Raw genomic sequence first — 71,685 nt, forward strand, 5'->3', positions numbered from 1 at the left:
TAACGCTTTTTTCAAGTGCTTCGCTGAAAAAAATTGTGGTTGTCTCGGTTATAAGTATTTTTTTAGACTAACCCCACTTGACTCATAGAGTCAAGTGGAATGAATCTCACTTCTCTTTTATAGTTTTTGACATTTTCAGGTTTACATCTCATTTGGGCTAAAGGAAAGAGGTCCAATAAGCCCAACCACGTTTAGAGCTCCAGGAGTGGCCCAGAGTTGCAACTTGCATGACTTTAATGAGCCCTTAATGAGCCTTTAATCTTATTAAGGTCAAATCTTCAAGTTCTTAACTCAGCTTTTGGGGTATATTAGTGATAAAATAATCACTAATTATAGTCGCTTAGGTAATCTAAATTAAAACAGCAATATTTATAAACCTTCCTAGCTTGGGGAGAGTAAGGGTCGATCCTTAGAGTGCAAAGTAATAAAGTAGATTTTTATAAGTTTGTGTTATACTTATAATGTATTACCTATAAAGCAAAGTAACTAGATTTACTAAAATTATAATTAAGAAATTTTATCTATATGAAATATAATCCTAAAAGGAAATATTAGATAAAATATGATTTTTGGGAAATTTTTGGATTTTATTGAAATTATCTTAAATATAAAATAAAATAAATTACCTCAGCCAGGCCATAGGCAGTTGCCGAGGTGACGTGGCATGGCTGAGTGGTGGACATGTGTTGACGCTTGCAGGCAGCACACAGGAATGGTGGGCGGCATGCGCTCCAGACTTGGTCAAAATTGGCCAAGTGTGGAGGTTATATAAGACAAGTGGATTGACGGAGGAGCGAGAAAATGGGCCTCCCGGATGCTGAAACTATGTGGATGTTGGACCCGTATGGATGTTGACTTTCCACTACAAGACTAACCTGCATACAAAGATAAACAAATAGGGATGAGGGAAGAAATAGTGATCAAACCTCTTTATCACACCAGCCACGGCCCAAGGCGATCAAAACTCTTCCACTTCTATGGCAGTTCTTGTTCTGGAATGCCCCTGCTCTACCCAACTCTCACTAAAGGTCAGAGGACTCAAGAAAAATTACACACGTGCCACTAAATCTTGGATTTAGATTAAAACAAGAGTGAGTATTACATTGGATTGTGCGGGGTATATATAGGGACGAGAGGGAAATGATGACCCTTGGATCTCCCAATGTCTTGAATGGTCCAGATCTCTTCTACAACCTCAATCCTAGTGAAGATGTTTCCTCCAATCATGTTTGATTCCTCTTATTGCTCCTCATTATGGTGGCTCACTTGGCCTGCTTCTTTTGAAGATTTAGCCTTGATGAGATTAAAGGCTCATTAAGGGCTCATTAAAGTCATGCAAGTTGTTACTCTGGGTCACTCTTGGAGCTCTGAACGTGGTTGGGCTTCTTGGACCTCTTTCCCTTAGCCCAATAACCCTCAAATGAGACTTAAACCTGAAAATGTCTAAGACTCTAAAAAGAAAAGTGAGATTCATTCCACATAACTCTATGAGTCAAGTGGTGTTAGTCTAAAAAAATACTTTTACATACTCAATTACTACTTTAGGCCAATTTCATGAATTATGTGATAAATGATGTTTGAATGATAAATTTAAATATTAATGGTCATTAAACAGTTAATTCAAATATCTCATTTAACACCTACTATTTGATTCATCACTAGGTGGGCCGAAAAGATCCAATAGAAATAGAATCAATCATGTTTTGATCATTGCTTACCCCAGGAATAGTTAATAAATTCCGCATATAACTGATGACTTCTTCCCCATGTTCACGGTTAATTAAATGTAAGTTCATGGATGGATCAATGAGTGCAGCAATGATGAGGGCCTGATTGTGAGTGAGGGTGGTTTCGTTATCTTGGTCTTCAGTGCTAGACATACATTGTAGATGAAAGTTTGTTGATGTGATGATATGATACTATTTACTTGAAACACGGTTGCCTATTTAATTATGCATTTGAAATTGTCAAGATGCCTTGTTATCGTTTTGAGGATAACAATCACTTCATATATTGTAAGTGACATTGATTGGCAAGCGAGGGCGGTAGGCATCACAAGGGGTTATAGTATCCTTGCAAAATCCTTGATCATCTGCCATTCTTCATCAACCAGCACAGGTTTCTTCAACACATTCATTGTCATAACATCAAGAATGTCCCTCTTCTCAATGCTCGCGACAAGCATCTCATACATTGAATTCCACATTGTAGTGCAGTCTAAGGGGATCTTTTTCTTATTTGGTAGGCCAAAATGCTTGCACAATGATAGATAGCACTCGTCACATTGTGTCGACCCACATATTGGTGTGACAATGTCCCTCAGCTAGGTCACTACATTGCCCAACGTAGATGGAATCGAAGTCGACATGTGTGTTGAATTATTCAGTGTCATTGGCCCCAATACTAATATCATCCAAAATGATCTGCTTCGATGGTGACTCTGTAACCTGTAGTAAGCTAAACCCGGCCTAGACTATAAGGCATAACTACATCAATTCATGTTTGAGAGTAAGAATCATTTTCCTATTATTTGATGCATTCTCGGTGGCCACTATGCACACCTGTGTAAAATTACATCATAAAGGTTAAAATGACAGAGTGCAAAATATTATTGATGAAAATATTATGCATACCTTTGATTTCAATACAAACTCTACCTTAATTTAGAGGACATTCCCGCTCATGTTTTCCCCAGTGTGGGATCCTTTCAATTGGTGTATCCCAAACATAAACTCAAACAGTTTACACTCTGTGTCCACCCAATGTACAATCACCCCTACGAATGCAATGTTGTTCTCAAAAGTCTGAGCTTCGAGTGTTAGTGATACACGTGAAATGTCGGCCAATTTTTATCATATTTTTTTCCTTATCCTTGTAAAGAGCATGTGCTTTTGCTTTGATAGCCAATATTGATGGGATATATATCTCTTCTTGTGAAATATAATAGAAAATTCTTATGAAGTACTTCCTAAAATTGTCCACGGTGAATCAAAAAGACATATGAAACACACTAGTTCTTCCTTCGTATTCTCTAGCATATGAGAAATATAATACTACTTCTTACTACTTGTTACATCAAAATATTCAGCTAATGACCTCTCCCTTGGAACTCCTTTCCCCTTTCCCTTTAAGGATGTGAACTCTTTCTGATAAAACCTTTCCATATGTCTAAAGGGGATTACTGCTTGGATATTTGTTGCAGTCTACAATTACACTGCATAAGTTGCATCTGATTTTCTCTCATTCTAGATATATGAAGTACCTTAACCCAGACATCTATTAAGGTGGGGCTTTTTTGTTTCTTGTTTAATCACTATCATTTGACTAATCCTCCACAGACATTACTGTAAACTCCAGGCCATGGGAGGATTCACTATCTTCCATCCTAAAAGTTATAATAAAAGTGAGGTGGGTAGAGCATCTGGGAAGCAGTCATTATAGGTACTCTTTTCCCAGGGTTTCATTATCCTCAGAGGAGGGGGTGACTCCTTTCTCCATGATGCTTATTTCAGGAGGGGTAACTCTTTCACATTAGTCATTCAAGTGAGAGAAGAGCAGAGAGTGAAGAAGAAAAGAGAAGAGAAGAGAGTGAGAGAAGTGAAGAGAATGAGAGAAGAGAAGATAAGAGAAAGAGGGAGTAGAAGAGAGTGAGACAAGTGAAGAGAGTAAGAGAAGAGAAGAAAAGGAAAAGAGAGAAGATAAGAGAAGAGGGTGAGAGAAGTGAAGAGAGTGAGAGAAGAGAAGATAAGAGAAAAGTGAAGAGAGTGAGAGAAGAGAAGAGAATATAAGAGAGTAAGAGAGGATAAGAGAAGAGAATGAGAGAGGAGAAGAGAGTGAGAGAAGAGAAGATAAGAAAAGAGAAGTGAAGTGAGAGAACAGACAAGACTAGACGAGAACAGGATGAGATAAGATAAGAGAAGAGACTAAAAGAGGAGAGAGTAAAAGGAGTGAGAGAAGAGAAGAGAGTATAAGAGAGTGAGAGAGGATAGGAGAAGAGACTAGAGGAGAAGAGAAGAAAATATAAGAAAAGGGAAGAGAAGAGAAGAGAGTGACAGAATAGAAGAGGGAGAGAAGAGAATTAAGTGAGAGAAGAGAAGAAACTGAGAGAAGATCGTGAGAGAAAAGAAGAGAAGAGAGAGAGAAGTCAAGAGAGTGAGAGAAGAGAAAAGAAGAGACTAGAAGAGAAGAGAGTGAGAGAAGAGAATATAAGTGAATGAGAGAGGAGAGGAGAAGAGAAGAGAAGGAGACAAGAGAAGAGAGTGAGAGAAGAGAATGAGAGAAGTGAAGAGAGTGAGAGAAGAGAAGAGAATAAATTAGCCATCTTGCTGTAGTGGACAAATCTGATTTGAATCAGATCTCTTGACTGTAATAGCATTAACGTTGTTTCAGTCCAGATATCTGATTAAAATCAGATCTCTGGACTGCATAAATGAAGCATCAGTTATAAGACAAACACATCAAATGAATTGAACAATCATTTAGAAAAACCAATTTTAAAATGAAAGAATTGCTGGAGGGTGAAAGCTATTACTTTAAGCAGAAATGATCCATGAAAACTGCAAGTAAAATGCGTATTAAGTGCACTTTATTATACCAAGAGAGCTTAGAAATCTTCAGAAATCCACTGACCACTGGTCACCAAAAAAGCTCAGAAATCTTCAACTGAACTACAGAAAAAAAATCATATCCATTCAGTTTGACAAGAACGAAAAAATATCTGCAGCTGAACAGTTTAGAACTATCAGGATATCTACTGCTGAAAAAGATCTCACCTGGTTCAAGACTTCAAGTTGCCGATTGAACTCGAAAACAGAGTTTTCCTAGCTTTAGTTTCAGTGTTCAAAGCTTTGGTCAAGGGAAGCAAAGCTTCAGACCTTCCAAGGGAACCAAAGCTCTAGACATCATCACTCAGTCAATGGAAGAGGGAAGCGAGACTCTTGCGGTCACGTATGAAAAATTCTCACAGATTAGCACATTCGCACTGCACACGCCCATGGTCAATGTGCGATGCGAAGTACTATAGAAGTGTCCGATGTGCGGTCAGGAAAATAAAACCAGACCACACATCAGACTCTTTCCGCACCGGTCTCACAAAAGGACCAACCCGGGTTAGGGCTTATCCCCTAGACAACCTTAAGGACTATACTAATCTTTATAAATACTTAACTAAGTTTGCTTGATGCTCTAATTCAAAAAATAATTATCAACCAGAATTCAAAAGTAACAAGTATCCCAAAGGTAATCCACTACCATAATTACCTTGATTACACAATTTGTAGAGAAAGGAATGCTGACCACCTAGTGTTAGTATGCTTCTCTGAACTATATCATCCATGCTGGTGCAAAGTCTAGTCTTCTAAGAGCTCCTCTAGTGCCATATTAAGCTTGCCTAGCCACCACGCCGATATCACATATGTACAATACTTATACCAACCTCTAAAGGGGTCTTTCACATTCTTTTGTTTTGTGAAACAAAAGGTACTGAAAAATCATATTTTTTCAAAATTTTTATGAAGAACCTTTGAGTGATATTGATGGTCTGATCCTTCTCTAGATGCTCTTTTGAGATTATTGTGTTTTACCACTAGAATCAACACGTTGTAGATGCAAACATGTTTTACCACTAGGGGTGGAGATTTAATTCTCTACCCTTAGCTGTCTGATATTCTTAATGGTCAAATGACCATGATTAACTCCTGGCAGTGGACCCTTCTTATTATTCTACCCATCAGTGGACTGTCTAATCTTCATATGTTAGGGTCAAATGGCTGCAATCAAGTCACGATGATGGGCTTCTATTTTATTTTACTGGCTAGTGGACTGCCGTCCAAGCCAATAGATGCCACCCAATCAACTTCTTCAAATGTGTGGACCCTTTATCCATGTCAACCACCCCACCCAATCACAACCTTCATAAAGAAGAAGACCAATGATAGGTTAGGATTTAAATCTGGCCATTCACTTTTATTTCAAATAATTACACAGTTAAATAAATTTAGCTTAAAGTAGGCCCATTATAATGGGGGCATCAGGCTGGGTTGGCTCAAAGCATAAACACTCTTAATGACTATGATTTTTAGATCTCATATATTTTGAGTATTTGGAATAATTAAACGCAAGGACTTTAAAAGGATCCTACTGGATTTTCTGGGTCAAATAGGTGAAAGGCTCTAGGGGCATAAGAAAGAAGATTTTGTGGGTTGAGTCAAAGGAGGCCAACCATCATCACTCCATGGAAGATTTTGGAGGTCGAGAAAGACAGAGCTTCACCATCATTTTAGTTTATTGGTATCCTTTCTACCCTACTACCAAGTGTTATTCTTGGGGTCATTCACGCAAACTTGGTTAGAGCTTTTCATCGTCTCAAGCTGGATACCCCCATATAGCATTAAGGACTGGCCTAAGCATTATAAAAAAATTAATGGAGTATTTCCTATCCTTCGACATTTCCTAGGTAGGTAAAATATATTTGACTTAGTTATCCATATCAAGATAAAGAAAATTCAAGGGCCAAACTCACCCCCCTCTTAACTCATACCTTAGCCCTAACTAGAAGTCGCTTTTAGAGCATGCTAAAGGTTTTCCTTTACAAATTTAGCTCTAATCCTGGGCTGCCTCCTCTAGTGGGCATGGTTGTTGGGCCGGTAGGATATGATTTAATCATTGAAAGCACAATTCATGTGTTTCATTATTCATAAATATAATGTATTGACTAGACTTTTGGAACTTCAATTGGATGCTGAATCTTTCAAAAAAACCAAAATCAAAATTCAGATATAAATGACCCTGATTAAAAAAAAATTGTATTCCATAGAGATTCTATGAAGAAAGAGCACAATTCAATTTGTAAATGAATATCACTCAATTTTTTAATGAAATTTTAGGGACAGATAATAAAGATATTGAATTAAAGTGTAGAGAAATAAAATTAAAAATCTAGAGATAGAATTTGAGATTTATCTAGAGAGAGAAAATAAAGAGAAAGTGGAGACAAAATGGAGAAAATGAAGTTTTCAATGCAATTGGAATTATATGAATGAATCAAATATAGCAGGTTAGATCAGAAATATGACACAATCATATTTTTATATTTTTACCTTTACTTGAAGGAGAATCATGCTCTTCACCATTGAAAAACCTCCAAGGGCATGTATTATTTTCCCTTGTCTTGGTGTTTTAGATATTTTCAAGTAAGAGTTCAAAGATGAAAAAGAAAGTTACAAGATCCATCTAGGATTCTAGGGAATTTTTTACTCCAGAAACAGTTGTCCTTCCATGACAAAAAGGGCTGGGCCAAGCATCCGTCATGTTTTTATCTGTCGTCTCATAATCAATTTTATAATCCAAATATATGGATTAATAGAGGGTCAAAAGAATAAATTTACCTTAAAATTTTAGCTTAATCAGATGGTTGGATCTCAACATATCGCCATTTGAATTTGCTTGATCTCCATCGTTGGATCTTCGTTCTCTCTCATCCACGTGAGTGCCAGCTGGATCAGGATCTGAGATTTGATTGGTAATGAAGATTTCCTTTTTTCTCCACTATGAGATGACTGGTCACCACATATCATAAACACCAATGGAAAGGTCAGAGAGAGAAAGAGAGAATAATAAAAAAATAAAAATAAAATTTACTTTAACGCCCTTGTGGTGCTGATGTCACCACTCCAAGGTCATAGCCTGACCCACAAAAAGATACCACATGGCAGGTAGACATTAAACATGAAAAAAAAGAATAATTAAATGCTTCTAATGAATTTAAAATGCAATTTTGGCTACTAAAATTTATTTCTCAATGACTTAGGCATCCAAAAATTTAGAACAAATGCAGACCAAAAAAAGTAATTTCTTTATTCAAAAACTTTTTTCTAGACCAAAAACAAGGAAAAATCATAAAATCACACAAAAGGCTTTACTAATCAGTTTAATCCATGATGGCATGAAAATATGGACATTTTAATGTAATTTTTCATGCAACATTTGTGATATTTAATTGGTAAATTGTATGTAATCAGGCCCTTTGCTCTCTCATTTCTCTTCTTTCCTTGGTCACTCATTTGATTGGGTTCTCTTTGGGATATTAATATAAAAATATATTATACATTCATGCAATGGTTGGATGATAAAATGTATGAAATTATAAAATAGGATATATGTATCTAGGATGTTGTTAATGTTTTTAAATGTTTATTAATGCGCTGTTGCAAATGAGTGCCAATCTTAGTCACATAGAAAATGAAGGAATTCACGTTGTTCATTGATAACATATAATTTATTGTCTTACTTTCATACATAATGCATTTTTATTTGCACTAAAATGATTATAGTTGCAAGTTATCATAGTACAAATGAAACAAATTTGACTTTATTATTTTCTCTTGAACTTTCCTGATTTTTATTGAAATTATGAAGTGGCTAAAATTAAGAAAATGGCTCTAAAACTTTTCTCAGTAGTTTTTGCAGGCGTAAATCTCTAATTTTATTGAAGATTTTGGTATTTTAACTTGTTTTGGGAAAATAAAGGGCTTTTTTGCAATTTTTCAAGTGTAATAAGGCATATACTAAAGGTGATAGAGAAGAAAAGTGGCATATATCCAAATATTTATTAGACCAGCCTTTAAAAGTAGTGGGGTTTTTTGCAAATTTTGTGGAGAGAGAGAATGCCAAAAGGATCAAATTCTTCATATTGCTCCATATTCAATTGTCAATATCTAAAGATCCGACGTTGGATTGAACTCAAATTTTGAGGGCTAGTTCTTCATTGTATCCTCTTTCCATACTTATTATGGATTGATGAGAAGAGCCCAAAAACTAAAGAAAATTAAGAAAAAATTAGGTGCAAAATTGGGATTATCTCACCCCACTACCCTACGTATAAATTCCTAATTTTCTCTCTGTTTTTCATTCTTGGATGCTCTATCACAGTAAGTACTCAGAGGGGTGCTCTCCGTGGATCAAATTTTGTCCTGGTATTTTATTTGATTTTTGTTTTACATCTTCATTAATCTTGATTTGAGTTCTACTAAAACACCCTGGCTAGGGCAAACTGTACTAGCCCTTGTCTTAATTTAAGAAGGAAGTTATCTAATGATCAAATTCTATTATCAGATAGAATACTCTAAAAATTAGATGGATTATCAATTCCTTAATTTCTTCTAAATCCCCACATTCTTCACCAACCATTTTTGTTTAAAAACCCTAATTAAGTACTTTCCTCATCTCATTAAACTTCTGATTCTAGATCTTCTTTTGAGGATCAAGTTGGGTGAAGTGAGGACGTAATTCTATTCATATTCTCTCATCTCTCATAATTCATTCTTATCAATTATTTTCCCTTATGATCTCTAAGGATCTACATTTTATTTAGAAACGAAATCCATAGAGATCATCCCTATTTTATCCTGGATACCTGATCTTCTTTGAAGATCATATCTAATAAAGATTAAATCTATTAAAACTCTATTCTAATTAGCTTGAATTAAATCCTTGAACTCTGCTTCCCTATGGACACCCCCTCTACTCCTCATTTTACATCTTAATATAGAGGGTTCCTTGTACTATTGTGTACGTTGATTACAAATAATTGTAGTAATTAACCTAGTTAATTACATTAAAATTCATCTTATCATTCATCAATGTTGGGCTTTGCTTCCTTCATGTTTCCTTCACCTTGCCTTGTCATATCATGTAATTTTATTTATGGTGTGGTATACATACATTTCTTCATTTATAGGTAAGGAATTCCTGATATATCCATTATATATTGACCTCGTGAAAGTTTTGGTAGATCCTCGACACTGCAAAATTGATGCTTCCCCTCTCGCCCAATAATGTAATAAGCTATTGAGTATGCTTACATGTTCAACTAAGACCATTAGGCATAATACTTCAGAATCTGGTTCTACCCATTTTAAGGCATATTGTTCACAGAACTCTCAACAAACTAAAAGTGCCCAACATTTGGCTTCCATGTTTTTACCTATATGATCGTTGTGGGAGAAAGCAAAGACCATTTTTTCCCTATCTCTTACTATACCACCGCATCTTGTTTTTCCTATGTTACAATTGGATGCTCAATCTACATTCACCTTGTACGTTAGTATATATCTAAGTGGTATCTGTTGCACCAGTTTGATGACGTGAGTGTAAACAAGATATGTAAGTAGTATGTTCCAAGTTCATTAATGCTTGGATTTTGGGTTTAAAAGTTAGTCTCATCGACCTAATGATAATTTCCACATTCTTGATCCAAAACTGGAGACATTGTATTATGTTCCAATATCCTCTCTTCCCATCCACCCATATTACAGTATTTCTTTTCTTCCAAATTTCCCACAATAGAAAAGACAAATGGTTTTATAGGTTAGAACTGATCCCAGAACCTTCCTTGTCGATATGAGACCACTACCTGCTGCTTTTCGACGGTGATTGGGCAGAGATTTTCTTTCTCATCATCGGAATTCGGTCACTTGCAATGGAGATGACAGCGAGGGATAGAAGAGGATAATATTGCATCTCGACCATTCAATTTGAGTCTTGGAGGGTTCACCGGCTATGATTAAATCATAGTCGTGGACCCTCACAAGTTACGGTGATCCTCACACATTCAGTAGCGTCCATGTCATATCTGATCTCTAGTTGGTCATGAATCATTAGTCCGCGTCTATGCCTGCAGCTGATTTGTCACATGTAAGAGAGAGAGAGAAATTAAAGTACGTAAATTGAATCTGACTATTTTATCTTCTAAGAGAAGATGAACGGTCAAGATTAAAATGTTGGCTTTAAGAAAAGCCAATTCTCTGTGCTGATGTTGTTTGGGTTAGTGTGAAGCCCAAAATTGGCCTCCTCTATGACTTATTCTCACAACAGCCGATGGCCTGGTGAACACCTTTTGTATCTGCATGTGCACATGGGTCCTGATACTTATACCTTTCATGCTCTCATGCCCTGTTGTGTGTTCCCTTTGCTTGTGGTTGCAGATGCCGCCCTCAGTCCATACCTTGGCACCTGCAGTTGCGGTTGTGCCTTTGGCGCTGATGCTGCCTGGCCGCTCCTTGGCACAACCTTTTGATTACATTCATTATCATAATTTTACTAAATTCATAAAAATGGGGAAAGTTTATATAGTATGTGAACTGATATATGGGATGGAATTATTCATCACATATTAATAAATATGTATACTAATTCCATCTAGTAAACAACATATACCATTCAAAATGATAAAATGCATGCATGAATTTGAATTTGTCACTCGTTATCTTGAACATGTGGTTTTAGTATGTAGCACATGAATGTTGATGCAACATGAATTTCAATTGTTTGGATATTTAAGTCCATAGGAAAGTGTTTCATATAAAATTTCACATAAAATTTCACATAAAATTTTTTATTTCATTGGTATAAGAATTTTCCCTTATTGCTTTTCACATCTCACTGTTTAGTTTTTGTTCTGGTTGAATTGCCATGCAGACTTGGTAGTAAATTCTCCATAATTGGCAATACTCCATATGGATGTATCTTTGACATCTGATAGAACTATTATTATTTTAACCAATGTACTTTTACTATCCATGTGACTACGTTGTAGTTAGTATACTTTCTACTTTATTTCAAAATATTTTTAATAGTTAGGTTTGGATCAGGGCAATCGATATTTGGAATATTTTTCAAACATCCTAATCATCTCCAATGTCACCACTTCATGCCATGCATTAATGTGCCCTTATTCCACCTGTCATTCTAAAATGTTACCACTTCATGCCATATTCTCTGTACTTAAGAATTCTTTGGGGTAGTTTTCTGTTTGTGGAATTCATGTCCTAGCTCCCAAATTTTTCTCGAATTCATTTTGTATAAAGGGTGTCCTTTATATGAAATTGTCATGATCTTTTCATGTGGAGTATTTGTTGGGTCCCAGAGGCCTTGATTTAGATGAACAACTCAAAAAAATGTGCAATGTAAGACTTTAACAAATTGTACCGACATCAATTAAATAATGAAACAAATCACGTGTGCACAGATCACATCCATCATTTCTTGGATCCTTGAAGGAGTCACATGGAGATGCCCATGTGTGCAGCCTTTATAAGTATCCACATGGTCCTTGGCACATTGAATCTCCTCCTTCACACTGATGAGCTCCCTTCAACCTGCGTCATCGTCATTACGCCGTCCCGATCGCATGAGGAATGGAGAGGAGACACAAGGAGAAGGGAGAAGAAGGGGAAGGCCTATGAACAGTTCTAGCATGGGTTAATTTCTTTTAAAGCCTTCCTTTGAATATACTAAGTGGGTATTTTTTCATAAAACTCTTAAAACTTAAGTATATCTTACAACGTCAAATGAACACTTGTGTGTGACCCTCTAGGCCAATGTATTAGTCTAGTTAACAACTCCAGCAGCCCAATAACCTTTATTGGCCTTCAAAATCAATTAACTCTATCATCAAATAGATTAATTAATGTCGGATCAATTTAACCCAATCGATAGGTTGAGCCTCCAATACAGGGGTGCCAAGCTACATCTTGTGCTCTAGAAGATACAAAGTAGTGTGCATTGACCATGAGTTGTCACCTCTTATAATGAGGGTGGATGATCCCCTCTTGACCTCTCAATTGTCTTCCTAAACTTCTTGATGTACATTAACTAAGACTAATTAGAATCCTATGATTAGAGACTAGTAGGTCATATTCAAAGTACAACTGTCCACCCACAAGTCGTCTTTGGTGTTGATGAATCAAATAGTAGGTACCAAATGACATATATGAGTGAACTTTTTAATGATTATTAATATTTAAATATATCATTTTAAACATCATTTAGCACTTAGTTCATGAAAGTGGCCAAAATTAATAATTGAGTATTTATAAGTATTTTTTTAGACTAACCCCACTTGACTTTGTGAGTCAAGTGGAATGTATCTCACTTCTCTTTTAGAGTTTTTGACATTTTCAGGTTTAGGTCTCGTTTAAGGATTATTTGGCTAAGGGAAAGAGATTCAAGAAGGCCCAACTAGGTTCAGAGCTTCAAGAGTGGCCCAGAGTTGCAGTTTGCATGACTTTAATGAGCCTTTAATCTCATTAAGGCAAAATCTTCAAAAGCAAGCCAAGTGAGTGACCATAATGACGAGCAATCAAAGGACTCAAAACTGATTAGAGGAAACCTCTTCACGAGGATTGAGACTATAGAAAAGATCTACACCATTCAAGACCTTGGGAGATACAAGGGTCATCATTACCCTCTCTTCCCTATATAAATCCCTCACAATCCAATGTAATACTCACTCTTGTTTCAATCCAAATCCAAGATTTAGTGGCATGAATGCAATTATTCTTGAGTCATCTTACCTTTAGTAAGAGTCGGGTAGAGTAGGGGCATTCCAGAGCAAGAGCTGTTGGAGAAGTGAAAGAGTCTTGGTCACCTTAGGCCTTGGCAAGTGTGACAAAGAGGTATGATCCCTCATCCCTTGGCAAGTGTTTACCTTTGTCTTTTAGTTAATCTTGGAGCAGCTAGTCAACATCTAAACGATTCCAACGCCTCGAACATTTAGAACATTAAATTATTTTATTTTATCTTATTTTTATTTATTTTATATTGTATTATTTTTATTTATTTTATGTTATTGTATTTTATCTTATTTTATCTTATTTTATTTTATCTTACTTTTATTTAGTTTATTTTTTTATTTTTATTTTATTTATTTTTACGTAATTTTTATTTTATTTTATTTTATTTTATTTTATTTTAAATTTAAAATAATTCTATAAAAATCATAAAATATTCTTGAAAATCATATTTTATTTAATATTTTCTTTTATGATTAATTTTAATATAGATGAATTTTATTAATTATAATTTTAGCAATAAATTATAAGAATAAAACAAACTTATACAAATCTACCAAAAAATATTTTAAACTGAAATTTCACTAACTATTAATTTGCTCTCTAAGGATCGACTCTTACTCTCACTAGGCTAGTAAGGTTTATACTTATTTTAATTCAAATTACCTAAACGACTATAATTATTGATCACTTTATCACTAATACACCCCAAAATCTGAGTTATCAGGTGTCTCGTGTATAAGGACCACTTACACAATCGTTACATGAATCAACCTGATTGACAGTCGAGTGCATCACAAAGTTCACAAAGATGATTGAGTGGTCAAGATGGGATCGTCCACCCTCGGTATAAGAGGTGATATCCCAAGGAAGATGATGCAATGAAGTCTTTGGCCAATGCATTGAAATATCGAGAGAAGAGTTCTCCGATAATTTACAAACGCGTCAATAGTAACTCGGATGGCCGATTAGGGTTTGACAATTGACCATACCCTAAGTCATCCAAGGAGCGTCAAGTGGATGAGAGACTATACATACACGTTAACCAGTGGCAACAGATTCCATGAGTGAGTCGATACACACTCATGTGTATCTTTTAGAGCATGAGGTGTAGCTTAGCACCCCACAGGTTGGAGAAAACCTATCGCTTAGGTTAAATCAATTCGATGTTAATTAAGCTATGTGTTGATATAGTTAATTAATTTGGAAGGCCAATAAAGGTTATTGGGACACTAGAGTTGTTAACTAGACTGATACATGGGCCTAGAGGGTCACAATCAAATGCTCTTTTGGACATCAAAATATATACTTGAGTTTTGTGGGTTTTTCTGAAAAATACCCACTTAGTATAAATAGAGGAAGGCCTTGAATGAAATTCACCCAGGCCAGAATTATTTAGAGGTCTTCCCCTTCTTCTCCCCTCTCCCCATGACTTCTCTTCACTCCCAATGCGATCAGGACGACGTGACGACAACAATGGAGGTTGAACGGACTTGTCAACAAGGAGGAGATCTGACATGCCGAGGATGTGTGGACACGTCTAGAGGCTGCACACTTGAGCAGATTGACTCGTCTCGCTCTGTGATCAAAGAAATGACAGATGCAATCCATACACATGCTCTTCGTTTAATGATTTTATCGATGTCGTTCGATTCTGTTACGTGTCTTTCGCTACGTAGAACCCTCGTCGTCATCCAGATCTAGGCTACTAGAACCCAACAATTCACCAACCCAAAGGGATACAAATTTTTATATGCATTATAATGAAAAATGTATATCAGTATGGATGTGATGTTTTGTGGAAATGAACCGCTTTATAAAACCTCTTCAATTGAAGGGGATGACACACTAGAGAAGCCATTAACAATAAGTGAAAAAAACCTCATGCTCAATGTATATATGAGAACCTCCAACATGTCGGTCAAATGACATCAACTCAATGACACGGGAGCAATTGTTGCAAAAATCCTCTATAATCCGGGGAGGGTCCTCATAGAATATGAGATGTCTCTACAACCTCTCCAAAGTGATGAAGATTATTTTTAATGAACATTTAATGATCTAGAAAAAGGATGTCAAAATTTATTTTCATAGATGTGCACGTATTAGGGTACCCCTTCAATTTTTTGTGAAATATTTGGGTACAAACATGATATTGCTGATGTTGTCTCATGTAGCCCTTCGACTATCTCATAAAATTCTTATTTGCATGGCCCCCATCCATTAATGTTCCTAGTAGCTGGAAGTCAGAGCAGGAATATCCCTTGTGGAAATAATCAAGGCTCAAAGAAATGGATGATCTTGAAACAAATAAAACATGGGAACTTACTACACTACCAAAAGTGAATAAATCAATGCGAGGTAAGTAATGATTCTCAGGTAAAGCAAAATCCACAAGGGATTTTATATCATTACAAAGCTATGTTAGTGGTCGAAGGAAATGCGCAAAGTTATGATTTGGGTGAAGAAGAGATTTGTGCACCTGTCTTAAAGAGGAGTTCTACACAAACTCTCATCTTGGGTCCGGCTAATAAAAGTATGATCTGTTTCAAATTGATGTTAAACATGCATTTTTACATATTGATCTCCTAGAATGCAAGTATGTGTAAATTCCTCCAAGATTTGAGACACCACATACGATAGGCAATATATGACATCTAAAGCGTTCAATATATGGCTTGAAGAAGTCCCCAAAGCCATGGTCCGTTTGTTTCCACAAGGTTGAATGGGGACAAACCAATATTGATCTCATGCTATTTTTTTGAAGTGACACGAGGAAGATTACTATCCTCATTGAATAAAGTAGTGATATTATTATCACATGCAAGGATGGAAAAGAAATTAGCGAGTTTTAACATTAATGTTTCATGAATATTTTGGTTGGTTCTATGATTTGGTTCATCCATGGAAAAATATGTTCCATGGATGCGGAAGCGTAGTCGATCGATTCTCAATCGATCTATAAAATCAACATATTGAATATACCTTGTGGGGAACTCTTTCCACCCTTGACTTTACCGCTCCGAGATTGTTCTGAAGCCGTTCACGCGTCCAGCCTTAAGAAGTGTCCATGCGATCACTCGGCACTTGGATCTCCTCATCTTCTTCTTCATTTCTTGAGAATCTAGAAGATCTCCTCACCATGAAGACACTCTTCCTTGGATGAGTGTAGAAGAGAGTGGAGAGGGGGGGCGCTCTCAAATGAGGCTTGCATGGGTGCTTAAAATGAGACCCCTTTCCCTCTTTAAGTTTCACTTAAATCTTTTCTCAAAAATCCTCCAAAGAAAAATATATCCACCAATGCCCTTATGATCTTGTGCGTCTGACCCTCTAGGCCCATGTATCATTCTAGTTAATAACTTTAATGGCCCAATAACATTTACTGACCAACCTTATTAATTAACTATATCAACATATAGATTAATTATATAAGGATCAATTTAACCCAATCGACAGGTTAAGTTTCCAACTTGTGGGGTGCCAAGCTACACCTCGTGCTCTAGAAGATACCGAGTAGTCTCGAACTCTCTCATGGAACCTTTATCATCATCGGTTACTGTATATGTATAATACAGCATCCACACGAGACTCTCGAATGACTTAGAGCATGGTTTATCGTCGAAACCTGATCCGTCATTTGATTAATACTGATGCGTAACGGGGATCATTGGAGAACGCCTTTTCCAATATCCTCACTACCCTGGCCAGGAATTTTCCTGCATCGTCTTCCTCGAGTCAATCTCCTCATATACCGAGGGCGAATGATCCCATCTTGACCACTCAATTATCTCTGTAAGCTTCTTACTACATTCAATCTATAACTTATTTGAATCCCATGAGTAGAGGCTTGTAAGTCATAGTCAAAATGTAGTCGTCCACTCACGAGATGTCCTTGGTGTCTCATGTCAGTGGATCACTTATACAACCGTGACTTGAATCAATTTGATTGACGTTTAGGTACAATACCATTCAGGGATTCATACAGATCAATTCAGTGAACTCTTTCTCCAAAGAGCACCCACTATCTGTCCTTAGTGTCGCCACATTAATAACCACAGGATCAGCTATACTTATCGATTAAGTATGATCAGCTAGTGCTATTCTATCCAGATAATTCGATGTCCGTCTTGACTATCCTCGAATAGGAATATTTAGAATACATGTTTAAAAACTAGTGATCACTTTCTTATGATCTCATCATAATTCACTAAGTCATTGCACATATTCATGGACTTCATTATAAACATCACACGGAATAATAATGAACGTAAATATTTTATTCAATGGACTTAAATAAACATGGTAGTGTGATTGGCTTGACGGCCACAAATATCCAACATATTTGATGTTAAAGATCTTGGCCATTTGAGATACTTCCTTGGGATTAAAGCCTTACATTCATAAGAAGGCATATTTATTACCCAATATACGCATTCACTAGCTATTATACACTAACAATAAATCTATCATTGATATGTCAGCTATTCCATAAAATATTATTAAACAAAGCATATAGAGATTGGTCACCATTTCATAAAAGAGAAGCTCAACTCTGGAATCATGTCTGACACATGTTTGTCCAACTAAGTATATTGCTGACATCTTGACTTAAATACTCACTCTATGTGCATGAAATGAAGCTACGCAACATCTTAGTAGACCATGGAGTTATATTACACCATGATGATCCTTCATCATATGTTGTTGCTTTTGTTTTCTACTCATCTTTGGTGATTGTGTTGGATGTTAATTAGCATCACATCCCCTAGGGGGACTATTGTGAACCCATGTTTACTGTTGTGGGTCCCACAAACAAAAAGGCTATTTTTTTGTACAAGGGAACCTCTGGTAAACTATGGCAGAAAAGAGGGTTTCATCAACCACTTTTCATCTCATTCTCCTCCCTTCTTGCATCTCCCTTCCTTCTTCCTCAACACATTGCACTCCACCTACTCCTCCTCTCTCATCTTATTACAATAATACTATTTTATTTTCAACTAGAGGAAAAATTCCTTGAACATCCCACAAATGACTTTGCTCATATTTTTCCCTTCATGTTTTTAAATGGACATACATATCAAAAGAACTTAATTTCATAGCTTTAATTCATCATCAATCCAAGGGTTTGTGATGGTTAATAATGTAATATTCATTTTAACAATCCAAACATCAATGGTAATTGACACACCATTGATGACCTCTAATGTTCTCTTTAAACTCCCTCTTCTCTTCATAGAAAAAATATGGCATACCCTCTTGTTTCTATTGACAGTGGGATATGGGTGTCTTCTCAAGTACAATATCAAAATAGGTGAATGAAATAATGATTGCTAACAAATTTTCCAGGTGTCTGAAATGAATAGCAAACTGAATTTTTTTGTCTTTTCATACTACAAGTCTTTTCATTTACTAAGCTAAGCAATATAATCATGTTGAGCACTCCCTATAATTCAATGTTTTATATAGTTTTGACATGACATTTGTAGATGGTTGAAAAAGGGTGTTGCTGGATACAAAAATCAGACTTCCTATTGATACTGGATAGTATGAAAGTATCTCACATATATTTGTTTTTCCCAACTCCTCGAAACTATTTCATCCCTCTGACTTCATAGAGTAATGTTTCGACAAGTGACCACTTGAATTATTAGAACCTCTTCAAACTTTATAGGATTTTTTAGCTGGATCTGGACTAGTAGAACAAGCATTGTGATTTATGAAATAATTAATAGAGCAATGTTTAGAACACTAACCACATGAATTATTGGAACCTCTTTAGACTTTATAGGATGTTTTAGGTGGATTCAAACTAATAGAACAAACATTGTGATTTATGAAATAATACATGCCAATTTTATGAAAATAAATGACTAATTCAAGAAATCTCCTCATTATGAATTACTCATCATGCATTACCTCTAAATAGAGTTGTCATGATAATCTGACACATAAAATTTTAGACATACATCAATGCTCATTTTTCAGATGTTAAGAATTTTCTAGACTCATGTGATCATTTACTTGTCTTGATTCACTGCATTTGCATCAGGTATCAGCATTTTTTAAGATTCACACAATTATCTTCAATTGGCAGTATATTCCATGGTGATGCTTGACCTTGTAGATTGGTACATGCAGGAATAATGGTCTCCTTGAGCTCATTTAAAGGCTAAGGTATTAGGAAATTAAAATTTTCAGAATAAAAAAAATTAAATAATGATGAAGCAGGCACAGCCGCAACCATAGCCGGAGAAGCAGGCCGAGTCGTCCATCACGCCCAAAATGAGGTTGGCAAGTAGGCCTATTGCATGCAGGTGACCATGACTATGACAACGCACTTAGGGGGTCAAGGACTAATGGTACCAAGGATTTTGCATGAGAGGGAGAGAGACTTGCTTTCATAATTCAATTTGAATAATAGTTAAGCACTATATATTCCACGTAAATCAAAATGCTCCAATATGGGATTAACATTCTATATGTAACACAAAACAAGGGGCTTGGCCGACATGGAATTAAGAATTGGCACCCTACTGGCTATGAATAAAGAGTAATATAGAAGAAGCTGATATTGGCTTATATCGAAGACTCACAATAATCCCACCTCCAAACAGGCTTATTTTGGTCGCCTATTCTTATTTATGATGATAGGATGGCAGGGATTCAAATTGTAAGCCTAAATCTCCTTTCTCTCTCTACTTGGAAGATGTTGTTGAGGAAGACATGATTGACCAATTCAAAAGTGTCACATGATGATGGCAGCTGTTGACGTGGAGAAGGGCTCTAAAAAGACTCATGGATGTAGTGATATTCAGGAAGAACAAGAACTAAGGTAAAGAGAAGGAGAGATAAGAGAGGAGAGATAGAAACACCAAGAAAGGTGGTTAAGATTGTTAATTTCACAATTATTCCATGGGATATTGGGTTTTATTTATAGTGTTCTATAATTGTGTAATAATAGAAGGTATCAACCATTTTAATCTTATCTGCTGGTTAGTTTCCTATCTACAGTTTAATCCTGACCATCTATCTTTGATCTTATCTATGTTAGAACATAAATTAATCATGTCAGATAATTGTACTAATGAGTAAAGGGTATGTGTCATGTAATTAGTAGTGAATCTTTTATATATGTTCCTATTGGTTGACGATGCTGCTGAGGTGGCTGGCGAGTTGCTGACTCTGAAACATCTTCCGTAATAGGTGCATTGTAACTATTCATTCCCCTTAAGACCAGATCTAATGACCAGGGAAAGCTTCGTTGAAGTCCTTCCCTGGGCATTTCTTCAATCAGCCTGATGATGACTTTTGACAATGTCAAGGTCAAAATGAAGGTTTAATTGGCATCCTATGATCCTTCTGCTATATAAGTAGAGCTTATTTCTTTGTGATAACTATTGAAGACTGTCGAAGAGAGAAGGATGTATATAGAGAATGAAGAGACGAGAATAATCAAACTAGAATATTGATCAAGAAGAGTTTAGAAGACAGTACAGAAATAACTAAGGCGTTATGCCATGTTTATAGCCGTTGGAGGCGCCTCGAGGACCAACGCGTGTCTGGGGACCCAGTACTTAATGATGGTGCATGTCCAGGGACCCTTCGCTGATGATGGCGGCAATGGCATGTTGTAAGAGCAATGGCGGCTGGAGATGATGGCAGAGTGTGGTAAATTTGATCTGTAGTTGATTGGCTTCGACCAGTTCACAAACAAAGTGGAAATTGATTTCCACGTACTTGGTGTGTGCATGAAAAACCAGAATGTGAGTTAGGTAGGTGGCACCAAGGTTGTCGCACTAGAGAATGGGTGGCATAACCGGATGAAGGTGCAGTTCTTGCATGAGGGACTGAATCAACATGAGTTTCGAAGTTGCATTTGCTAATGGCTTGTATTAGGCCTCGGTGCTGAAGCGTGAGATAGTGGCTTGTTTCTTGGAGTTCCAAGAGATCAGGTTGGTGCCCAGGTAAATGAGGTAACCACTTGTGGAGCGGCAATCGTGAGTGTCCCCCCCCCAATTAGCATCACTGAAAATGCTTAATTGGAAATGCGTGTTAGAATACAAGGTGAGAGAGTGATTAGGGGTATCTTTGAGGTAGCAAAGAAGATGCTTGACAGCTTTCCAGTGGACGGGTTGTGGGTCATCCATATGCTGGCAGGCTTTGTTGACGGCATAGCAGATGTCAGGACACGTGATGGTAAGATACTGAAGAGAGCCCACAATATGACGATAAAGAGTGGCATTGCAAGGTTCGGAGGCCACGGTAGGAGGTGTCATAGGCGCAGGTGTGATGGTAGTATTACAGTTATGCATGTTAGCTCGATAAAGAATAGTGGAGAGATACTTAGATTGTGATAGAGGAAGGCCATGCGAGTGAGGAAGAAGTTCAAGACCAAGGTATTGACGAGCTGGTCTGAGGTCGCAAATGGCGAAAGCTTTGAGTAGAGAGCTGATAATTGATTGGATGTGAGAAGAATCTGAAGCAATGACTAAAAATCATCGACATAGAGTAAGAGATGCAAGCATGAAGTGGGGGTAATTTTAAAGTAGAGAGAAGAATCAGTTCGGGGGAACCAGAAAAACCGATAGAGAGAAGATAGGTAGATAATGTTAGAAACCATGAACGAGGAGCTTGTTTGAGACCATAGAGAAATTTGTGAAGTAGACACAGATAAGAGGGAAAACGAGGATATTGAAAACCAAGGGGTTGCTGCATATACACAGTTTCTTGAAGAACGCATTGGAGACATTGAGTTGGTGAATGAACCACCTGTTGGAGACATCAAGAGATAAAAGGAGATGGATAGAAGTTACCTTAATGATGGGGCTAAACGTCTCGTTGTAATCTAGTCTGGTGCTTTGACGATAGCCCTGAGCCATGAGGCGGGCTTTTTAGCGGTCAATAGGAACCGTTCGGATTTGTTTTTAGGCAAAAAATCCACTTGCACCCAGGCACACGAGTATGAGGCCGAGGAGGAACGAGGGTCCACATATCGTCCTTAAGGAGAGCATGAAATTCATCGATCATGGCTTGGCGCCAAGCGGGGTGTCGAGCAGCAATTGTATAAGAAGTGGGTTTGAGAGAGAGTTTGGTAAATGTGTCGCAGTTAGGCGGATTTGGAATAGGGGAGGTTGAGTCATAGATGTCACTAAGTGTGTGAGTGGGTCAGGTGGAGGAGTGGTTGGATGAATTTGGTAAAGGATTTGAGATGGTGGGTGAGAGGCGTTCAGGAGATGAGGGCAGTGGGAACGGATCAGAAGTATTAGGATACGTTTTGGTCTGTGCGGTGGTCAGGTGTTTATTGTACGATGGTGTCGTGGATGTGGACGGAATCCTAGAATACCTAGGTCAGAGGAAGGTGTAGAGGTAGTGTCGGTAGTATACGATGATAAGGTAAGACAAGAAAAAGGAAATTGAGTTTCATCAAAGAAAACATCACATGAAATATATATATATACATGTGTGTGGGGAGAGACAGTGATAACCATGATGATGAGCATTGTAATCGATGAAGATGCATTGTTCAGAGTGTATGCTGAGTTTATTGGCAGTGTAGGCACGTAGATTGGGAAAGTAGAGGCACCCGAAAGTTTTAAGAAAAGTGTAATTTGGTGTAGATTTCAAAATTACCTGGAACGGTGATTTCCCTCGGAGAAGGGGTGTTGGCATTCGATTGATGAGAAAAGTGGCGGTAGACGTGGCCTCATCCCAGAACTGTGGAGGCAGGTTTGCTTGATGAAGCATCACAAGGGATGTCTCAACAATTGGTCGATCTTCGCGTTCTGCCACGCCGTTTCGTTGAGGAGTGTGGGGACAGGAGACACGGTCAACGATGTTGTTGTCTTGTAGATGCTAAGAGCTTGAAATTCTCCTCCCTAGTATGATTGAAGAGCACATATTTTGGTGGAGAATTGGCGTTCCACAAGTGCTTGAAACTGAACAAACATGGGGAGGACGTCGCTTTTGGCTTTGAGAGGGTAAAGCCAAGTATACCTGCTAAAGTCATCGACAAAGATAATGTAATACAGATAATTTAGATGTGATCGGATGGAAAGTTGTAAGGAGGTAGAGTGTACAGGCCTACATCAATGCGGCCCCGGAGGAGGACCTGACCGGTAGCTTGATCCTTCACAAGACAATGATTATGAAAAAATTCTATGGAAACGTTGTTATCGTTAGTAAATTGTCTTAGAAGATTACAAGTGATCTTGGGGACGTGTAAAATGTTATTTAGTTGAAGAGGACGTGAAAGAGAGGAAAGTGTAGATGATCCAGAGGAGTTGATTTGCAAACCTATGCCATCACCGATGAAAAGCTTGTCAAACCTAGAGTAGAGTTGTGGATCAAGGATGACATTTGGATCCGGAGTAACATGATGCGTAGAGCCACTACCGTGTTACCAATAGGAAGAAGGTGTATTGGATGATGCCACACTGTATGCCTGGGGTGACCATATTGTCTGATCAAAGGGAAATGGAGGCCGAGAGTACGTGCTTTGTGTATCTGCTTGGTTGTGTGGATCTTGGGGTATGTAGGTGTGTTTAAAACATTCGTAGCGCTCGAGAGCACGATGTCCATTCCTGGAGCATATTTGGCAACGAGGTGGAGGTATCCCATTCTAATTGGGGCGAGTATTTCCTCGGCCATTTCCTCTGGCCAAACCATCCCTGTCGCGATTGTTGCTATCAGATTTTCCACGGTTTTGAGTGTTGTTGTTGGCTGGAGCTGCTTGTGCTTGATTTTTTGTGGCTGGAAAGTCGGTCAAGGTTTCCTTGACGCCTTGATGTCACGTGAGCATTGCATCATGATCGCACATGTGGGAGAGAACTGTTTCCAAAGTCATGGGGAAGGTTGCGGCATGTACTGTTGTGATAACTGGGGCATATTGATGTACGAGTCCTTGAAGTAAAGCTCGAATAAGGAAGCGCTGATCTACACGCTCTCCAGAGGCTGCCAGGGCACTGCTGATATTCTGAAAAATGGAGATGTATTCTTCAAGGGTCTGGTTGCCTTTGTTGAGGTTATGGAGCTTATCGAGCAACTCCTGGGCACGGGCTTCTGCCGATGATGTGAAATCCTTTATGAGGATGTCCCATGCGATTTTAGTTGTTATTGCTTCAGTAACACATCCTATGACGGATTCCATCATGGAGGATAACAGGAACACAAGAACATGTTGGGCGAAGTACCACTAGTCGTCCGGATTGGAAGCTTTATATGGGGGATCTTCTGTAATATGTGTTAGTAACCGGTGAGATTTCAGTGTGGGTAGTACCTGAGTTTTCCACACGACGTAGTTTTCTTTTGTAAGTTTGACGAAGGGAACCATCACAGATGAAATCCGCATTTTGGCTCGTATCGGTAGAGATTTCCTTGGAGCGACACAAAAGGAACTGTGTGAAGATGAATCAGAGAGCGCTTCATCTTCCATCTGTTTCTTCCGTGAGATCTCTGATCTTTGGCTCTGATACCATGTTGAATATTGTCGAAGAGAGAAGGATGTAGATAGAGAAGGAAGAGACGAGAATAGTCAAACCATAATATTGATCAAGAAGAGTTTAGAAGACAGTCCAGAAATAACTAAGGCGATATGCCGTGTTTATAGCTGCTGGAGGCGCCTCAGGGACCTACTCTTGTCTAGGGACCCTGTACTTAATGATGGCGCGTGTCTGGGGACCCTTCGCTGATGATGGCGGCAACGGCATGTTGTAAGAAGCTGTGGCGGCTGGAGGTGATGGCGGAGTGTCGTTAGGGGGCTTGGATGACATTGCATTAATGGGTGTCTTGACAATAACCCCCCTCCCCCCTAATTTTTTTTCTAGAAGTTGTATCTTGAAGCACATCATAGTTTTCCTCATTCTCAATGTTTATTCCTCTTTCTTATTGTGTTATTTGGTCTGAGAGTGACAGTATTGATGCCTGAAGGAGGACAAAAAAGAAGAGAGACTGAAAATTTATATGAAAGGAGACAACGCAAGATGAACCTGGAACTTTGGCGGGCCCTTTAAACTCGTCGAAATTCCGGTAAATTTGATTTCTTTCATTTTCTTTATTTTATCCCATTCTTCTTGATATTTAGCTGATTTCAAACCTATGATCAAAAATACAAAAATTTAAATAGATTCTGTACATACCATGGAAATTACTCAAAATACAAATTGATCTCTCCCGTCTCTTTTGAAAAATTATAGGTGTCATCGCTTAAGCCAAATTATATTCCTATTTTGCCTCAATATGCCATAATAATGCTTAAAACAAATTGAACTAAATATTTATAGATTACTTCTGGAAATTTTCGTCCCACCTTGTCTCTCAATCTACAAATTTATTTTTCTCTGCAAATAATTTGCAGAATCGACAAAACCTTGTCCACCCAATTCACAACTCTTCCATCTCTCTTCTTTTATCTGTCATTTTTTCAATCATCGTTAAATTTTCTACAGATTTTACTGTCTCCAATCCTACTGATATCCTTGCAATTCTTCAACTGTAGTTTTGTCTGCAGTAGAAGAACTAACCTTCTCTCTTTATTTTATGGGTTCTGGTCGGTCGGTAGTTATCTCTCAGTGGGTCGATTTTTCTGGTGTTTTCTCTTTATTTTTTGGTGTCCTCTTCCTCAGCTTTTGTCCCCTCCTGCTTCTGCTCTATTTCTTTTCCTCTTCTTCCTCTCATTCATCTTCTTAGTATTCAAATTCTTCTTGTTTTAACTCTTTATCGTCCTCTTCGTCTTTCTGAACCTCTCTCTCTCTCTCTCTCTCTCTCTCTCTCTCTCTCTCTCTCTCTCTCTCTCTCTCTCTCTCTCTCTCTCTCTCTCTCTCTCTCTCTCTCTCTCGTTCTCTCTCTCTCTCTCTCTCTCTCTCTCTCCCTCTCTTTCTCGCTCTTTCTCTCGCTCTCTCTCTCTCTCTCTCTCTCTCTCTGCCTATCTCTCATGCTCTCGCTCTCTCTCTCTCTCTTTCTCTTTCTCTTGATCTCACTCTCTCTCGCTCTCTCCCTCTTTTTCTCGCTCTCTCCATTGCTCTCTCCCCCGCCCTTTCTCTCTTGCATTCGCCCACTTTCTCTCTCCGTCTCTCGCTCTCGCTCTCTCTCTCTCTCTCTCTCTCTCTCTCTCTCTCTCTCTCTCTCTCTCTCTCTCTCTCTCTCTCTCTCTCTCTCTCTCTCTCTCTCTCTCTCTCTCTCTCTCTCTCTCTCTCTCTCTCTCTCTCTCTCTCTCTCTCTCTCTCTCTCTCTCTCTCTCTCTCTCTCTCTCTCTCTCTCTCTCTCTCTCTCTCTCTCTCTCGCTCTCTCTCTCTCTCTCTCTCTCTCTCTCTCTCTCTCTCTCTCTCTCTCTCTCTCTCTCTCTCTCTCTCTCTCTCTCTCTCTCTCTCTCTCTCTCTCTCTCTCTCTCTCTCTCTCTCTCTCTCTCTCTCTCTCTCTCTCTCTCTCTCTCTCTCTCTCTCTCTCTCTCTCTCTCTCTCTCTCTCTCTTTCTCTCTCTCTCTCTCCCTCTCTCTCTCTCTCTCTCTCTCTCTCTCTCTCTCTCTCTCTCTCTCTCTCTCTCTCTCTCTCTCTCTCTCTCTCTCTCTCTCTCTCTCTCTCTCTCTCTCTCTCGCTCTCTCTCTCTCTCTCTCACTCACTCATTTTTGCCCCTATCATATAATCCATATAATTAACCCTTAAGTAGTTTCCTCTTCCTTCTTTAATTGTCAGAGTTACTGACTGCTTGTGTTCTACGGAATTTATTCGAACGGAGCAGGATGCGTCTACCTACAGACATCTATATTGCTAAATACTTCGCCTTGATATTTAATATTTGATCGTCTTTGAACAAAGTTTCGTTAATGGATTTTATTTTGGCATTGTAATGAATTTTCAGTATCGCATATTTTCTACTTTATTATTTTGCATACTATAAATACTTTTTTCAGACGCTTGAACACTACGTTCTTAAATTAGTCAAATTTATTGCAAAATTTTTATTATTTAGAAAGTAATTACTTACCAACTAAACTAACTTTTATCAATTTTTAATTTAAAATTAGAATTCATACTTATAATTGTTAATCAATTGCGAAAGTGTAAGGTTAGTAAATTATTTACAGATTGAAAATTTACAATTTTACTAATTTCTCAATAGTATACTTTCCGTGAGTATTTAATGGTTTTGAAATGGTTTGAAATCCAACAATCAGTGCTATTTAAAATTCATATGCCCTTATTATTATATTTTGATCATTACCATTAAGTATTTAAAAAGCCAAAGATGTTCCTTGTATCGATAATTATTATAGTCAAAAGAGTCGTAAATTTTCAACCTGTAAATAATTCACTAATTTATCAGTTTAAAAAATAATACAAAATTTGATTTTATTTTATTTGTATTTTTAGTTTTATTTCTTCGAGTCGGCTTATAATTTATGTGTGCAACTATTTTTCTTTCAAACTTTTATTCACTTTCCTTCATATAGAATTTTAAAAAAACTCTATTCCTTAAATATATGTCATGCTGCAGTGTAAGCGTTAAATAAGTGCCCATTGATTAGTTTTGATATTTTCATCGAGTATGTAATTTTAATATAGTTGGGAATATTATTTCCTTGAGTAACTAACTAATTTTTATGGTTTTTCTATATAAATGTGTTTGCTTAAATTTAATTTTTCTATTTGATGTATGTTCATGCTATTTATTTAACATTGTTAAAGTATTATATTTTTATGCATTATTAAAGAAGTAATTAAATATTTTTATTACTCTCGTCTTAAAAATTTTAAAATATGTTCTTTATATTTTTCAACGTGTTTTCTTTTTTCTAATTGTACACATCAGTTCTGGTTTTTGACAAATGAATTAAACTTTTGAAATTAGTGGTTATCAATTTGTTACACTATTTTTACATTTTTATTTTAGCAATTTAATATTATTGCCTTTTTAAATTACAGTTATTACATCACTTTTGATATTCTTGAAAAAGTGTATACATTAGTCTCTTATTTCTCCTATCCATTTATATATTTAAGTTAAATTTGAAGATCAGCTAGTGGAAGTTGATGGTGGATACCAATATACCGATGTAGATTGCTTAGGAGATGATATGGGAATGGGTTGTTTACAGAAACTCAGAGCCACACATCCATACCATGTAGTCATTGACTATGAGATATGTCGTTCATATTGATGATCTCACTTTTTATGTGGTTCATGTTTTGGAGACATTTCAAATTGCATGTGTAAGCTTTAATATGTATGGATGGGTAGTACTTGCACACAACCACAAGTCTTTGATGTCAATAAAATCAATTTGCTGTACATTGTGGCAAGTTTTGTCTGAATATAAAAGAGACAAAGGATGTGATACTTGGATTCGTTTATCTTACTAAGTCCGTGTGTATATTTTTCACTCGTGTCACTTTTACTAAGTTGTGGTGTGTGCCAATCAGACCAAGATGGAATTCACACAATGAGTGTCATAAAAATATGGACAATGATTATGGACTTCAAGCAAAGGAAAACACTAGTGTCGATAATGATAATCGTGAAAGTAAGAAGAATATATAACAGTTGTAGTGTTTTGGGCATAAATTTCCAATATGTAGATTAAAAGAAGGAATACCGTGAGCACGTCCTCACCACCTGACACTTCAATGCCATGCATGGCGATGAGAGTCTAGCAGAGATCTTTCAATAAGATATCAAGTAGTATGGTTTGCATTCAAAGATCATTGGCATGAATAATAATGTGTAATGATATTGTCAATAGGGTGATTGGTGTGGGTATGTGTAGTATATATAGACACTGCATCTAGAAATAAGAGGATGACGGGGATGTCAATAAACAAGTGATGCAGCCTTCTTGGGATTTTGAGGGGCTCTAGCCATATTTCTGCAGGTCCTTTCAGTTCTAGAAGAATCTCCTTCTTGGGCCACAACTTGCTAATGGGCCTCAGAAAATGGGCTTCTGGGCTACATCAACTAGTTAGTGCCAAGTGACACTAGTTATTTGTCACACACATTTCAAACATTATCATTCAAGATGCATTAAAGACCTTCTTTATCCCCCCCCCAATAGTCATATAAGGTGTTGACACGTCATCACACCATGAGCCTTGTACTGCTGCTAGTTGTTGGGTTATAGGGCCATGATTGCGATGAAACCTTGACAACTCACAGAATAAAAAATTAATAACATTATCATAACGTCAAGAATTAATGACTTGTTCACGTGTGCATCCTCTGAAAAATATACACTCAATCCCTAATAGCTTGAATCTCTTCCATCTCAATGATTCTGATTATCCATCCACTTTCGTTATCCCATTTGATCACATCATGATCAGAGGGGAGCCAAAAAGAGAAGAAAGATAAAGGTTGGACACATGAATAACTCTAGGTTAGGTAAACTTTACTCAGGGCCTTCCCCTAAATATTAAGTATATATTTTGACATCTAAAACACCTTTTTTTATTACTCTCTATGCCTATGTGTCACACGGTCAAATCTCGAACTAGGTTTCTTGCTCGGAATTTGCATGTGCCGGCCTCAGTGCTTGGAGAAGAACACTGAGCATCCTTGATCTCTTGCAGCGGAAGCTTTTGCAATTGCTTAAGATCACTTAGAAGGGGTTAGAGGGGATGGGGGTGCTAGGCACCGTCAGCGAATAGGGTCATTGCATTTATATCATAAAGAGTACATCATCATTGGGGATAATTACATGGGGGAAGACGAGGGGTGTCACAAGGAACGAGACGAGACGCCTTGCGCCGAGGTAATGTCGCCACACCGCCTCACGGCCGCCGCTCCACGCGCGCACGCCCGCTCTACAGCTACACAAGTGCGTCGGGCCAGGCGCCGCGCGCCCGCGGGCTTGACGATCGCACACGCCACCCCTGCCTTGACGATCACACGTGCCACCGGCACCCGTGTCAGCACTCTAGCGCGCAGTCTGCGCGACGCCGCCGCATTCGACGCCGCCGCATTCGACGCCCCCGAGCTGGGCGTTGCGCACCCAGCACTACCCGTAGGAGCGCTATGCGCCCGCTGTGCCTTCTCGGCGCTCTCAGCGCGCCACATGCCCTAGTCTCCTGGCGGGATGTCTCCCAGCCCCGCGCCCCCGCACACGCAATGCGCGCGCTACCCGCGCGGCACCCCGCACAACTCTGCGCGCTGCAACCGCAGCACACCGCCCCGCCTGCGCATCCCGTACCCGCGCGCAGCGCTCGGCGCTAGCGGGTAGCGTTGGCGCCCGCGCGTGGCGCTTGGTATTGGCGCGCGCACGCACACACTGTTCAGCCCACACGCCCAACACATGCGGACCGTACCTGATCCGTCCCGCCTTGGGCGCGGACGAGCACGTGCACAGTGTGTCGTGAATCACCATCGAGAGTGGCAATGGCCTGAAAGATCAGGTATTGGGCATCACTACCCACTATGACTCAGTCCTTAAAAATGTCGTGAGCCGAAATACAACAGACACGCCCTCCCAATAAGCACGCAGGCCTTTGGGCAGGGAATGCCGCCTAGTCTAGTTTGGGATCTGTACAACCTTCATTGGAAAACCTATGTTAACAAAAGTATTATTTAATAAATGACTGATTTGATCCAAACAATAGCTTAAAATTCTAGCACGTGGGGTACTCTAGACGATAGAAAAGAGTACACTAATAAACTCATGGAAGCTAACTATGATCAGTTACTGTGTTCATATAGTTTTTCATCCACTTGACACCTAGGATAACTTAGGGTATCATCGACTATCAAAACCTAATACTCCTTTCAAATTTGTACTTGTGTGTTTGAAACATCATTGGAAAACTCTAATCTGATATTTGAGTATCTTGGCCAAGAACTTCATCATATCATCTTTATAAGGCGTCTCCTCTTATGCAGAGGGCAAGAAATCCTATATTGATCACTCAATCATCTCCATAAACTTCTCTCTACGCATGAGCCAAGACAATTTAGAATTCCATAAATATCAACTTGCAGGTCATAATCAAATCACAACTGTCCATCCACAATATGTTTTTGGTGAATCGGGCCTAAGGAATACTTAAAAAATTATGACCTGAATCAATCAATTTTTATAGTTTGATCAAATAACATTCAGGAATCAAGTACTACAAGATTTGTGACGTGAATCAATCAATACTTACAAATGGAAGAATACACATTTCACATTCAACGAGCATGTGACTTGAGGTCTATAAGATTTTTTTAAAGAATTAAAACAACGTAGATGAACGAACATTTTCTCTAGCAAGTTCCCTCTCATTTGATTGAATATTCAGATGTCCTCTTCATCATAGCAACATTGATAATTTCATTTTCCTTGCCACTGATAGATTACTTTTGAAATTCAATTTATTTTTAAGGGTATATTTTATTTATTCTTTGATCAATTAACTCTATAAAGGGTTAATCATGAATATGATGTGGAAATAATATAGTTTATAAGATTATTTGAAATAATTCAAAATTAAGTCAAGCTCAAAGTAAAATTCACTAAAAGTAAACTTGGAGGAAATTTTCAGATGAAATTATTAATATAATTTCAAGATAAACATGGAACAGTTCATCCATATTCATCCCCAATAATGCCAGAAATATGATGTTGTGGAGAGAAAGAACCATACAATAAGATAGATGTCTAACTTTTATCAGAGAAAAAACTGCCAAATCATTTTTCAATTGAATCTGTGAAAGCAGCAGGTACATATCAAAGTCAAATGCTCAAGATGAGTTGTCTAAAAGACCAAAATTATCGTCTCTTACTCTGGGACTTTTTGTAGTTTATCTCCTTTAGATGATAAATCCTTTCAAATGAATGTTCTAATGAAAACTATGAATGATTTATTAAAATGCTTATGAGGCAACAGTAAGATCACGTAGATTTGATTGAAACCATTCGCACGAGAGCAATGAAAGATTCATGCGTTGCAAGTACTAGATCATTGTGTTGATAAATTGTTAGTTTAACTGTCACTTCCCATTTTGAGCTAAAAAAGGACCAAGGAAGAACTGGAAATTCCAAATGTGATCTCTGCCACGCATGAAGATCAGCATACTTTAATACGAGTAAAAGACGGTAATTAATTGAGATACTAAATCTGAAAAATACCATAGATACTTGATGGGTATTCAATGTGCAGGCCAATGAAAATAGGAGTTACATATTTCGTCACTGTACCGTTGTGTTGCGTGAATAAAACATATTTCGTTATTGTAATATCATAGCCTATTCTTAGTCTTTAGTCGCCCATGTTTCCTATTTTACGCAAACATATCTTCCATAACCTGCAAGTTCCAAGAGCCAGAAGACCCTCGAGAGTCCCTATTCAGAGATATTAGATGAATAAAATCCGATGCGAATGAAATATGGGAGGTATTGTAGTGTTACTATACGGGCATTCAAGAAGCAGGCGAATGACAAAGGGAGGAGTTCAGTATATTATCCCTTTACCCTTTTTTTCTTCTTACAGTCCTTCATATTTCTAATTTTACGGAAGCACATCTTCCACAGCCGTCTGCTCCTTTCAAAAATGACAATAACCTGAAGGTATTTTGGACTTTGGAGTCTCATTTAAAAGATCTAGGAGCCAAATTCTTAAAAAATTATTCCTTCACAGTTTTTCATCGAAGAACGCTGATGGCATTAACCTTGATCATTGAATTGGGCGGCTGAGCTGCATTGAAGAGCTCCATGGCTTCGCCGTGATCGATCAACGCCGCCGCTGCCGCCGCTTGAAGGCTGGCGGTGATGAAAACTAGGAAACCATCGCCGTCTCCTCTGCTTGTTTGATAAATTTTTACTTCACGGGGAACACCGCCGCTCCCATTTAAGACGCTGTCTCTGTCTCTGTCTCTATCTCTATCTCTATCTCTATCGCTCTCTCTTTCTCTCTCTTTCTCTCTCTTCTTCCCATCGTCTAATTCCTCCTCCAACGTCTCTTTCTCTCTCTTCCATCTCCTTCCTCCGTTCCACTGTTCGGCACCCTGTCCCTCTCTCTTGTCCGAGAGACTTATTGCCCTGGTCAAACGCCAGGGCACGCAAGTGAGGAGACTCCACGTGGGGTGCATGAGGAAGAGTTAGAAAAGAAGCCGCCGATAGTATTATAGATAGAGACAGAAAGATACAGAAACGTGGGGAGAGAGCGAGATAGAGAGAAAGAGAAAGAGGGAAATATAGAGAGAGAAGGAGAGTGAGAAAGAGAGAAATAGACAAAGAGAAAGAGGGAATAGGGAGAAGTAGAGAGAGAAACAGAGAAATAGAGAGAGAAATATAGCGAGATATAGAGGGAGATAGAGAGAGAAATAGAGAGAGGGAGAGAGAGAAATAGATATCACATCGGAAAGATGAGGGAGCTATGGCCGATGGGTTACATGATACCGCCACTGTGGCACTCCTCTTCTGGCATAATGAATAGTCATTTAATCCATGTAGCCTACGAACATGGATCCACAACGCCATTAATGCCCCGCGCGGGGATCCCTGAACCTCTGCAACCCCGCTAGCGCTAACGTTCAAACCCTTTCTCCCTCTCTCGCTATCTCGCTCTTCCTCTCTTCCCCTCGCTCTTCGAGCTCAGCCATGGCGAGGAAGATGGGCTTTCCCTACCACCTCTTCAAACGCGCCTGCACCCACCCAAAAACGCAGTCTTTCCGCTGCGGGGAGAGAGCTGGCGAGTTGTACAAGACGCTCAACTCAGTCTACCTCGAGACGAGCGAGTCGTGGTTCACAAACTCGTCCGAAGAGAGCTTCTCCACCGCGTCGGAGGACGACTCGGGCGGGTTCTGCGGCGGCGACTCGGAGGCGGAGGCGGTGATCAAGGCGGCGCGCCTTGACCGCCGCCGCCTCTTCTTCGAGCCCGGCGGCGGAACGAGCTCGATCATGGAGAAGACGAAGACGGAGAGTCTTATTAAGTCCGCTTTCAAGGAGAGCGTTGTCTTGTCAATGGAGTCGAACGATCCTTATTCAGATTTCCGCCAGTCTATGGAGGAGATGGTGGCGATTTACGCGGTTAAGGATTGGGATTACTTGGAGGAGCTGCTCGAATGGTATCTTCGGGTCAATGGGAGGGATAACCATGGTTTCATTGTACGCGCCTTCGTTGATCTTCTTCTAGAGCTCTTTGCGCCGCCTTCCTCTTCTTCTTCCTCAAGGTCTTTACCTCTTGAGATGGAAGACAAGCTCCAGGAAGCCTGTGTCTGATCTCCCTCTCTCTCAGTTTTTCGGCCTTCTTTCCCCAACTTTGCCCCCGATATGGTTGTAAATTTCGTGATATCTGGATTATCAATGAGCAATATAGTTTGCCGACTATGGATTGAATCCTACAATTTTCTTTTCTCTCTATTCTTCGACGTGTTCTTGTATGAGAGCGAGAGGGAAAGATTAGCAAGGCGAACTGTTTTGAGTCAGTTGGGGAAGAGGATCGCCGACGTGGGTTCCGAGGTCGATTGAAGTCGAGGCATATTAACGAGGACTCGTTTCCAGTTGGATTGTTGCAGAGTTTCGCTAAATTTGCGGAGGGACGATCTTCGTAATTCGAAATTGTCTGCGAGTCAGGCGGAGAGATGGCAAGGGGAGAAGAGAGAGAGATAACAAGGATAGAGGATGAGATAGAGAAAGAGGGCAAGGGTAGAGGAGGATATAGAGAAAGATGGGAAGGGTATAAGATGAGATAGAGAAAGAGGGCAAGGGTAGAGGAGGATATAGAGAAAGATGGGAAGGGTATAAGATGAGATAGAGCGAGATTGCAAAATAAAATGTAGAGAGATAAAGAGATAGCGATTAGCAAGGGAAGGGGAAACGATAGAATGAGAGGGAATGCAACGGGAGAGGAAGAGATGGATAGCGAGAGATATAAGAAAGAAAGGAAGAGATGAAGAGAGGTATCAATGGGAGAGGATGAGATGCAGAGAGAGATGAAGAATTGGATGTCAAGAGGAGGGGGAGAGATGGAGAGAGAGATGATGAATGAGACATCAAAAGGAAGAGGAAAAGAGAGACAGCTATGAATGACGGTCTGGGTCTTGGTTTTAGGAAAAAACCCAAACATACACAAATTCGGGTTCGTAAGGTCAACTGGTCAATGTCGGAGTCTTAATAGAAATGACTTTAAAACAAAGAATGGCTTTAAAACATAAACTACTAAGCTTTGTCATGAACTCAATGCAATAAACTAAAGAATATTTCGTTATGATATTTCAGTACATAATAAAATAATATGACAAGTCCATTTTGAAAAACAAGAAGCTCACATTTCAAGGGTTGCGTCTAGTAGCGAGAGAAGTATGATATATATCGTACCTGTTTTTCAAAATGGACTTAGTATACTATAGAAAGAGAGAGAGAAGTATACCATATTAAAACATAATATATTAAGTCCCACTCGTACCGAAAGAGAAGTTAAAAAAATATTATAAAATACTATCACATATATATATATATATATATATTATTTTAGGTTCGGTTTGTGCTCTTATCGAACCGATGGTCCCCAAGAAAAATCAAAATTGATGGTCAGAGTTCGGTCAGGATTGGCGTTCCCCAGATATAGAAGGGGAGAAGAAGATATACAGTGAGATAGGGAGAGAAGTAGATAGCAAGAAGGGAGGAAGATAGAGAGATGGATACCATGGGGAGAGATGATATAGATTGAGAGAGGAGATTGGACAGGTCAACAATGACGCGATGTGGGGAACCCGGAAATAGAGCGACTTCATTGAATGATGGAAATCTTATGGACCTGTCTCTACGCAATGGAATAAATCCCATATTATGTCCCCACAAAATATAGAGAGAGGAGAAGAGAGAGAAGAGAGATACGATTCCCGACAATGTTCATGGAGCATATCCAGAGAAATTGACATTGCACTGTGCATTACGAAAGAACCGGCAAACTTCGAGTACTTGATTCTCTCTGCTTGCTTATCCTCTATGAGTAGAGAGAGAAAGGATAAGAAAAAAGAAGATTAGATGGAGATAGAGTGATCATTGAGCTCGCCCCGTTTCCGAAACTCAAGACTGAATGACTAATTGACGATGTCCATTGACTTTTGAGGGCAGATCAAGGAGGAATTGGGGACTATTTTTAAGGGTCCGAGGACCTTAATTTCCTCACTGTCAGACAAGAGAGAAACGCGATGGCCGAGGCGTGCTCTTCTCGCTCTTCGAGAGCTTTTGACATGAACGGAAGAAACTGGTACTTTCTCGCTCCGAATAATTAACCGGGTCATTTTCCTTTCTTCTCTGTACTCTGAAAGCGTCATCCTCGGAGGCATCAGGTGATCATTGAATTTCCACCGCCCTCTCCTTTCGAGTAGGTCCTCTTTCTCTCTCTAGCCCGGGCGCGATATTTGATCACTGTCCGCCTCGTAATAGTTAAGACCATGAATGCGCTAAGCTCCAACCTGTTCGACGAAACAGGAGACGATCACCTGCGCCGCTGACGCCCTCTTCAAATCTCCTCTCCCCAGCTATTACAGCTGGTTAAACCGGCTTCCAATCCGCGGAGGTGCTGCCGCCTCGAAGAAATAACAGTGAAACGGCGACCGAAGCGGGAGAATTTAGAGAGAGAGAGAGAGAGAGAGAGGGAGGGAGAAGCCAGAGAGAGTCAGAGAGATTAGGATAGCGAGACTGTGTGTGGTGTTGAGAGAGATAACGAGAGCGTGTGTGGAAGTGAAAGAGAAGCTACAGAGCGACTGTGCGCAAGAGAAAGAAAGTATGTGCGGCAGAGAGAAACAATAGAACAATTGACAGACAGTGAGATAGGAGAAGCAAAATAACAATTGATAGACAGTGACATAGAGAGAAGCAAAATAACAATTGATAGACAGTGAGATAGAGAGAAGCAAAATAACAATTAATAGACAGTGAGATAGAGAGAAGCAAAAGAACAATTGATAGACAGTGTGATAAAGAGAAGCAGAACAATTGATAGAGAGTGTGATAGATAGATGGAGAGAGAATCTAGGTAGAGAGTGTGAGGGTGAGAGAAGCAGAGAGAAACTAGATAGAGTTAATGTCGCGTGGGATATTGAGGGAGGTAGAGAGAAGCTAGATAGAGAGCGTGTGAGATCGAGAGAGGTAGAGAGAAGCTAGACAGAAAGCGTGTGAGATTGAGAGAGGTAGAGAGAAGCTAGAGAGAAGAGAGACTAGAGAGAATCTAGATAGAGTTAATGTGTGTGAGATTGAGAGAGGCAGCGAAAAGCTACATAGAGAGACTCTAGAGAGAGGGGCAGAGAGTAACCAGATTGAGCACGTGTGAGATCGAGAGAGGTAGAGAGACTCTAGAGAGAGAGAGGCTAGAGAGAGACAGAGAGAAACTAGATCGAGCGCGTATGAGATCGAGAGAGGGGCTAGAGAGAGACAGAGAGAAACTAGATCGAGCGCGTATGAGATCGAGAGAGGGGCTAGAGAGAGAGACAGAGAGAAACGAGATTGAGCACGTGTGAGATCGAGAGAGGTAGAGAGAAGCTAGAGAGAGCATGCGAGATCGAGAGATAAAGAGAGAAGCTAGATAAAAATTAGATAGTTGGTGTGTGTGAGATTGAGAGAGGCAGAGATAAGCTAGATAGAGAGCATGTGAGATCGAGAGAAGCTGGACAGAGAGTGTTCGATCGATCGATCGATCGATCGAGAGAGAGAGAGAGAGAGAGAGAGGGAGGGAGAGAGGGAGAAGCTAGACAGAGAGTGTTCGAGAAATTGAGAGAGAGAGAGAGAGAATGAAATTGAGAGAAGGTAGCGAGAGAGAGAAATTGAAAGAGGCACAGAGAGAGTGTGTGTGTGAGATTGAGAGAAGGTAGCGAGAGAGAGAGAGAAATTGAGAGAGGCACAGAGGGAGTGTGTGTGTGAGATTGAGAGAAGGTAGCGAGAGAGAGAGAGAAATTGAGAGAGGCACAGAGGGAGTGTGTGTGTGAGATTGAGAGAAGGTAGCGAGAGAGAGAGAGAAATTGAGAGAGGCACAGAGGGAGTGTGTGTGTGAGATTGAGAGAAGGTAGCGAGAGAGAGAGAGAAATTGAGAGACGCACAGAGAGAGTGTGGGTGTGTGAGACTGAGAAAAGGTAGCGAGAGAGAGATAGAAATTGAGAGAGGCACAGAGAGAGAGAGTGTGTGTGTGAGATTGCGAGAAGGTAGAGAGAGAGAGAGAAATTGAGAGAGGCACAGAGAGAGAGTGTGTGTGTGAGATTGAGAGAAGGTAGCGAGAGAGAGAGAGAAATTGAGAGAGGCACAGATAGAGAAATTGAGAGAGGCAGAGTGAGAGAGAGAGAAATTAAGAGAGGCACAGATAGAGAAATTGAGAGAGGCAGAGAGAAACTGAGAGAGGTACAGAGAGAGAGAGAGAGAGAGAGAGAGAATTTGAGAGAGAGAGACGGCGTCACGAGGGTCGGTACTCGGTAACACGAGGGGTTCGTATCCGTGCGCAGCAGGCGACTATGGCTGACGATAGTCACTCTAGTGTTGAGCGTTCAGAAGATGAAATCAAACGCAAGACTTACGTTAGAGAGAAGCAGAGCTCGCTACAGCGTACGGCGCCCTTCCTTTCCTCACCCCCACGTCGCCGAGCCATGCATCCTCTTCATGAATCGCTGCTGCAGCCGCAGATAATTTACTGCCCCCTATCAAATCGACGATTTATTATCCCATCTGAATTACAATTAAACGAAAATATCGGAGTTGGGACTGGATTAATGCCCAGAAATGTTATTCCATGACCTGTTAATTAAACTGTGGGAAACGCAGATGAATTAATGCCCCGAGATTAAACCGAAAATAGATTTTTCTTCTTTTGATGAGATGGGACTGTATTAATGGGCGGAGATGATACTCGATGCCTGTTTTCTCGTCTTCCTGACAGAGCCTGTTGCAGTCTTCTCCCCCACTTCTACGCAACGACGAAGCAGAAGCAAGAAGACGAGGAGTATTGAAAGCAGTTTCAAAGCCGCAATAATAGCCGGTTCTGGTAAGAGGGAAATCGACGAAGAGAGAGAACAGGGACACGGGTCGAACGCCAGACTGTTGAAAGCCCTGAACCAGTCCGTTGGCGTGGCGACGCCATGAAAATTAGATCTTTACCTCTGTTGGACCCAAACGAGGAGCTTCGGCAGGCATGACGACTGTAGCAGAGAAATAAGCGGTCCTGAAATAGGGCCTGGGATTGACCGCGGAAGAAGTAATGCCAAAATAGCTGTGCCCCCGCCTCCCCCCTCCACAGAGCTCAGATGCTATGAAATCAGACGGCTTTCATTAATTTTTTCCTTAGTTTTTGAATTTTTTTTAATTATCGAACATATTAAAGCGACCACCTTTCGTGTTCCTTGACACTTTTCAATAGCGCCGAAGATGGCAGTTTGAGAAATGGGGATGACGAGGATAAAGTTTTCAACATAGCAGTACTCAGATGTCATGAAATCAGAAGGGTTTCATATATGAGTAATTAAGTCTTTTTGAAAAAAATTAGATAGATTAAAGGGACCACCTCTGCGATTATTTACGGTCAAATAGCGCCAAAGTTCGCAGCTGAAGAAAAAATGGATGGCGACGATGAGTTATGAATGTAGAAATGCCCGGTTTTTAAAAGTTTTACAAAACCACACGGCCTACCGGAATCATCGTTGAGTTAATCAGCAGAGGAAGAACCGCAAATATGAAGAAATGGTAACGACGACGATGGGGTTCAATAGAGCTCTGCCCGCCTCCACAGTACTGAAATTGCCATCGAATCTGACTCAGATTTCTGTTCTTCATTTGGTTTTAATTTTTCTTCGTTTAATCAGAAAGCACATTAAACGTTCTACGCACGGTGAAGGTTTCAGACGACGAAGATAACTCGTCATTTCAAAAGATGTACATGTTACGGTGACTAAAAAGCCATCAAATCTGACATGGGTTTTTTCGTTCACTTGGTTTTAGTTCTTCTTCGTCAATCCGATTGCACAGTAAACGTTCTTAGCACGGTGAAAGTTTCAGACGACGAAGATAACTTGTCAGTGAAAAGAAGATGTCCATGTTGCACGCAACACGTAACCTTACACGAAATGATGGAGAATACCCTAAGATCAGCAAATGAAAGTAGGAAAAAACACAGGACTGGAAGAGAGATCAGGGCACCGCCGGCTAAAAGAGTTACGCCCATCAGCAAAGCTGCTCTTCCGAGCTCTCAAATGAGCGTAACAATTTTAGCCGGGGCGACACCGCGGCGAAGAACATTCTTCCTTAGCGCCGGCGCGGCTTCCCGCTCCGTCGCTCGCCGCCGTCGGCTGGCGGCGCCGCCGCTGGGACGTAGGAGAAGACGCTGTTCCAGATCTCGTAGAAAGCCCGGACGATAATATCGTGATAGCACGGCGCGTTCAGAGCGAGAAACCTGTGAAGAAGATCTTGCAAGTCGTCCCAGGCGAAGATCTCCTTCTCCATTATCATCTGCAACATGGAGTCGCGAAAGTCGACGAAAGGGTCTTCAGAGTCTTTCTCCACGGCCACGCTCTCGCCGACGCGGCCCTTCCTGCGCCGTTGATTGCCGCCGTTGGCAGCCTTCTTGGCGGCGGCCCCGTCGCGCTTCCGCGGCGGGTTTGCCGGCGAGGAAGCTTCGTCGTCGAAGATAGAGGCAGCAGTGGTGGTAGAGATAGAGGAAGGGTTGTGGCTTGTTTCCCAAGGGGAGGTGGCCGATGTAGAGGGGGAGAAGGGGTAGTAAGAGGAGAGAGGGTGGCGGTAATGGCGGTGGTGCTGAGACGGTGGGTTTGAAGGAGCGGCGTAGGGTTTGGGTTTCGTTTTCGACTGCGACGAGAAGAAAGACGACAGCTTTCCTCTTCGGCAGCCGCAGCCCAAATCTACTACCACAGGATGCCTCACCGTGAACTTCCTCCGAGACGAAGACATCGTCTCTCTCCTTCTCAAACGAGCGGTTTCTACCGATGTAGAGCCTGATGTATAGATGTATCGAGCGGTAGAGAGAGAGAGACAGAGTGGAGAGTAAGCTCAACGAGAGAAAGAAGAGGTGACGGGAAGATGCCGTCGCGGTTTAGGCGGGTTTGAGGCTTGAACGGGTCTACACGTAGAAGAAAAAGAAAGAGAGGGAATAAGAGAGAAATAGAGAGGCGTAGAGAGAGATGGAGACGGGGGGGGGGGTTGAAGAAATAGGGGGTGGAGGGGAGAGAGGAGGATTTCGACTCGGTGTCGTCGAGGCATTTATTGGAACGTGAGCCGCTCACGTCGTTTCTCTCTCTAGCCCTGGCTCAGCGGTGAGATTAATTTATTGAAAGAGGAAGAACTGGGCTCAGAGGGGAGAGCTTTAAACTCTAGGAGGGATAAGTTAATAGACGGACTCGGAGTAAGTGGATGAGTTAGGGGCTGTAGAGAGAGAAGAAAGTACGGAAGAGATGAGAGAATGTGAGATGTGCAGTAAGGAGAGAAAACGACGGGCAAATGGGATCAAAATCTGTAGAGAAGGTGAGAAATGGGACGCGTCGAGAGGAAACTTGAGGATCTATAGAGAGAGCACCAGGGTTAGTAGTTTTAGAGATACGGAGGGGGGAGAGAGAGACGGAGGTTCGGGGTAATGATGAGATGGGTCGTAAAGATGAGGACTCTGTGGCAGTAAATTAAGGGCAGGGATAGCTCTCGATGACCACCCCCTTCACAAGGAGATGTCAATTGTCAATTGGGCTACAGGAGAGGAGAAAAGACGCGAGAAAGGGATAATTTAATGGGTTTTTCCAGTGGAGCAACTTGCGAGACGCATGATGAACAGCCCCTCTCCCATTATTTTGTGGCATTATTCGTACTCTCTCCAAGCCACCGAGAATTGTCAACTTCGAAAAATAAGCACGGGGTAATTTGCAGTGACTGGCGAAAGTAGAATCAAAGAATTATTTAGTAACTTCGACTGTCATTATTCAGAAAAAATACACGAGAAGTGGGTTTTCCAGAGTGCCTCTTCCATTCTTTTGTGTCGTTACTCTCAATCTCGCTCTTTGAGCGTGAGATAATTGTTAGCTTCGGAAAACGAACGAGTAGGCTAGAAATTTCAGCGACAGATGCAAGTAAAATCAAAGAATTATGTAACTTCGTAAAAAGACTAGAGTGAAAGAGACAGATCACAGATATAGAGGTGGGTCACTGAATTCTAGGCTGAGTGGAGAGTCTCTTGCAAGTTGCTGCAGAGAAAGAGGTATCAGAAGCTGCGGGCTATGGAGAAGAAGATAGGCGTTCAGAGTCAAAGCTAGAGAGAGAAGTTCAGATAAAAATATGAATAGAACAGAGTTCATAGGGGACGTGAAACTACGATGACTATCCCGTGAAGCGCACGGGCAAGTCTTTCACAGAGCAGAGACTCAGAGGAATTGAGAACCGACCAAATAGTAAAATCGCATTTTTTAGATACTACTGTCCTCTCTCTCTCTCTCTCTCTCTCTCTCTCTCTCGCTCTCTCTTTATCGCTATCTTTATCTCTCTCTCCTCCCCTTTTCCGGTATAAATATTTCTCTCTATCGCCATCTCCGTTCCTTCCTATCTCCTGTCCCCTATCGTTGTCTTCCCATCTCTGTTTCTCTTTTACACACTCTTCTCTCTCTCCTATCTCTCTCTCTAGTTCCACTTCCCAAATTCATGTCTCTCTCCAACTCTCCATCAGAGTTCTTTATCCCTCTCTCCCCATTCTCCAAAATCCATATGAATTTCTCTCTAATTCTATATATAAAATATATATATATATATCTAACCCGCTTCCTTTTCCTCTCTTCCCTCTCTCTATCCAATAGAATCATATAATTTTCTCCGACTATCATAAATCGAATTGAAAATCCCACGATATCTATCGGCTATTATTCATTTGGATCAAGAAGTAAGCCAACGGCTCAGATTCTTCTCCTTGCCCATTCTTCTCTTCTTCCCTCGAATTCTTTCATTCTCTACATCCCAACATTTCTATTTTTACTCCTATTTTCTATCCCTATTTCTTCTATCTTTCACACTCTTCCCTCTTCCCAGATACATGCCTTTGATATCCCTCTCTATCTGGTTTCATTTTCTCTCCATCTCTCTCTCTGTATATATACGCACATATATCTCACTTGGTTTCTTTCACTGGCTTCCCTACTATTCATCCATCTATCTCTCTCTCTTCCCACTCCCAATTATGGAGAATCTCCTAAAAGGTCATAAACCAAAATTTAAATCCCACAAGATAACGGCTATGTTTCTTCTCCTCTCTTTTATCTTCATTTCTTCCACTCTCCATTGTAGAGAATCAAATTAATCTCCGCAACGGTCATGAATAAAAAAATTAAATCCGATGTAAAATTCACTTAGAGAATCGGCTAGGATTCTCCTTTTCTCCTCTTCTCTTCTATTCTTTCCTTAATTCTTTCATTATATACATACATATAGGCATCCAAATATCTCACCTGTTTTCTTATACTCTCTCCACTTCACATCCATTTATACATTCTTCTAATATCCCTTAACCAGTTTCTATCACTAACAATCCCCACATCCAAATCTCATGCACTCCATCTCTCTCTCCCCCTTTCTATTTCCCTCATACATCCATATCTCCCCCTCTCTACATTAGTGTTCAGCCGTCTATGAGAGATATATGGATCTTGAGAGGAGAGGGGGAGACAGGAAACGGATATAGAGATATATGGATGTAGAGTATGGAGAGAGAGATATGAACGGACAAAGCGGTCAGATAAATAGGTAGAGATGCAGGGACTTCGAAATATATTGATGTAGAGAATTGGGAGAGAGAGATATGAATGGACAGATTGGTGAGAGAGATAGAGAGAGATGCCGTGAATTAAAGATATATTGATGTAGAGAATTGGGAGAGAGAGAGATATGAATGGACAGATTGGTGAGAGAGATAGAGAGAGATGCCGTGAATTAAAGATATATGGATGTAGAGAATGGGGAGAGAGACATATGAATGGACAGAGGGGTCAGACAGATAGATAGAGATGCAAACATGAGATATGGATTGCTCCAGTACCAATAAAAGAGGAAACAAATATGTGCACTTAGCCATGTCGTCCCTCCACTAAAAATTCACAAACAGTATGGCAATGTACTATTATGTTTTTTTATATAAAAACAATTGTAGTTATGGGACATGTAGCCCCAATTGTCTTCTATATCTCGATACCATAGATCCTCTACGGGTATCCGCAATCATCCAAGGGATGGCTATATCAGTATTGATATCCAAGTACTAAGATCTCAGTCAACGACTCTCTTTCCCTCCATCCACCTCCTCACATCTCTATCTCTTCATCTCTGTCAACCGTATTTTCTCTATCTATCTCTCTTGCGCACCTGTCCATTCATCTCTCTCTCCCCATTCTCTACATCCATATATCTCTGAGCCACGGCATCTCTCTCTATCTCTCTCACCACTTTGACCACTCATCTCTCTCTTCCCGTTCTCTACATCCATATACCTCTGAGTCACGGCATCTCTCTATCTCTCTCCCCATTCTCTACATCCATATACCTCTGAGTCACGGCATCTCTCTCTATCTCTCACACCACTTTGTCCATTCATCTCTCTCTCCCCATTCTCTACATCCATATACCTCTGAGTCACGGCATCTCTATCTGTCTCTCTTACCCTCGGTCCATTCATCTCTCTCTCCCTATTCTCGACATCCATATATCTCGAAGTCCCTGCATCTCTATCTCTCTCTCTCGCCACTTTGTCTATTCATCTCTCTCTCCCCATTCTCCACATCCATATATATCTCTAAGTCCTGGCATCTCTATCTATCTCTCTTACCCCTCTGTCCATTCATCTCTCTCTCCTCATTCTCCACATCCATTTACATCTCAATCCGTTTCCTGTCTCCCCCTCTCTTCTGAAGAACCATATATCTCTTTCTACATGGTGCACTTTTTCTACCTGAGGCTGCATGCATGATGGTCCCAATGGCTACATGCCAAGATCTAAAGATTTAACTTATCCAGCAACGGGCGACATTGGCTCACGGACTACAGCAGGGTACTCACCATCACGATTCACGGGCCTCTCGCCAACGAAGCTGCTTAATCCATGCAATTAAGGATGCTAATAACCGGATAAATGTGCAATCTAGACTAACCTTTTAGCATAATTAGATCATAATCAAGAGAGGGAACCGCCATTAAAGCAGATGGGTAGTTCTTAAAATCACACCTGGGTTTTTGTGGCAGTCTGAGGACGTCGCCCTCTGGCACGTAAACCTTTACTGCCATTAATGACGAATAAATGCCCTCGTTTCTCCTCCCTGCGATGGTAATTGAGCGCATTAATGATTTGGGTTAGTTTAGCACTTGTCTACGGGCATTAATAGACGCATACTTCGAAAAAAAGGGCCCAGCAAAACGTAGTAACTTGTAGTCGGAAGAGAAAAGAGCAATAATTGGCCTCCTTTCTCGCTCATTCGGAAGTGCTAATTAAGGGGCATTAAAATACCGCAGAGTGTTAGTTTAGCATTAAATTTTCACATGCATTAGCGTCCTAGAGAGCATGCACATTCATATCTTTCGATATGAATGTGATCATGAATGGAGTGGGTTTTTTAATCTTTCATTCTTAATGTTTTTTATTTTCTTTGTAAATGGAGTGGGGTCCGGTTCAGTCCCCATCACATTTTTTTTTGGCGACCTGTCGCTGAAAAGCTTCAGCACGCAAGAGTCAAAGACCGGTTTGATTTGCAAATGAATGACCATGAATGAAGTGGGTTTTTTAATTTTTCATTCTTAATGTTTATCATCTTCTTTGTAAAAGAAGTAGGGTTGGAGTCAGTCGCCGTTACATTTTTTTCTGAGATCTGTCACTGAAAAGTTTCAGCCCCCAAGACTCAAGAACCGGTCTGAATGCGTCTGCTTAGTTGCAGACTGCTTCTTATCTTAAAGCGTCAGCTTTAAATAGCTAATTTCATAATTTCTATCTCTAGCTAATTATATTGGCGATTAAAAATGAAAAATTGAGTTGGATATTCATGGCTTACCGCAAGTGTTGCACAGACTTCTTCTTATCTAAAAGCCTCAGCTTTAAATAGCTAATTTCATAATTTCTATCTCTACCCTCTTCGCCTACACAACGTTGAAATATAATCTTTTTCTCATCCAAACTAAGCCTTTTCATGTAATATATTGGAGATTAAAAATGAAAAATAAAATATATGGAAATTGAGTTGGATATTCATGGCTTACCAGAAGTGTCGCACTGTGGAGCGCTAAGTTTCTGCAGAAAGGATTCGGATCTTTATCAGGCTTGCCACGTGGTCAGCCACCCAAACGGATCCAGCATCGGTGCAGCAGAAGGCATGAGTATGACCTTCCTTCTCAACGGCCAGATGAACATCAGGAGCCTGCTTCGAAATCTGCTCATTTGTGCAAATGAAAACAAAGTCCATGAAATCAAGAGATGAATAGTCTAGGATGATAATCCTTGTTAGATCACTTTTTTTTTCATTTTGTCTGTAATTAGTGAACGGTTTTTGGATTGATTCCTGGTTCATTCGTTCATTTCCCCTCAAGTTGTTTTGACTCTTTTGACGATGGATGTACTAATCTTTGGGCGTAAGTTTATATGAATAAGGATACATGTCATCAAGAAGATTTCACCTCCTCAAGGAGCGTTAAAGGGCCCCAATGGTCGTCATCACCGAATAGGATGGCAATCTCACCCTGCTTCGATCTGATGAAGCTCCAGTCGGGGTCTTCTGCTAGCTGAGACATGTAGAATCAAAGCGCTAGTAGAAAATTTTAAGCCTTCTTGAAGCAAGTGGAAACCACAAGAATTGAGAGAGGACTATACTTTTACATTTTTCAAATATCAAAGGACCATTCAAAAAGAAATGCAAATATTGGAGATATACCTCTTCAAATTCGGTCAGTGTCATGAAGAGGATACTGCGCATTGTCTGGTACTGTAAAGAGACAAAATAGAAGAGAAAATGAGCACACTTATTAATTAAAAACCCGAAAATTACCAACCTACATAAAAATGGAAAAAAATCAAAAGGCTACATTAGACAATCCTACGTGGTTAATGGTAGGAACCAACACGGTTCTTGTCGTAAACGGGATGAGAGAGGGAGGTCCAGCAAGATGGACATTGCTGAGAGGACGGGAAAAAGAAGACCGGCCGAGTGGACGTCGCCAAAGGGGTGGACGTTGTTGGTGGAGTAGTCATTTCAGAATAACTTTTCAATAAGAGTCTAATATCCTGCCCTCCGACAAGGAGGGCTACATCTTTAGAGGGATGTACAAGAAGGGAGCCAAAGGAGATAATGCCCTTAGTGCGCTTAAGATACGAGAGGGATTGTATCAGTTAAGTAAATCCTACCTGAGGCTCTCAGTTTCACTTTATAAAATCTCACATTCTGAATACCAATTATCCACAAGTAAAAGAAACTTTCAGAACAGAAATCACAAAATTTAATCATTTGATAACTGACCATAAGAATATACAGTAAAAAAGCAAATGTAAGAATCTGGGAAAATCTTTAATACGGGTACTGAGCCATATTCCCCTTTTCTGTTTCTCCCTCATTTTCCTACGAGTGATATGATCCAGCCGCAGCAGCAGAGAGGAAGGCCCGAGCTGGGCCCATTACGCAAGCACAGGCCCAACCCGCATCATCTCCCTACTTAAAGGCCCCTCTCGAGACAGTCAGGGGCAGGAATTCACACTGCAAGTTTCCTCTCTCTCCCTCTCGTCCTCTCTCCTCGACATCAGTCATGACTCACTTCCTTGGCTTGTAGGTCACGACTCTCCTCCCGAGTCGACCCACGACTGCTCTCCAGCAATCCTTCACCAGCTCCTTGTCATTCGCGCTCTCCCCTCACCACCCCGGGAACTTTTCTATCTATTCTCTCTGTGTTCCTCTCCCTCACTCGTGCTGTTGCTACATTGGAGACCTCATGTCATTATCGAATTTGGCATTAAAACGTGATTATCAATCGGTCCCCAATATCGTCTTCCTCCAGCAGAGACGATGCGGTGGCATTGGCCATCGCTGACGCCTTCGAGCGTCATGTCACGCTGCTGTGGCGCAGGTGCATGATACGACCCTGACGTATCTAGGCCTTTTTCTTCATTTAGCCCAATAGGGGCATTTAGGTCATTTGGACCTTTTGTAATCTCCTTTAAATAGAACATCCCTCCTTTGTGGAGGGCAGCCAAGAAGTTTCACAAGAAGTGTCTGGCTCACTCCCGCACCGTCCATTTCGCCAGACCCCTCTCGTAGGCGACGTCCACTCCGCCTGCCCCCCCCTTGCCGTAGTCCATCCCGGCATCTCTCCCTCCCTTACCGTCTTCTCCCGATACGAACCAACCAGGTTCGTATCAGTGCAGATGTTCCTGTCGGCGCACCAGCAGCAGATTGCACTGGCATCGGCAACCCTGTCCACCGTCGAGCCCTAAGGGGAGCGCCAAGGCCACCATGAAAGCCCAAGCCGACAAGCACCGCTGTCCCATGGACGATCAGGTTGGTGATCTTGTCTATCTCAAGCTTCGGCCCTACCGCCTTCAGTCACTGGCCAAATGACCATTCGAGAAGCTCTCTCCACGCTACTTTGGCCATACCCCATCCTCAAGCGCCTCGGTCCCATTGCCTACCACCTCGACCTCCCGGGGGACACGCGCATTCATCCGATCTTCCATGTGTCCCAACTCAAGCGGGCTGCCCCCAACAGCATACCTCCTCAGCCGCTCCCTCCCCTTCTCATATTGGACCACGCATGGCATGTCGTTCCATCCAAGATTACTGCTTTTCGTCCCTCCGTGGCCGCTGCCGAGTACTCACCCATTGGGAGGGACTTCCGGCCTCGGAAGCTTCATGGGAGCTTGCCTCCGCCCTTCGTGCCCACTTTCCTTCTTTCCAGCCTGAGGACAAGCTGGTCAGGATAGGGGAGAGTATTGACATGATCCAGCAGCGGGTTTATGTTTGGAGGAAGGCCCTAGCTGGGCCCATTGCGCAAGCACAGGCGCAACCCGCATCATCTCCTACTTAAAGGCCCCTCTCGAGACAGTCAGTGACAGGAATTCACACTGTAAGCTTCCTCCCTCTCTCTCCCTCTCGTCCTCTCTCCTCGACATCAGTCGTGACTCACTTCCTTGGATCGTCAGTCACTCTCCTCCCAGATCGAGCCAACGACTTGTCTCTGGCGATCCTTTGCCAGCTCCTCATCATTCCCTCTCTCCCCTCTCCACCCCGGGAACTCTTTTAGCTATTCTCTCTCTGTGTTCCTCTTCGTCACTCGTGCTGTTGCTACAATGGACACCTCGTGTCATTTAAACGAATTTGGCATTACAACATGATCATCAATTTGTCCCCGACAGGGGAATGCATCACTCTCCTACGATTCATACTCTTTGGAATTCCACATAGTATCAGGGCCCTAAGTTCTACGTCTAGCATCGTACTTATGTCTTCTAACATCATCCATAACCTGTGATCATGGATCTGTTTCCAAGTGTTGTGTGAGGGATTACAGTCCATAATGGCCTCGCGGCTTGCTACCCTTGTCATTTCCACAGCGCCAAGAAACCGTCAAAGATTGAGAGGCAAAGGAAGCTGGACAGGAGCGTGCCAGACTTTGAACTTACCGAAGAAGGAAAGAAAGGGAACTTTATTCTAAGGAAGCTCGTTTGCAAAAGCTGGCACCTGCCTAGGTCACTTTAAATGACAGGGAGGACGGGAGCTCTCAAGATCAAAATTTGAATTGCAAAAGCGTTGTGGAACTTTGATAAAGTTCCTTTATGGATCTATCATAGTTCAAAGAGGAGGCTATGCAAAGTAACTCACACATGCTTACTTCAAATGAAGGACGGGGAAGCACCTTGTATAAATAACATCGGCAGCCATTTGAAACGACATTGATTCAATTTCGAGATTTGCATAGCTGATTCTGGCAGGGCAATGAGATACTCCGATCCCCAGACGTGTGAGGTTGATCTGACCTGACCTTGGTATCATTTTGCGAGGAGATTGATTTGTTTCCTCACTATTCCTAACTTCTGGGTCTCGATTGACATGACCACTTCAATATTGCATCTCTGTTTTCATGCTCTGACCTTCCCTCTGTTACTCTTGAGAGAGTTCTTGGAGAACTTTGTTCCATGAATTATAATGTGGAAGGATATACTCGGTTACACTGAATTCTTGTTCAAGAATCAGGATCATAAGAATCTGTTTCCTTCATTTCCTTATTCGCTGAGGGTGGACTGGAGATTCCCCATCCAGAGGAGTTGGCTGATGCAGCTTGGTTCTCCATCCTGACCATCCCTACCCAACTCTCTTCTTCTCTTTCGCACTGCTTTCCACACCAATCTCTCTCTTTTCTGGGATTCAACTTTCTAGATCCACTGTTTCTTGCACTGATTTCCTACCAATCAAGAGAATTTTAGGAATATCCAGATTAATATCCGATCACTGGACCTCAAACCAAATATGTCTTTATATAGGGAGAGAATCTTTACAAAAGCATCCCCGTTTATCCATGGTTCATACATACCTGGTCATCTCCAATGACCTGGGACATAGAAAGTTAATCTTCCTTGGAAGAAAAGGGTCAAATGTTGGCTCTGACTGCCTCGCTTCTGGCCTGCAACCTTCTACCACAGCACTAGAAGGATCTGGTCACCCCACCTTGTTGTACGTCTTGCAGTATTTGTATTAGTGCATGGTATGCGGTCAGCTAGGACCAGGTTGGGCCTCTCCACCTCACATGTCACTTGAGTTTGAATGCACCCTTGACACATGCGCATGTGTCACCCTACTGTTAGTGTCCGTCATGAGGGCACATGGTTGTCAAGCAGGCATGGCACTGATTTGAGGTCCTCACACCTTGAGATTCGGCATCCGATCTAGAGATGACTGATATGAACTTATATTTGAGTTTGTATCAGGCAAGGGAGAAAAAGAAGAGGTCAAACAGAGGAGGCAAGGATTGACTGGGAACAAGCCGCCTGGAGATGAGGTGAAGCAGATACAATCACCAGGGACGGGGATTGCTGAAAGTGACAGGACTTGGTCATTGTGTAAAGGACGGACAGTTGACCTCATCTGAATTCTTCTTGGCTGTCGTCCTAGAGGGAGCACTCTCCTATTTAAATGCGCGCACACACACACACATAAATGAAAGGTAAAATCACCAAAATGCCCATATTTGCTTAAAATGACAAAGCTAACTCTAGCTACAATGAGGATCCTATTCATGACAAAATATGCACACATATGTAGATTAGCAGTACTATCAGCTATTGTTCGTTTGTTTGAGGGAATTTAATATCTAGCAACAGAAAGAAACAAGAGGTTGATACATGTTCCTGTGCTGAAGAAGAGCTCAATGCTATGACTGACCGATAGGTATTCTTCATCATGGTTTCTCCAATCTTTTGCCGAGCTAGAATTTGATTACGTCCACTTGATCAACATAAGGGGGCCGTAATGGACTCTACATTACTTGCTCATGTCTTCTAGCTACATTGCGCCCATGGACCATTTGCTAACTTTTGCTAAGAGACTGCCCCCATTTATAATAGGAGCCCCAAATTCTTGTTTAAGGAAATATATTTATCTCTTTCTGATGCTGCAGACTTGAATTATCTGGATAACATTTTTCTCTGATTAAAGAAAACCAGTTTGAATGATCTGTGCCACTTCTATCCTCAAGGGAGTATCACAAATTATATTTTAACAAAAAGGAAGCACCACTATTATATTTTGATATCAGGAAGAAATAAAAAAATGCAACTTGTTACATGGCAAAGCGAGAATACATATTTTATATTTTATCAGGATAATTTATCTAACATTTTGCCTTAAAGTGAATAGTTGAAGATTTCAGGAAAAATTCTGTTATCCAAGAGCAGAGGTTCTCACCCGTTGCCTTACGTTCATCCATATTCCCGTATACATAATTTCCTAAGAAAATGGAATAAAAATTTCATGCACTTGACAAATCTTTCACGATGGGATCCTAACCTCAAGAAGATTAGTGGCTATAATGTCGACAGCACTGGAGGTCCATGATGGCCCCAGTGACCTTCTGACAAGAAAGCTTTTTACCCGTGTTGGCAGTAATCCCAGTGAGTATGAAAGAGTACTAACAGCCGCGGAGAGGATGGATGACCTGGAATGGAAAGGACGACCAATTAGCCCACCATAAGCACACGGACACTGTTAAACCAAATTACTGTTTTTTTTTAATTTAGAATATTATTTGACTAAATCAGCATTAAAATTTGGAATCATCAGTACTAAAAGGTGTGCTGGACATGGATTGCGCATGAATGAAGCATCTGAAATAATATATATCTAAGAATTTTCAATTCAAATGCCTATTAATATTCTCCATTAATTAAAATACCATGCATTTGATTAGTATTAGTATGTATGGCTCAACCCAACCCTTAGTTTGCAAGTTTGATAAAATGACTTTATTTAAATATTTATCCAAAATTCCATAGTAAATATTAAAAAAAATATCAAAGTTATCAAAACAATCCCTCTTGACTGTGATACATATGGCATTATGCAAATCCTACAAGTAACAATATTTTCCTCATCTTGTTGAGCAAGAGACATCCACCATGTGAGAAGAATGTTAAAACATGAATGACCAAGGCATACCGTGAGATGAATCCTATAAAATCCTGCTTAAAAGATCCCTTGTTCCGAGTCAGAAAGGGATACAATGCAACAGTAAGTTTTACCTGGACAACAAAATGGGCTAAGAGATGTCACTTGGACCATGTTATCTGTTAAAGCAAAATAATGGATAAAGAAGATGAAATGGGAAGAAAGTTTTACCCCCTGAAGGGGTGATATCTTGAGGATCTCAAGGCAGATGTATGAACCAATCGAGTGACCAACCTAAGAAAAATGAAGAAACTCTAGTGTGACGGATAAGCAGGAATATGAAAGGTTACTGATGCCTAAAGGTTTCAATGCTTCAGGTTATAAATTACATCACACTCTGGGGAAAAAAGTTACAAACTTCCCAAAGGAAAAATGAGTGCATAGAAGACATGGTACCAGACTGAAATATCATACCATTATTACAGGTATTTTCGTATCCTGAAGTTCTTGTTTGATAAAATCCACCTGAAAAGTGAGTATTGAGTTATAAACATCAAGCAAAAGATAGAAAATCATGGAAAGGAAAGTGATGGAAAGAAAATTCCATCAAATTTACAAATGGACGTGATATTTAGTCATAAATTATTAAACATTAATCATAGAAAAAATACAGTATTATAAGCCTAAATCATTGAAACAACCTTGCAATTTCAAATTTTAGATCATTCTAGATGGAACTCATTATTCAACATTTAAAATAATAAAAACTAACAAAGCCAGTAAATTTGACCCTAATGGAAACTTTTATTATGATTTCATAGATTTTGTATTACTAAAGGGCCATAAAAATGTCAAAAAGTAGGAGATAAAATATGATAAATAAAACATGAAAATAATAAGGGCTCTCTGAAGGCATATCATGAAGCCAACAGAAGTAGATGTCACCACATTTGTGAGACCCGATTGGCACATGAGCCTTTCAAATAAAGATTGACGAGAGCCGGTCCCAATGAAGAAGGGACAAGGGAATGTCCGACAAGTGAGTCAAGAAGATATAAAGTAGCATGTGTGACTCAGACCGACAGATGCTGGATCAAACAACTCCAACAGGAGGGAATCAGATCCAATATATAGGAGGGAGTTCCTGGTCAAACCAGATTGACCAAGATCTGACTTGTCACCGAGGCAGAGTCTGGAAGACCAGATCGCCTCCTAGCTAGGGTAGGTCCATTCGTGCAACCTGTGTGAAAACTGTACGATTTCCAGTTTGCATTTTGAACCACACGTCGTACACCTCACAGGTCAGCCACACTGCAGATTGCACAGAGCCGTGTGCGGTGCGAATGTGCGGATTCATCCGATTTTTCACGTAACATGGTAGCTGTGAGTGTTTTCGTCACTGAACAGGTGAGTGTACTCGGGCAGTCGGGAGGGAAATATGACACCAGCGTCTGCAGTGGCGAAGGCATGTTAGGCATCATCGAATGGAACACGTGTTCCCGGCAGTTCATTGTCATCCTTTGTAGCTGCATCATGTTTTCCATATGACCAGAGCTGTGCGGCATGGGGCCCATCTGAGCCATCATGGTGTTGTGGCTCAACAGTTGGCCCCCCAGTATCTGCTGTTGTCACAGCTGTTATCACTTCCACCCCCACTGAACTTGATGTTTCCATGGCTGTTTTTTCCCGTTATTCTTGCCGTTGTCGCAGCCATTGCAGTCATTGTGCACTCCGCCACCCAGCTCCCCCCAACAATCTTCTTCTCCAATGTGTCACTGCCCCCACCACCTCTGCGTCAACAGGCCGGTTGCCCTGGTGGCACCACCTTTCTTCCGCCGTGGTGAGGGTGATAGGATCCTAGGGGGTAGTTACGTCATGTTAGCCCACTGGGGCATTTCAATCATTTAGCTATCATTGTATTTCCTTTAAATAGGGATGCTCCCCCTTTAGGAGGGCAGCCAAGAAGAAGAATGAAGTAGTGTTCTTGTCTCCCCTCTCCTCCCCTCTCCTCTCGGATCCTTCCCGTTTCACCTCTACCCCGGGAACTTCTACCTCGCCTCGTCCTCTGACCTCCTTTGGATACGAACCTAGATCCAGGTTTGTATCAGAGGGCAGTCATTTGTGCTAAGTTGTGCGATGTGTGATGCAAATTTCTGCACAAATTTGCACCGGGCATTACACAAGGGTTTTGGTGCCACCGAAAAATTTGAACAGGTGTGTGTTACGATCATGGATCGTGAATCTCCCTGAATGTATCTTTGATGATAATTCTCCACAAAATATTCTCTAATAGATTGTCTTCAAGAACACTGTTTCTCCAAGGAAGAGGAGGGAATGAGAACGATGATGAGTGGATACATGATGGGAAACAGGATGTGACAGAAGAGAAAACAAACAAGAGACTGAATCAGATCTTCTTGGATGAACACTTGAGGAGAGGTCGTATCAACCCTTGCTCATCAGGACTTGGAGGATCTCTCCATCCACCCGAAGTCTGCTCCACAGTTCTTGAATTCGAATCGATTCTTTCCCTGTTTCCCCCACACCGTCGTTTATAAGAGGCACCTCAAACCCGCCTTTATTCCAAACTATCACGGCTATATTTGACTTGTTGTGTGGCTTCGTCTCTTCTTGGATCTATGATAAGTGCGTAACGGGACTTTATCAGTATGCAAATTTTCAGTCTGCACTGCACAAACTTCCCTACTCCTACCTCTGTTCCGGATTGAGAGGATCTCCCAATTTCCAGCCTCTGTCTCAGATATTAGTGCTGATAGGAAACAGAGCAGGAGGAGATATCCCATTAAAATTTTAGCTGGATTATTGCACATCTAACTGACATGCTTTGAAATTCGTTAGCTCTTGGCACCCGTTCTCAGTCAAGGAAGTGCCAGCCATTTTCACTGAAGAGGTTTGTTTGCACTGCATGCCAGTTCCATCCTCTTTGTCGGGGACTGCATTTTCATCAGTCTGTTTTGGATGGAGCTGCATCTCCTCCGGGGGATCAGGTAGAAGATGAGCTTTGCATACCACACAGCACCTCTAGGAGAGATAGTCAAAATATATCTCCTCCCTCATCGCTTGGGATATTTTCTACCTACGTCATTCTCAGTTTGGACTACTGTTGCCATTTTGACGCATTTATTGAGGATATTGTTTTCTTCAAAAAAAAAATTGAGGATATTGTCTCCAATCCACTCACTCCAAGTTATCACCCCAGGGGAGAGTGCCATCTTTCCTCCCTCCTTCCCCTCTCAATCTCACTCTCTAGAAGAGTTCCCCTGTGGGATCTTATCATTCTTACTCCGCAAAATCAAATGGAAAAATGTTGTACTACCTTGCCATGTTCGGAAAGATAACGAAAATTTAAAATTAAATGCAGACAGGAAATGCAATACCTTGTGATTAATTTGATCTTGCAATGAAAAGGTTCTTCTGGTTACACAAGTCTGAAAGGAAATCAAGTGCACCTAAGTTAGATTTTTGCTGAAATTCTCATCATTTAAATTGAAATTAGGAGGAAAGAATCACATTCAACGCAAGTATCAATAGATGAAGGGATATCAGACTTTATTCAAACTCACATTACAAAACGTGTTCTTTCCCTGGATACTCTCTAATACACACTCTGTTCATTAATGACTAATTTTTTTATAGAATATCATCATTAATCAAATACACACTCTGTTCATTAATGACTAAATTTTTTAAAGAATATCATCAGAAATTGATATGATATACCAGTGGGTGTATGTACAGAGGAAGGCCCGACAAGGGCCCAATTTGCCAGCACGTGCCCAGCCCACAATTAATCCTTCTTAAAATCCCACACGAGGGAGCTTGAGTAGGAAATTATGCTGTAAGTTCTCCACATCTCTCTCGCAACATCTTCCCTTCTCATCCTGGTTGTGACTCTTCCCTCCTTTGTGCTTGCAGGTTAACGCTATCTTCTCCCTGCCGAACAGTGACTGTTTTTCGGTGATCCTTCACCATCCCCCTCGTCATTCCCGTTCTCTCCTTTCTACCCCAGGAACTTCTTCTATCTCTCGCCCCACTAACTCCTCCTCATATTGCATTGCACCATCTTTTGATGTTGGTTGAATTGGATGTTGGATTTCTGGCCATCGATTGGTTCTCGATACGTGAATGTTCCAGAAATTTAGGAACTATCAATTGTATTGAGATCTACTTCTTTCTCAGCATATCTAATATTCCATGGCTTAGTGATGGTATGCTTTGGTTGCAACCGGGATGTTCCGGGATAGAAATACAGAACCCCAAAATCAAATAAAAATCTTCCATTAAAGAAAACAATAGTATTGGCATATTACAGGTCCTTATCACTCTCTCTCAATCAGTACCCTGAACGCATTCAAAAGAATCCAGTTTTTCATTCGAATCATAGTTAAATTTGGCCCATCCATTTTCATATCATATGCAGAAACTTCCATAAAAGTTCAAAATTTAATGCATAGAAATCTATGAACTTTAGACAAATTCCAGCCGCAGTATTTTTTTCCGCAGGAAAAAATTTTCGTGCGATGTGAGAACTACGTCTGACAGTTGATCATATTCCAAGAAGAACTTCACTTTAAACTGTGACAATAAATCAGTAAATCACATTTCTGCTATAATAGATTTGGCACATTCAAGGCTTGACTAACCTTCTTCGTGTGAGAGACATGACCGATACCTGATAGAACAAAAATGATGATTAAAATTTCCACCAATTGAGGTAAGCTTTCAAATCAGCCGAAGGAAAATATTTCTCACCTGTAATAGAAGCCCTTCCTTCAAAATTTTCGTACATCGCTTCAATGAATTTTTTGTAAAATGAAACAATCCCTGGAACCAAAACGCAGTAAAATAACTCAGCGGCAAAGAAAGTGGTAAATAAAATAACCGCCAATTAGTTCATGGAACCTGGATTTCCAGGGATGAAAAGAATGTGAAGCACCGGTTCTTCCGAATGGAACTCAACTAGTTCCGTAGAAAACCTGTACTCACAAGAAGCTCTCCAAAGTCCATAAAATTTCAACATTCCAAACAGCGAGATCACATTCCGAAGAGGATTAAGAGGCAATTATTATACCCTGAGACTTTACAGATTCGACTAGAAGCAAACTTCCGTAGAGGCTCTGCAACTTGTTCTCCCATTGATACTGCTCGCGTCGAAGATGTCACTGACCTAAATCACAGTGAAATTTCGCCTTTAAACAATCGAGATCTTCATCATTCGTACTTATGAGAAAGAGACGAGTAATAATGATTTAGTTTTTTTGTCTCTATGAAAAATCTCAATAAAAAAAAAAAAAAAAAAAAGGAAGGGTAATTATTCCGCTAATCAAGAGACGGTAGCCTCTCAATAAACACTTAATGGGCAACATTGATGGGACGACAGCACTGGAGGAGAAACCAGCTTGAAAAAAAAAAAATAAAAAAAAAAACTGAGATTTGAAAATTGAAAAAGATTTGAGATCCACTTAATAAATCAGACGGAAAATCAGATCAAAATACACATTAACGCCGAAATCTCAGCAAAAAAAAATCAAATTACACTTAAACATCCTCAGATCATTGATCAGCCTGATGATAGATAGCGATCTCGACTCGATCGCGATCGAGTCAGTGAGAGTGGCAGACCAGAAGCCAAGCGCAACATAGCTCCATCAAGGCACGTACACTGATCTTTCTTCGCTTCGCACCATCAGATCCTGACCATCCAACTATCATCCGACGACCGTGATGTAATGGTGGAGTCGACGGTTCAAATCAATGTTACCGTTAAATGGCGCGTCCTTTTAGTTGGGAAATAACTCCCCTCGTAATTCCATAACATGCGATAAAGTAATAACACACATATAAATATCAACGAATAACACACATATATAATAATACATCGTCTCATTGAAGGTCAACGTAAGAAATATCACTTAAAACCTTGTTAAAAATGGGATTATAATCCTCAGTATATAAAAACTAGATGTGATTTATTAATATCTATTGTTTTCATAAAGTTTTCTAAGATAATTTGATATAACTTCTGTATAACATAAATTCCTATATTCCTGTATGACATATATAATATCTCTTTACAACAATTTATCCATTTATACCATGGCATTCGTATTGCTATTGATGACTAATCTTTGTATCCGTAATTTAAGGTCAAAGCTCTTACATAAAAAAAATACTTAAATACTAATTATGTTTCTTCAATTCCTATGAGACTTCCATGGTCAATTGTTATGATGTCCAACCGTATCTCATATAGCTATCAGAATTGACAACTAAAACCACTTTTTATTCCAGATACTACTTCCTAATTTTACTTTAACCACATATTGTAGCCCCTTTGTGTTGTAATTTATTGAATGAATTTATATACACAGAAATGATGGAGAGAAGTATCCATTTTTTAAAGGAAAAAAAGAGGGAGAATTGTGGAAGTTTTTATTTTCTTATTTTATCGAGGTGATTATTAAGATAGTAAATATTACGTTGTTTATTCAAAATCATATTGTTCTCTGCATGCTAGGATCGTGTTCTTCTGATATCATTCTACAAACCCTTTGATGCCCTCAAAAGCTTCACATTTGCACGTTCTCGATTTATATCACAACACCACTCAACCAACCTTTTCACTGAGTTGTCATTATCGGAACACCTAAATAGCAAATATTAAAAGTAATATTCTAGGATAATTATCTGACAGTAGAAGATCTTTAAAGTTCGGAAGTTTTTCTGTTTTGGCTAGTGTAAGACTTTATGAATCTGAGAATTCGGGGGTAAGTCACTTGGTAAGGCAAGATTATACGATGTTCTTATAGCTCAATTATTTGTGGCTAGAGACTTTAGCTTCCAGCCACTCATTTTTCTTCACCTAATAAAAAATATGATGCTCTGATATGATTATTTTTTTTGAACAATATGATGCTCTGATATGATTATATGATGCTCTGCCGCCATGTTAGATTCAAGCGCTTGCCAGCTGCATTAAAAGCTATAGCGAATAGCAAGGGCCCTGGATATTGAAGTTTTCTTTGCCAATATGAGGGATCTAGAATTTTTCTAATTGCATTTAAGCATTACGTGTTTATCTTCTTAATTTTTCAATTTAATAATATATATCCTATTGGAGAACCTGATCTAACTCTAGTCACTGTTATAAGTATTGCATATAGAGAAATAATTAAAAGTTAAACAAGAAAAAATTCCAAATAAACAAACATCTAGATGGCTTTGAGTAATATGGATCTCCTCAAGAAGATGGGCTTCAATAAAAAAAAGATCCGTTTAAGCCAAGAATCTTGGGAATCCAAGTCGTGCTGATATTGCGAGAGACAATACAATACTGAAACACAGGTGAACTAGCATTTAACTGACCTTCTACAATCTTGAAAAATACATGAGAAGCGCCGTTAGTTTTCTCTGCATAATAATTATTTTCAATACATTTCTTCCATAGAGGAGGTAGTTGACCATGATTAACGGCTGAATACTACCTCAAGGTAATTTGTTCATTTGAATTGATCACGCATGACTGACTGCACTTTGAATCCTGCTGACTGATAATTTCCCATCACAGATATTTGAAGAGAAACATAAAAATGTCAATCAGCAATTCAAACTAACAAGAAGGCAGATAAACCCAAACCCGTTAGGATTTTTTGCTATTTTTTGTTGAAGGGTTTTTACAAGTTTGTTCTCGTAAAATTTTCTTCTCATCCTTTTTCCCATCGCTTCTATTTTCTCTCATATTTTTTCAACATTTCAGTTGGAAGCTGACAGGGAACAAGTAATCCATATATCGATAAATTCAATCCTTCAATAAGCTCCTTCTCTTAAGCAATACCATTTTGAGAGTTATTATCTGATTGAAAGATCATTAACGAAGACAGAAACAGAGAGAGAGACAAACATAGAACAGAATATGCACAAGACGTACCTCAATTTCTTCACTCAACCATTAGAAAAAAACTCTTGGCGTAAACCATATAACAAGAAGAACCATATACTCATGGGGGCAAAAAAAACAGCCGACTAGACCTTTGGAGAATTGACAAGGCGAGCAATCTCAGGATCATCAAGATCAACATCAAGCCAACCCTGCAGCCGCATATACTCGATGTAATGGTCCGGCGGCCTGATTGGCGGTTGATTTTTTACTTTGAAGCCATGAATTCTCTCAAGATCTTGAGCCAGCCACTTTACAAATGCTTTGTCCAGAGGTGGCATTACCCTCACCATAATCTCTTCCTTCTCCTCTTTTGCTGGCTTGTTGCCCATAATTACACCCAGCTCCTTGGTAGGCCTGCTCTGCAATTGAGCAAGAAAAAAAATCCGTTTGTTATTGAAAGATAATCCAATGTGGACAAGAGTAGTGTTCATCATCAAAGAATGCAATCGCTCGATTAAAATATCCAGTCGAAGGACAGGAGAGTAGAGAGACAGACACGGAGAAAGAGAAAAATAAGCAATTACAAAAGGAAGATTCTCCTAGAACAACATGAACGACAGAATGTAATCGCCAGATTATAGATTAAAACATTCAGTTGTATGATACGGAGAAAGCGGAAGAAACTTGAAATAAGAAATCGAAAAATAGGTCGATTGAAAGGAAATACATTCAACCGCCAACTTGAAAATCGATACCGGAGGCAAAAAAAACATACCCCGGCTCGAAAAATTCATCGAATCAGCAGCCTTAGGCGAGAGATACGAAGCAGAAACAAAAACGAACCGTTTTCGAAGAGAATCAAAACAAAAAAATGAAAAACCCACCAATTTTCTTACCCAAATACACCCGGCGGAGATGAAGCAGGACGACCTCAGAGCTGGTACGGAGAGGACGAGGACTGAAACAGAGAAATGGGTCGTTTGGCAGAGGCCATGCGTATCTATGGAGCAGAGCAGACTTCACCAAATGATGACGCGTGTGCTATTTGCATTCACTCGATCTTCTCAAATCGGCACCTTCTCGAGGCGAGAGATATGAAGCAGGGACGCGGACGAGACGATTTTTTCGTCCGGGGCGAAGAAATCGTCCCGTACAATGATACGGACGAATTTCGGGACGAAAATTCGTCCCGGTGACCACCGGACGGGACGGTTTTCGTTCCGTAGGACGAAAAAACCAACCCGTCCGGAGGTCTCTGACGAATCTCGACAAAAACCGCCAGATTCACATCCAACGGTGGAGATGTTGCTACATGGCTTCGCAATGACAATTTGCATGAAAGTACTATATTTTTACGTGCCTGCAAATGGACGCCATTCAGAAATAATTGTACATATGTCCCTTTGCGTTCTATCTCCTCAGTAATTCCTGAAAAATCTTGAAAAAATCTATATTAATATATTAAATACATAAAATAGGTTTTTTCATCCACCTATTTTAGGACAAAAATTCATCCCGGGAGGACTGGATGGGACGAAAAAACGTCCTGGTATGATTAAACGGGACAGTTTTTCTATCGTTGGACTAAAAACCGTCCCGTCCTTCATCGCTGAAATTACTCTGGACGTCGGACGGGATGAAAATTTGTCCTGTCCCGTCCATCGTCCACATCCGGGACGATCCGGAACTATATGCGCAACCATGGTCAGACATGACTGATCGTTATCGGTCATCCCCAGAGCAAAAGAGAAATATAATTGATATCTGGGGTGAAATCTTCACTATTTCATATGCCAATATCAGATTTATTTTTATATGAGCTAACTAACTTAGTAATCTCTATGTTTATTCGTTTGTGATAAACATAGAGATTATTAAATTAGTTAACTTAATAACTCAATTATGTATTTATAATTGAATATATATGTCGGATTCGGAAAAAAACTGATTTCGACGCTGATGTCGGTTTCGGCATCCAGTTCCTAAGATGACGACAGATGCCTGTATCAGCAATGATATCCATGTAGTAGGGATCTTGGACTCATCGTTCGAATGTTTGATTGGATCAAGCAATCGAACGATCGAATCTGAACCCCAATCAGTTAATTTCAGACTCGATCCGAACCCGATTGACGCACAGGGTTCGGATCGGGTTGTTCGAACAGACCCGATGTTCAGATCGAATGTTCGAATTTGATTGGATTCGAACACGATGTTTGAATCGGATCAATTTGAATATTTGAATCCGAACATTGAGTTCTCTTCCCCCCGAGTCATCGATAGTTGACAGTTGACTCGGGCACAAACACGAACAAACCAAACATTTTGATTGGAATATTTGTTCAAACATGATCAAATATTTTGTTCAATCGAAAGATTCGAACCGTTTGGATCGAATCTGTGGTTGATCGCTTGAATCTTTCGATTTGGATTCGAACGATCCATTCCGACGCCCGATCCCTACCATGTAGGATATAAATTCTATAACAGCTTGTTATAGAAAAAGGCTGGATGTTTGATTCCCCTTAATGCGGATGCAACAGTGGCTCAATGATGATTGAACGGGGGGAGAGAGGGAGAGAGCTTGAGACAGGGAGGAAGTCATTTTCGTCATTTATGTAATTACTGATGAAATTACTGATGGAATAGTGATTATGACCAAATGTAGATGGATGAATTGATGACTGAATTGATGGTCATTGATAATCACAAATAACATGCTATTGTTAATAGTAATTACATATATTTTATGTGCTCATTCTCATTGAAACGATCATAAATTTGAGTCATTAGTACTTTAATGAATTATTAAAAATGTAAAATGAATTTCTAAATTTTTTCTTGATTTTATCATTTTTAACATAATTTTATGGCTTTTATTTCACGAATAAAATAATTTTATAAGTCAGAAAATATATATTTAGATTCACTGTTTTAGAGTGATATTCTGGTTTTTGTGAATCCTGATGGAACTTTGTCACGCTAAATTCATAAACAAAATAAATTTTATGAGTTAAAAATATAAATTTGAATCCATTTAAGTATTTTAATGACTTTTTTACTTTTCTACGTCTTGCTAGAATTAAGTGCCATGTGGGCAATTTGCCGAATGCATCGAAGGAAAGAGAAAATCGAATGACTAAGATATCAACAAATTCTAATGATGACATCTAACACTCCAGAATGAGTATCAGGAGGAAATCTTGGGGTTAGTTCCATCTTTACCTACTCTATCGATCCACCATCTTGGATCAATAAATAGAAACACACATCCTTGTAAAAAAAGTAGCCTTGGATTTTGTTTCTGATTATAATCGATAGAGTGATTTGCTCATTCAAAATCTTGTTTGGGTCCTTTTTTGCATTTAAAAAATGGAGTGACATTCAGATCAAGACACGTGAATAAAACACCGCTCATTCCATTGTGTGCATCACAACAAACTTAATGTGATCATAGTCTTTTATTTAGTCACATCTTCGTCCTTTTTTGGTACGTTAATCCACTATTGATAGCCTAATATTTAGTTAATCCGCTCCACTCCACCCCTGCCATTATAGTTTAGGGACGCGGACAGGACAATTTTTTCATCCCGAGACGAAAAAATTATCACGTCCAAGGGCATGGATGAAATTCGAGATGAAAATTTGTCCCAGGGATCACCGGATGTGACGGTTTTTGTCCCGTGGAACAAAAAAACTGTCCGTCCAAAGGTCTCGGACGATGGACGGACGAGTGTGGACGAAAAACTGTCGGATTCACATCCGATGGTTGAGATGTAGCCACGTGGCCTTGCTATGACAATTTGCATCAAAGTCCCTGTATTTTTTTGCGCATGCAAACTGACGTCCCTCAGAAATAATTGTACATATGTCCATTTGGATTCTCTATCCTCCATATTTCTCTAAAAAAACTTAGAAAAATCTATATTAATATATTAAAAATATCAAATGGTTTTTTTTCGTCCGGAACGAGGGACGGGACTGTTTTTTCCCCGGACGAGACTAAAATTCGTCCTGGGAGAACTGGACATGACAGTTTCGTTCAGTCGGACGAAAATTCGTCCCGTCCTTCGTCCTACGCTGAATCAGGACGTCGAACGGGACGAAATTCATCCCGTCCCGTCCATCGTTCACGTCCGGGACGATCCTGCCATTGTTACCAACTATCACCATGCTCTCCCAAAACGCATGGTATTTTACAAAGAATTAATTAGTATTTCCAATTATAAATTCCTTATAAATTCCCAATATTCATTTAGAATTGATCTATCTATCTATCTATCTATCTATGTAGAAATCTATCTAATTATATATGTTATCTAATCTCTCTCTCTCTCTCTCCATTTCTTATAAACTAAGTTTAAGAAGTTATGTAATTTGAAACTCGATCGTTGTTCTGTTCTGCAAGGAGGGGATTCGAAGGTCGTCTTCGTCGGAGGAGGAACGCCCCAGATTAGGGCTAGATCGCAGGATTGGATTCCGATTTGCTGCTCTGGTTGTTCGAATTCATCAACGATTTGCGGTGGATCCATCTATACCTAGTTTACTTGCGAAGACGAAGGCTTGAGAATGAGTGGATATGGTCTGCAGCTAAGGAAGAAGCCAGTGGGCGCCAGGCCCGTCCTCCCTCCACCGGCTCCTGGCTTCGGGGACGAGGATGACGATGATGTTGAGAAGGAAATCGCCCGCCAGGCCGCCACGAAACGATCCAAGAAAGAGGTGAACAAGTTTTCAAATTTTCAGCGAGACTGTTTAATTTCTCGTGTTATATCAAAAAAATTGAGGAATTTAGGGGTTTTTGTGTATCGAATCTTCCGTGGAATTTAGTTTTTTGCAACAAATGGTTTAGAATTTTCGAGAGGATGTATGAAAGAACAGAACTGGCGTGTCGCCATGATTTGGTTTATTTCAAGGTTCAGATTACAAGCAGTGCCGTTTCAAAGCAGACGTATCAATTCGGATCATGGACTGAATAATACCATTTTTTTTAATATTCATAACCGCGCAATTCCCCCGAAGTATTCGACTTCCTATCCATTGCCTTAATCAATTCGGCTCCATACTAAAGTTTAGCTATTTTTTCTCGAGAAATGGCCTAATTTGGACTTCATGTCTTGCCATTCGCCTCTACTTTAGTGGTTTCCTCGTTTTGTTTTGATCATTGGTCAGAGATAGAAAGGGATTTAATGAAATTTTACTGTTTTCTGTGAGATTAAATTTAATTCTCTGTTTGAGTACACATCAACTCAGTAAGCAATACTCATCTGGTTTATCCTTATTTTCTGATTTGAAATGGCACATCAAGGCATTATTATATTCTTACATTCTGTAATATTTTTTTATTTTTGAAGACGGAAGCCATGCACAAGAAGGCTTTGGAGGAGGATTCCTCAATTTTCGACTACGATGGGGCTTATGACAAGTTCAAAGAAGAGACTGCTCGTCCCCTTGCTCAGGATAAAACAGAGCGAAAGGTACGCAATTGCTCGTTGTGTGTGCTATTTCATAAAATTTCCGCAAGTAAAATGTCATCGTCATAGAATTAAGTTTTGTTGTCTTCTCAATTTAACTCTTAAGAAAATCTCTTTCAGCGAAAGAAAAGACAGCAAAATGTGATTTCTGAGCCCCCTTTTCTTTCTCACATTTTGGTCGCAGGGTTTTGTGCAGGGAGATTTTATTTCGTTGCTCATCTATTTCGTTTCCTCTTTTACATTCTTGCAGTCTCTTCGTATGGCATGAGATTAATAAATACAAATAGACATTCTGGGGTTGCATAAAACGATTCACAAAAATAGTACGCAGAAATTGTGATTTTGTATGTTTTAATTACCTTTTTTTTAACCTAAACAGTCCTCAGAGGCATTGTTCCCTGATGCTTTTTTCGTACCTTAATCTTTATTTGATTGCCATTTTTTATTGGTTTATTATCATTAAGAGGTTCTATTGGGATGATTTTCATGCTTCGTTCATATGCAGCCAAAGTATATATTGAAGCTGATTGAGAAAGCCAAAGAACGGGAGCGAGAGCATGAAATCATCTACGAAAAGAAGTTGCTCAAGGAGAGGAGCAAAGATGATCACCTTTTTGCTGACAAAGAGAAGTTTGTCACATCAGCTTACAAGAAGAAGCTCGCTGAGCAAGCCAAATGGTTGGAAGAGGAGCGTCTGCGTGAACTTCGCGAGGCCAAAGCTGATGTAAGCTCCTCAAATTCACTCTGAATTCCTGCAAAAAATTATGTTTTCGTTCATACATTAAAATATGTTATACCTGAAAAGATCCGACCTTTTAGAAATAATTCCAAATATCGTTACATCTATTGCCCAGAGTTTCGCTTTTTCCTGTCTGACGCATGATCGAGTTGCACCATATTTCAGTTTTCTCACGATTATATTAATTATCTTTCGTCAGCATTGAAATTTTTACGTCCTATTATAAGTAGGGCCTTAATAAAGATGATTTCAAAAATTTTACTCTCAGAATAGCTTCTTTCTAAGACTTCTCGCTCTTGTTGCATATTAATTTTTCTGTTCCTTTGCTACACTTGCGTTCTATTTAAAACCACCGGTTTTAAAAGACGATTCCTATTTCTTTACACCTCTCATCCAGCATTTCATTTTTTTCTGGATTTAATTCTTGATCTTGGGACACCAGAGATATCTTTTTTCCCAAAATAAGGATAAATTAATTCTGTTCATCGCTTTCATTTTCGGTTTACTTTCAAAGTTCCGACCAATTCAAATATGGTTCTGAATATCCCTGCATCACTAACCTCATTTTTCATTTATTTTCTATGTTTAATTCATGTTCTTGAGACACCTGATCTTTCAGTGTTTTCCATCCCAGCCCTTGCCACTAACAAATAAGTGATTGATTTATCTTTAACTTTGCAGGTAACGAAGGGTGATCTGAGCGATTTCTACTTCAATTTGAGCAAAAATGTAGCATTTGGAGCCGAAGGATCAGAACCCAAGAAGCAGCCCGAGGCGGCTGAGCTGGCGCCCAAGACGGCAGCAGAGGTGCAGCTGCCCAGGGGAGAAACCAGCCGCCCCGGCTCTTCCCCTGGTGGGGCCACCATTTCTCGTCCGCCAGGACCATCGGAGCTGCCACCTCCGCCACCGCCACCGGCAGTGGCAGTGGCAGAGACGTCGGCGGCAGAGGAGCCGCCGCCGGCGGAGCGATACAAGAGAACAGAGGATGCTGTGGCCGCTGCCAGAGAACGCTACCTTGCTCGAAAGAGGTCCCGGGGCCAAGAGCTACTTTGATTTTGGGGACAAATATGCAAATAACTTGTTCCAGTGTTTATTGGCAAACTAGGAAGTCAGCAAATATGAATTTCTGTCACCAAAATTTCTGTCAGAGAGATATAGCTTTTATGAGTATTTTCAAAGCAAATATGAATAGTAATCTACCTCCAATAGTCGACAGAGAGTAGACATGGTTGTTCTGTTCTGTTCATTTGAAACAAACAAAAAATTCGCAAAAAGAACCGCACAGGGCATTGTTCTTTGTTCTGTTCTTTAAAAAAAAAACAAACAAAATTTGCACACTCTCACAAAACAAGAACAAAATTAGTGCAAAGCGAACAAAAGAACCGCACACGGGTCTGTGCGATGTTCTGTTCGAATTCGTTTATGTTTTGTTTGAAAAACTGAACAGAACAAACAATTCACACAAATTCGCACAAAAAAAATAGAACGACCACGTCTAACAGAGAGACGTCTAAAGGACAGCTTGAAGCTACTGGATATGCCCATAAATCATCACATATCAAACCAAATCAACTCTCTTAGAATTTTCTTGATCTCCCTTCTGCTGACTTCAACATGGAAAACTTTTGCCATTTGCTTGTGGGTATTTGGGCATAGTCATTTGAAGGTGAACACCTTAATAATTCACCAAATCCTACCAGTGGATATTGTCAAAGTGTGTTCCTCCATCATTGATTATTTCTTGTAGTCATCCGAATCTAGATATAGTAGGCAATAAATCCAACTATGACTGCATGGTCATTGATCCTTGTGGGAATAACTTCTACCTACTTTGAGAAATAACTAGCAGAAATGAGACTGTACTCGTAGATATTTTATACAGTAAATCGATACTTAAAATCTTTGCCCCACAAGTAAAAAGTTTCAACTTCACGGATGGGCTACAAGATCATCTCGTCTCTCTTGGATGACATGCCAAGAATCTATTTTAGAAAATATGATCATCCATGAAGATACTTGGCCTCTAAAATCCACTCATGAGAATCGTATCTATTTTCATTGAATCAAAATGATTTCCATAAGATCATGAGTCACACATAGTCTGAAAAAAAAATTGTTCCTCTTCAAGCATTCATATTGGAAGTGTGCCATTCACTCTTTGATGAAGCAGATTAGACTTTTCCAAAAAGTAGAATTTAAGTTGACGACATATTCTTCTAGTGTGTCCATTTTATATTTCACTTCAGGGTTGCACCCTAAATAGTAAAGCAATGCTCTTTTGTGAGTTTTTTAGTGATCCATTAACTGCAAATATTGAACATATGATAGTGTTCGGACAACAAGTACTCACCACCCTATTATTCAAAAAAATTATCTAAATTTGGATAAGGAAAAAAATCCATAAAATAATCCTAGGTTTTGATTCCTTATAATTCAAAAGTATTTTCAATTCTGAATGATCGATAGAGCTAATAATATCACTTCATTAAATGTAAAATCAAACTTTTTATGCTCGAAGATGATTACTAGTCGGTCTTTATATATCAGCTAAGGTATTGTAGATATAGTATATCATCGTAGATGTTTCTCTAGTCCTTAACCCAGACGTCTCCAAAAGCAAAGTTAGATGCATCTCTTATAATCTCATATACTAAATACAAGGTATGAACTTTTAAAATCAGTGTCTCGCTCAAGTATTTATTGAATGTTTGGAATGCCTATCTTGCAATATTTACAATGAAATATTTGAATTTCATTCCAAAATAATACGTCCAAGATTTTAAAAAAGATATAACACAAAATTTTGTCAAAATATGACATGTTCTAGAAAATCTTAGAGTTAACAATATCAGATCTTTCCCTCTTCTCTTTTCCCCTGAATGTTCTTTCTTTATCTTCTTCTTTCAACTTCTACCTTCCTCTTAATCAACATGAATCAATACACGAATAGAAAATAAAGCCAAATGTACCGGGAATGGAGAATCGATCCTTGATTCTTCCTCTTCCCTTGGTTGCCTTGTGAGAGATGATCTCAATTGGAGCAAAAGCTTGAAGGTTTTCTCTATCCTTCTTGGGATATCTTTCTTGCAGAGAGAGTGGTTGTGGAGAGACCTTTCAACTTCAAACTAGGGATAAAAGAAGGGATGCTCTTCCCCTTTAAGAGAGAGTCGGTGGCTGCATTAAATGCACACAACTTTTGAATTAAAGTGAAAAGACTTACTTTTCGTGCCATTTTCTTTCTCTTACTAGTACAACTTGGTGAAAAGGAATTTTTGGGACTTCCAGATAACATATAACCTCCATAAAATTACATCATATGGTTCAGCTAAAGAGGACAATAAATATTATAAAATAAAGACTAGGTAGTATAGTCAACTGTCAACATTCTCGAACACTTGTCATAAAATTATGAAAAACTATTTCAAGACATTTTTTAAAAAATTTCTCAATTTTTATTTACGACTGCCTTTTATTCTATCCCTATGAAAATAAACAAATGTATGTATGGTTGACTCAAAAATGAGACGCAGAAATTAATTGATATTTGATCTGCACCAATGTGCTACATGTCTATTCATTTAATTCTGTAATTATATTCCTTGAACTCGTAATTCATATTAGCAAAAATTCTATTTTAAAATCAAACACTGATTCGATGTAAATTTTCCTGTAGAAAATATTCAACTCAATCAGTCAAGGTTACCCATGAATAGAAGCGATATCGTGGTTGATGTGCTGATATTGGTATGGATAGTGAATCACATATCAAAAAGGGAAAATGTGACATCTGCGTTTACCTATATCCAGATATCAGATGATAATATCAGATGTCGGTTGTTACAGTACTGATATTTGATATCAATATTCCTCCCAATATCAGCATCTGCCCTCGTCTAGAGGGTTTGGAAGCCAGTATTGGATATTGATTGCAAATATTGGTTTTTCTGATATCTGGCTTAATATTTTCATATAAGTACAATAAAAACAAATATCAAAGTTCAAATGGTAATACATGACTTAATAAGCATTGTTATGTTTAGTTTAATGGCAAGCATCCTAAATGGGCTTAAAATTAATTAGCTTAAAAATCTGTAAATGTATAAACTAAATCATTATTGATCTCTAGTTAACTCTATAAATAATAGTAATAGTTAGTTACCTAATAAGGTTGTTTCCCTCACAGAATCTGTCATACAACAGCTTGAATGAGTTGGTGGATGACGATCACTATAAACATTGACTTGACAGAAAATGCAAAACAACCATTGAAAATGGAGGCTAGACTTTTCACAGTAAGAGTCAACATGGAGACAGTGTATTAGTGTAGCTCAGCCCACACACAGCCCACGCTCGAGCATGTATTAGTGTTGCTCTCAAGGTTCAAGAAGGACCAGTCTCTCACTACATTACAAATAGAAACTCATCATGCAAGACTACATATGAAATTCAAAATTATGCTTGCACAACATTTCACAAACTTTCTCCTCGTGGGAAAAAGTTGGTTTACAAAAAAACATGCCAATATCCAGATGGGATCCTAACACTGATATTGGTTTCCAATTTCCTGACATCAAATTCCGATATCTGGTACCGTCATCCACCACCGTCCACACCCCTTCAGTTTCCATCTCAATATCCAATATCAACGACACTACCCATATCCAGTGGATATTAGATACCATCATA

At 39.9% G+C, this 71,685-nt stretch overlaps 5 protein-coding genes and 1 long non-coding RNA gene across 8 annotated transcripts; 2 read left to right on the top strand and 4 right to left on the bottom strand.

Annotated features, from left to right (window-relative positions):
- Nucleotides 1-33,578: 33,578 nt before the first annotated feature.
- Nucleotides 33,579-34,655, top strand: LOC144706058 (transcription repressor OFP13-like). The gene has a single exon (XM_078578933.1). The coding sequence runs from the start codon at nucleotides 33,910-33,912 to the stop codon at nucleotides 34,528-34,530; it is 621 nt and encodes a 206-aa protein (XP_078435059.1). The 5' UTR covers nucleotides 33,579-33,909; the 3' UTR covers nucleotides 34,531-34,655.
- Nucleotides 34,656-36,329: 1,674 nt separating this feature from the next.
- On the bottom strand, nucleotides 36,330-40,029 carry LOC144705192 (uncharacterized). Its single transcript, XR_013582000.1, has 5 exons — nucleotides 39,925-40,029; nucleotides 39,627-39,840; nucleotides 39,037-39,545; nucleotides 38,820-38,939; nucleotides 36,330-36,838 (listed from the first exon to the last, which is right to left on the bottom strand). It is a non-coding gene; the product is annotated as an uncharacterized LOC144705192 (long non-coding RNA).
- Nucleotides 40,030-40,304: 275 nt separating this feature from the next.
- LOC144705191 (Ovate family protein) lies at nucleotides 40,305-44,137 on the bottom strand. The gene has a single exon (XM_078577756.1). It carries the CDS (start codon nucleotides 41,194-41,196, stop codon nucleotides 40,537-40,539), a length of 660 nt encoding a protein of 219 aa, XP_078433882.1. The 5' UTR covers nucleotides 41,197-44,137; the 3' UTR covers nucleotides 40,305-40,536.
- A 1,256-nt stretch (nucleotides 44,138-45,393) lies between these two features.
- LOC144705190 (alpha/beta-Hydrolases superfamily protein) lies at nucleotides 45,394-58,121 on the bottom strand. 2 transcript variants are annotated; one of them, XM_078577754.1, is made up of 13 exons: nucleotides 57,982-58,121; nucleotides 57,813-57,886; nucleotides 57,663-57,734; nucleotides 57,554-57,582; nucleotides 56,288-56,338; nucleotides 53,364-53,414; nucleotides 53,121-53,183; nucleotides 52,941-53,023; nucleotides 52,293-52,440; nucleotides 47,178-47,228; nucleotides 46,924-47,028; nucleotides 46,510-46,679; nucleotides 45,394-45,578 (listed from the first exon to the last, which is right to left on the bottom strand). In XM_078577754.1, the coding sequence occupies exons 1-12, from the start codon at nucleotides 58,044-58,046 to the stop codon at nucleotides 46,533-46,535; spliced, it is 939 nt and encodes a 312-aa protein (XP_078433880.1). In that variant the 5' UTR covers nucleotides 58,047-58,121; the 3' UTR covers nucleotides 45,394-45,578; nucleotides 46,510-46,532. The 2 variants fall into 2 exon arrangements, with proteins under 2 accessions (XP_078433880.1, XP_078433881.1); XM_078577755.1 differs by lacking the exon at nucleotides 53,121-53,183.
- A 2,702-nt stretch (nucleotides 58,122-60,823) lies between these two features.
- Nucleotides 60,824-61,845, bottom strand: LOC144706100 (aspartyl/glutamyl-tRNA (Asn/Gln) amidotransferase subunit B). 2 transcript variants are annotated; one of them, XM_078578996.1, is made up of 2 exons: nucleotides 61,686-61,845; nucleotides 60,824-61,208 (listed from the first exon to the last, which is right to left on the bottom strand). In XM_078578996.1, the coding sequence occupies exon 2, from the start codon at nucleotides 61,176-61,178 to the stop codon at nucleotides 60,933-60,935; it is 246 nt and encodes an 81-aa protein (XP_078435122.1). In that variant the 5' UTR covers nucleotides 61,179-61,208; nucleotides 61,686-61,845; the 3' UTR covers nucleotides 60,824-60,932. The 2 variants fall into 2 exon arrangements, with proteins under 2 accessions (XP_078435122.1, XP_078435123.1); XM_078578997.1 differs by having other exon boundaries at nucleotides 60,824-61,203; nucleotides 61,686-61,836.
- A 3,318-nt stretch (nucleotides 61,846-65,163) lies between these two features.
- Nucleotides 65,164-68,169, top strand: LOC144705872 (uncharacterized). Its single transcript, XM_078578719.1, has 4 exons — nucleotides 65,164-65,508; nucleotides 66,141-66,263; nucleotides 66,766-66,984; nucleotides 67,681-68,169. Exons 1-4 carry the CDS (start codon nucleotides 65,359-65,361, stop codon nucleotides 68,050-68,052), a joined length of 864 nt encoding a protein of 287 aa, XP_078434845.1. The 5' UTR covers nucleotides 65,164-65,358; the 3' UTR covers nucleotides 68,053-68,169.
- The last annotated feature ends 3,516 nt before the right edge of the window (nucleotides 68,170-71,685 follow it).

Source organism: Wolffia australiana, chromosome 7, assembly GCF_029677425.1.
Source record: "Wolffia australiana isolate 7733 chromosome 7, ASM2967742v1".
NCBI lineage: Eukaryota > Viridiplantae > Streptophyta > Magnoliopsida > Alismatales > Araceae > Wolffia > Wolffia australiana.

Coding starts and splice junctions, on each gene's coding strand:
- LOC144705872 (XM_078578719.1), top strand. CDS start 65,359: ATGAGTGGATATGGTCTGCAGCTAAGGAAGAAGCCAGTGGGCGCCAGG. Junction 66,264..66,765: donor AGGATAAAACAGAGCGAAAG/GTACGCAATTGC, acceptor GTTCATATGCAG/CCAAAGTATATATTGAAGCT. Junction 66,985..67,680: donor TTCGCGAGGCCAAAGCTGAT/GTAAGCTCCTCA, acceptor TTAACTTTGCAG/GTAACGAAGGGTGATCTGAG.
- LOC144706058 (XM_078578933.1), top strand. CDS start 33,910: ATGGCGAGGAAGATGGGCTTTCCCTACCACCTCTTCAAACGCGCCTGC.
- LOC144705190 (XM_078577754.1), bottom strand. CDS start 58,046: ATGGGAGAACAAGTTGCAGAGCCTCTACGGAAGTTTGCTTCTAGTCGA. Junction 52,441..52,940: donor TTTATAGGATTCATCTCACG/GTATGCCTTGGT, acceptor TTTCCATTCCAG/GTCATCCATCCTCTCCGCGG. Junction 47,229..52,292: donor TAGCCACTAATCTTCTTGAG/GTTAGGATCCCA, acceptor GTCTCTTTACAG/TACCAGACAATGCGCAGTAT.
- LOC144706100 (XM_078578996.1), bottom strand. CDS start 61,178: ATGGGCAACAAGCCAGCAAAAGAGGAGAAGGAAGAGATTATGGTGAGG.
- LOC144705191 (XM_078577756.1), bottom strand. CDS start 41,196: ATGTCTTCGTCTCGGAGGAAGTTCACGGTGAGGCATCCTGTGGTAGTA.